This window comes from Chenopodium quinoa, unplaced genomic scaffold (assembly GCF_001683475.1).
Source record: "Chenopodium quinoa cultivar QQ74 unplaced genomic scaffold, ASM168347v1, whole genome shotgun sequence".
Classification (NCBI taxonomy): domain Eukaryota; kingdom Viridiplantae; phylum Streptophyta; class Magnoliopsida; order Caryophyllales; family Amaranthaceae; genus Chenopodium; species Chenopodium quinoa.
In genome coordinates, this window is record NW_018745105.1 from 892682 (window position 1) to 964770 (window position 72089).

Sequence of the window (72089 nt, forward strand, 5' to 3'; positions counted from 1 at the left end):
CCTTATTTATAGGGTCTTTGGTAAATGTGCCCCTGATTAGGTCATTCTGAGCTAATTAATATGGGGTGCACTGCATTGCGGCTTTCTCGGGATTTGGGCCGATGAAGGCCGCCTTTTCTTCCCAAGTTCAAGGAGAGACACGTATCAAAAGGAGATTAGCCCAATTTGGACCAACCAAAGTATGACATGTGTCAAGTAGGGCTGGCAAAAGCTGACCCAACCCGACAACCCAACCTGAACCCAACCCGAAATAAATGGGTTTTGAGTGAGATTTTCAACCCATTTAAGTAATTTGGTCAACCCGAACCCGACCTGAAAATAAACGGGTTAGGTTCAGGTTGAAAATCCCAACCCGAAAATAACCCGCCTTAACTCGTTTAACTAATAAGGTCAGTTTCAGGTCGGGTCAATTTGAACCCAACCCGTTTAACCCAATTAGTTTAAATGATATTTGGCCTTTTATTTGAAAATATGGGCCAAAGCCCAACCTATCCAAAGTCTAAAACAAAGTATGAAAGTAAAACCTAACTACTACATTTTCTTTGTCACGCCGCTTTCACCCATTCTCTCTCCTCTCTTTGTTTTCAATATTTATCATCAAGATTTTCAAATTCAATGAAATTCACATTTTTTTTTTGAAAAAAGGGAATTCACTTGTTAAAAGGTCAATTATCCTCGCATTATATGTCATTTTGTTCAATCTATGCTCGTTAATCTTCCACCGCTCATTCGTCAAGGTAATATACTCATCAATTTTATTCCTTTTATAGTTATGCAATTTAATTTTGTTTTGAAATGTTGAAAATGTTGATTGTTTATTTGAACTCGTGATTTCTCTACATTTTGCTTGCTGAAATTAGCACTTCCTTGCTTTTGAAAATCTGGTTGATTGTCATTCTTCGGGTATATTTTTGAATTCTTATTATGCAGTTTTTTTCTATGCACAGGTGACTAGCTTGAGGAGTCAAATGATGAACGAATGAAGTTTATGAACATATATATGGTTGAGATAATTTAAAGAAGAAAGTCTACTTGGACTTGAGCCATACTTATAATATCATCAGGCCAAGTTATACTACTATTTTGGTTGGAAATTTAATTGTCTAATTATTTGTGTTAATTATTGATTGAATGAAATTATACAAAAGGTTTTTGGAATTACTAGGTTGAACAATCTAAGGTTTAACCAAAAAAAAATAAGGTCAAATCAGGTCGGGTTTAAGTCAACCCGTATAAATTCAGGTCGGGTTCAGGTTCATATTTTTTACCTGTTTATTAAACAGGTCGAGTTCAAGTTGGGGGGTGTTGACCAGTTTATGTAAACAGGTCAACCCGAACCTGACCCGACCTGACCTGTTTGCCAGCCCTAGTGTCAAGGCCTGATTAGGCAACGTGGCATGGGTAAAATTACCCAAAAAATTTGCTCCTCACAGATGTGGCGTGGCGCGCCACGTGGCATCTGTGACACATGTCACTCTTCTATAGGTGGCGATTCAAAAGGTTATTTTTTTTAATTATTTTTTTATACTGTGAAAATTTTAACTTTTCTTATTCCGAGGAAATTACCCTCAAATTTACCCCTCTGTAAATACTAACTTTACCCCTCTAGTTTTTGACGTTCCAAAATGTGCTAGAGAGATAAAGTCAAAGAGTTTCTAGAGAGAGAGATTATGCCTACCATCTGTGTGTGAACACAAACCTTGCATTTCTCCCACCTGTGTCAGCCGATTATCGACCGCCTGTGCCTCAAGCAAGCAAGGTCTTCTTTTGTTGCAACTCAATCGGACCTCGCCACCCACCTTTAAGAGACAAACGTAAGGTACCGCCTCTACCCCTCTCAACTCATTTCCATTATTTAAAATCATTTAATAAATGGACTCGTCACCAACACACACAACACATCCTAGGTCAGTAGTCAGCCTTTTACCCGGGACGGCTAAGTCTAGGACTGGGAGTGCCGACTTTGGGTGCTTGGAGCAATATTATACTCCCCAACCGACCATCTATGTGTCTGTGTAGGACACGATGGCCAGAACCAAACAGACGCCCACCAGACGGCGTCGAGGAGACAGTACTTTGGAAGTATCGCCTAGAGAGGTAACTCCGGTTGAGGGGTCTCAGCGTAACGAAGGTTCTGGGGAGTATTCCCCATCTGGCATCCCAAGAACCCCCAACGATACAAGTTTACATGAGGGTAGAGATGTTGAAGAAACTGTTTCCCAAATGATAATTCATCAAGCTGACCCTGTACACCGAAACAGGGTAAAGTCCACTTCTGGGTCAGCCGATGACCAAGGAGACGATGAAGACTCCGCTTGAGGGTCGAGCTCTGAGGATGATAGTCACACTCCCCTCCCTCTGCTTGAGGATAGTGAGGTTGAGGAGAGAAAAAAGTGGGAGGATAAGGACGATCCTTTCCAGATTCATGTCTCGATTAAGGATAGAGAGATCATGATAAACGACATAGAGGGTTTTGTAAAGAAACGGCCCATGGGTAAAGGGTATACCATCCGGGCATCGCCTTTGCTAAGCACTATTGCCTGGGTAGATGACTAGCCGAACGCCGACGCCTATTTTAGATGTTATGAGGCGGCGTTTTTGGCAGGTCTCTGCTTCCCTCTTCACCATGCGGTGAGAGCTATTCTTAAGGCTTATGGCCTAGGAGTCTAGCAGCTCTCACCAAACTCATGGGCAACCATTCTTGGGTATGTTGCCGCCTGTGAGATGAAGAACTTAAACCCCAACTGGCAGGCATTTATCAGCATTCATTACTTGAGTCGCAACACAAGTGGATGGAGGGCGTGGTACACTCTGACCACCCTTCCAAATACAAGATTACATTGGACAAGGTGTCCATGTACGACGGTACAATAAGAAACCTGACCTTCTGGGTCGCAAGTGCGCTCTCCCCAAAATACCGGGAGATGACTATGATGCAATCATTGTGACAGAGTTTTTTGAGCTCCATCCAGAGACTCTCTTTACCGGGGACAAAATCAAAGTCCCTAATAACTGGATTCTCATGTGCGCATGGTTCAAGGACGAGGCGTTCTTGTCCGCCTGCGGCCTCAGCACCATGTTTCCAAAACATATGTCTGACTAGCATTCGGCTAAATGCCGCTTGTATTTCTGCTACTTAATCACAATTTGTTTAATGTTTTTGTTATCTTTTTGCAAAAGAAGATCTAAACATGGTGGCTGAAGAGAAGACCCCCAAACGGTCCTCCGCTTAGATAAGAAGGGACCTGGCGGAGGCCAAATCTGCCAAGCCGAGGGCAGAGGTAAATTCCCTTTACATCTCTTCATTTTATCAGGTGCTACCGGATGCTAAGCTTTGTCTTTGATGTTATAGGGTGGAGAAACTCCCAAGTCCTTCACTAAGAACCTCTTCAAGCGGGGCCTAAAGGATGCCACCACCACAACAAAACTTGCCAAGTCTGCAAAAGCGACTTCAGGTAAGATGGGCCCAAATGGGTCCTCTAGAAAGAACCGCCTCCGTAACGGGGGAAGAATGTTGTCGTGGGAGGCTTCAGAGTAGGCTTTGATATGGTCCTATCCGGCCTCACTATGCTTGTGGGTGTAGAAATCCCACAAGCTTCTGAAGGTAAATTTAATCCCTTCGAATCCCCCCTTGAGTTGGGCTGGCCGTTGCGAGTGAAATCAAACTCGCAACAAATTTCTTCTTCAAACGCATGCCCGGATGGTCGTTACGAGTGAAATCACCGGTATCAATCTGGTGCCACCTATATGGCTCACTCACCTTTAACTTCTGGTGCAGATCACTCACCTTTAGCCAATTTCTTCTGATGTCCAGGCGCATGCCCGGGCCATGCTAGCGGATGTGCATAAGAGAGAGAAGGATGTTATTCCTGGCATTGAGATGTTTAGTGTCGAACGAATCTTGGCACTACTGTCTAAGGTACACTTAAATCTTTTTTCTGCAATTAAGCATAAAGTATCCCGCATGATTGACACCACTTGCTTTTGCAGACCATACTCAGGGTTGAGGGGCTCAAGCGGCCTTACGCCCGGAAGAGGGAGGAGGTAAAAAGAGCCATTAAATTGGCTAGGGATTCTCAAGATGTTATTGAATATGAGTGTACAATTAGTTAACTTGAAACTAAAGCCATCTTGATGCAACAGGCGGAGGAGGTTAAGGGTCTCAAGCAAGCTCTGGAGGAGGTTAAAGAGAAAACTAGAACGGCTGAGACCAAACTGAAGATGGCGGAGGAAGACCTCCTAACCTTGCAAGGAGTCTCCAAAGAGAATGTTGACCTCAAGGAGAAGATTGAGAAGCTAAAGCAGGACGCGGAGCAGGTCCAGAAAAACCTCAAGGCAACCATTGAGGCGGCTGAGGAGTGGGTGATTGTCGAGAACGAGGAGGATTCTTACACCAGGATGAAAATCACCTGGGCTGCCCTTTATCCCGACAAAGACTACCGCCTGTGGTCTCTAGCCTTTCAGTATGCCGAGACTGTAGTCTATTTAAGGGAGAAGGGTGAGCCGGAGCCTGAATCCTTCTCTGCTTGGATGAACAAAGAGTTCGCCGAGCCACCCAGAGACTAGCCTAGGGAAGGGGAAGCCATCGATGTCCCTTCTGACGAGGAGAACCCCAAGGAGGACCAGGCGGCTACTAACGAAGGGGCTCAGCATCCAAAGAACCATGAGGACCTTCCTCAGCCATGAACCAGGCGGACCTGCGTGCCGAGTATTTGTGTTCGTTGCCGACTATGGAGCCGGTTAACAATATAATTTCTCTTCTCCCGGATGTGATCTGGTAAAAATATTTATACGGCTTTTGCCGGTTTTTAATGAAAGCACCGACTAAGTCGTCTTTATGATATTTATTTTGTCTCGATTTATGCATACATATTCTGCATTTTGAAATTTTTTGCTTATCTTCTTAAAGCATGTAGCAAATTCAGACAGTCTATTAGCCATTCTTACCCTTGACGGCTGTGTGATTGGTTTCGGTACGTGTATGATTGATTGACTTGAGAATGTTAGATACTTTAAAGAGTATGGAATGTACCTAAGTTAATCAAACACAGTACTGAATGCCCCAAACCAAGTGCACAGCCAGTAACTAGCAGCCGTTATACCCAATCGAGTATCCACATAGGATTCTCTACTGGCCAAACGGACGACTACTGTTTGCTAGACATTAACACAACGGGCATTTTCCGTCTATCTGATAGCCTTCATACGGCGTAAAGGCCATCCAGTGTACCTTCAATCACCTGCCCCATTGGGGCAATTGGTATTTCATTGTTACCCAATCAAGATGCTTCCGCCTGGCCGTTTATGGAACAGGAGACACGTTGTTCGCTTGTTTGTCGAGTCTTAGACAGCATAGAGGTCGTCTGGGACATTCTCAATCCATTGCACCTTAATCACCTACCCCATTGCAGCAGCTGGCACAACTTCTATAGTCTAATATAGAACTTCGGTATTTACCGCAAGACATCTCTTCAAATCTGGCTCCTCAACTTGATCAATCTTTTAGACTATTTGGGTCAGAAAACTATGAGTTGACCAATTTTGTCGTTCAATCTTTGTCGTCTGCATATTTTTTTAGAGCACACAATAGAATGCCCTCTGCAACGATAACACCCGGAGGGGCGTCGCCGTTCGCCTTACTCAAATCGGAGCAGACGAATTTATAAAAACAATTTTGCATCCAGCCATTGACCTCAATCTTAATTCTAATTTTAGCCACTATGTCTTTTGATCTTAATTAAGTTGTTTTCCGCCTATGTTTTTCACATATAGTAACTCAAATTGCACATGCATACATACAAAGAAATTAAATTGATATTGAAATAAAGAGAAGCTTTTCATTGATAGGCTTTTTATTTACAAAAATTTACAGGCCTCAAAAGTAGTACGTTTTCAAGTTATCTACATTCTAAGTTCTAGGCACCACGCGGTAGGTACCGTTTCTTACTTTCTCATAAATCCGGTAGGGGCCTTCCCAATTGGGAACAACCTTTCACCGCCATTATTGGTCGGGTTGAGTATTTAATCTTTGGAGTGATTAAATCCATATTCAAATCCATATTTTCATAAACCAACCCAATTCCTAGCCCATTTCACCAAACCATAACTTATTTTCCTCTTTTCGTGCCTTTAAACCCAAAATAATTCAGTTCGTGTCCTTTTAAATCATTCATTTCGTGTCCTTTTTATAAAAACATTTAATCCAGTTTATTTTTGTCCATAATATGGTTCCAATGGTTGAATAGTTTGATGAAGCTTTAAAAGAAATTTCCAACGATATATTATAATCCCAAATCCGAGATATAACGAATAAGTTATGGCCAAAATATTAAACTTGGCCCAAACCGAACCTAAGCCGACCTTACCTACGACCCAATGATCATGCGGAGGGTCCAAATGATTTAATCCCATTCCTAACCAATAAGGACTAATTGGAAACTTCTATAAGTTTCTAAAAGATACTAATTATCCTTTTTGAAAAGATAATATTAAAGAGTTTGAAATTGAATAAAACTCCTTTTTTTAAAAGTCCAAATTTTATTCGAATTGAATGACATTCAAAAATAGAAAAATATTATTTTCGTACCTAAGTTTTTTTTATCCAAATTTTATATGGTTAGCTAGCCCTTGAAATTATATTTCTTATGATATATTATAATATCAATTCTGAGCTATAACGGAAAAGATATGAATAAAATGTCAAACTCTATCCAAAACTGACATCGTCTCACTATTTCCGCCATATATTTTATTCTATAAAATATTTTAATCTGATTCTGATTTGGTTATAAAGTAGACTTCAAGAGTTTTCCAACGATATCTTATTCATCTTATTCTGATTTAAGAAAAATATATGATAAAAACAAAAACCGCAAAACAGCAATCTATCGAGTTTTATTCCGATTTAATTCGGATCTTATCTTAATTCTTCGACCCTTCTTTTTTACTCTATAAGTAGAGATCATATCACCCCTTTTCCAATCATCAACAAGCTTTATCATCAAATAGTTCCCTTATCCCTCTTTAGCCTAAACACTAGCCTCCCCATTCTTTCACTATTCTTCCTTAAGCACTCCAAGGAGTCCATATAATACCCAAAGTTCTATACTTAAACCAAGGTGTGAAAGGTATAATTAACTGAGGGTTTGGACTAAATCAACTCTACTTTTTAATTTTCATTTGATAGATTTATATTTTTATTGAAGTTACTAACAGTTTATTCATGATGTAGCAATTCAAGGAAACGTGGAAAGTGAGTAATTGATTCACTTAATTACTCTTATTTTTTTTCTTATTGCTAGCATCATGATTAGGTTTATTTATATTTGATTTGAATAACGCTATTATTGTGAAACTACTTCCAATATTAATGTTTTGTTTATTATATTTATTGATCACCACATTACATATTAAAGGGATATGTAATTGAAAATCACGCCTAATAAGATAATTTGGACAATCGGTTTAGGTTCCTTTTTAATCTTGCTATTTAATTTAAGTGATCACAATATTTTAGAATTATATGTTGCATTAATATTAAACCAATTTAGCTTAATAATAGTTTGGAGCAAATTAAATATTTTGTTTGTATGCCTTTGGCAGGAATCACTTTTCACTATAAGAATCGAGTAGAGGCTAATACGGGCGAATTTGACTCCATGACTCACTTTGTACCATCATCCCCTATCCTCCTTTCGTGGTTCCCAACCATATGGAGTTAGTAATCTCATGGATTATGAATGGGGTGTAACCTTCCTGGGTCAATCGTTGTTGCCTATCGTTGTCCCTTTATCGTGGTTGCCTTTTATGATCCGTTAACGGTTTACAAGTTCCTTAAAAACTTATTGGCGGCTCCCTACTTTCCTTGTCCCTAATCGTATTATGTCAATTCCCTTTTCCTATGAGTGACAAGAATATTCACCACATGCTTTTAACGTAGGCGCACTTCGAGCGACGCCTACAATTTGGCGACTCCACTGGGGAGGATTCTTGGTTACTTATCGATTTGAGTGATCGGTATTTAATTAAGATGAGTGGATGAGACTTGAAAGATTCTTGAATTTTATTCCTGCAATTTAATTGGCATTGTCACATATGCATTTGCTTTTTAGGTTACCTATTTTGCCACAACAGTACGTGTTCTACATATGTGGCTAGCCCGGGGGATTTAAGCTCTATTAACCCGAAAACGCTCATGGCAATAAAGGTTCATCCGAGTTTTTAAATCCATCCAAACCATTGAGTCGAGTTCGATTTCATCACGAAATCGCGGAGCCGCCCGTTGGCATACACCCTTAAGGGAGGCTGTCTTGCTAACGCGTCCAAACTCTTAACCATGGTACCCTTTGACACCCTTCTAAGCTTGACCATAGTCGAACATAGAACTTCACTTTATGTTGCGAACTTTATTGCATCATTCGTGACAATGTGCTTATGTGTGCATTTTTTGAATTTTTATTTATTTATTCTTTTTTTCTCTTACCAAACCTTTTTTTATTATTAGAGTCGAGCCATAGATTTTTTTTTTATTTTAGAGTCACCCGGATTTTTATTCCCGTATACTGCACAAGAGTCAACTTGTTTTTGTCATATCCGAATTTCTAGAAAGACTTACGTGTTGTGAAACCTATGGATCTATAGCCCCAAGTTTTATCTTTAATTTGGAATTGATTTTGTCCCAATGAGAGTCACAGATCAAAAGTTATAACCGATATACTACAACCTGTCCAGTTTAGGTGTCTTTTTAGCGTCAACTTTCTTTTTTTTTTTAATTTTTTAATTTTTCTTTATATATTTTTCTCGTCAAGCTAGTCTTAACCAAGTCCTTTAATCTGTGTCAACTCGAATAACATAGAATTATATATTTTTATTTATTTTTTTATCCATGAGTCCTAACTCTTCTAGAATTCTAGTCCTCTTCCTAGTTTCTTGTGATTTTTTGTGCTAACCTTAACATGTGTTCTTTGTCTTTGATTGTGGTTGATCTTATTTATGACTAATGATTGCCAATGGACCCTTTTCACCTAGTAAATAGCATAAACATTAAAATTGGATAAAATTAATCAAGTTAGTTTGTCTTTTAGTCTTCCGTGCTATTTGGTCATTGGGTCCTTTGTTTTTCACAGCGTCCTCATGTCTAGCAATGCGATCATACCACGAGTCTTAATAAACTCACCTAATCACACATGTTGAGTCATTGCACACACTTTGTCTTTGAGTAATGGACTATATTGTTTATGATCGTATATTAGGACCATGCATGCGTCATTTTCCGTCGTAATAGGAATGAGTGGAGTATTTCCCATTAGATTTCAAAATTGCTTCATACACTCTTCCTTTCTAATCCGAGTATTGAGTCAATGCATTTAGTGAGATCATTTTGTTCCATAGTACTCGAGTTCAAGAATCACTAGTTAAGAGTTGGAAGAATAAGGGGAACGTCATTCCTTCCTTCTTTTCCTCTAATCAAAGCATCAACAACAACAATTTTCTTGTCCCCCTAGAGGTAACAAGTAATTCATAAGCAACCATGAAGACGAAGCACAAGACAAGTTTCCATACAAGATTTCATGCTTTTTTTCTTCTTTTGTTTCAACCCTCTCCCCTTATAAGTCTAGCATAGGTTCCCGTTATCCATGTGTACTGTCTATGTGTCATATTTCTTACCTTTTCCATCAATGAGCATTCCTTTCCTTTGCAATCGATCATCGAATTCATTCGCAAAAAAAAAAAAAAAAAAAAAAAAAAAAAAAAAAAAAACCAATTACCGAACTAAACACAAGGTACACCAATGACTTGAGGCACCTTTGCAACCCTTTCATTCCCTATTAACATCTCAATAACATATTCATTTCTTCGTGAACCACTTTGAGCCTCGTCTAACGATTTACCTTATTTATTCAACCCACATTCACTTAACCCTGGGATGGGAAGGTGAGCAATTTGTGTAACAGTCAGAAAGCAAATTCAAATAAAAAAAAAGGAAAAGAATAAGTAAATAAATAAATAAATAAAACAATGTCTAAAGGCAAGTGTTCCAATGTCTTTGATATGAACATGTCTCAAATTGCGTCTCTCATCGAGTGCTTGGTACCGTGCCCGAGAAACATTAATGCTAAGTGAGTGATGGACCGCATGATCTGAGATTGCCTATATTGATTCACAGGAATGGAAAAAAGAAAAATATATATATATATGTATGTATGTATATATATATATATGTATATATATATATATATATATATATATATATATATATATATATATATGTATATATATATGTATGTATATATATATATAAACTTGCAGAGTTCAAATTTTCAAATACACAATTGCATATTTGAGGGCTTAGCTCGGGTGTTGAGCCTTTTACCCCATTCTTCCTTAAACTATCAGCTTAACCACATTACAACCCTTGAAAGACCTCTTTGAGGTGTACATGCACTTGTGCAAAGTTCTGTTAGAGCTACGTTTGGCCTGATTCCTAATGGATACGTAGGCAATTTCACATTGAGGTGCGGCCACATTCATATGCATGATCGCGTCAAAGAATATCCAATGCTTAATCCTATGACCCTATCCATCTAGATCTAGACTTGGGGGCTTGATCCCACATCATTTAGCGTACCTAGCCTAAAGGGTCACCATTTTGACTATTCTCACATAAATTTCCATCACTATATCCTTTGCAGCCAGCCTTAGTATCACATTCACACACTTCACTCACACATCCATATCATCCTTCCCTATAATAACCTTTTTCATGAAATCTTATTTCAACACTATGCATGTTGCATCATGTTTCAAGACAACATCCATTAGAAGAAACATTGTATACTTACTTCGCTTCCTGACCTGAGCAATGTTCTTTGTTTTACGCATCGCATAATGTGTTGGGCAACATTTATATATCAATGATTTGTAATCATACAGAGCATATCGTTCTTAGTTCCTTGACCTAAGCAACATTCATTATGAAACAATCATTTCATCTATATACGTGCTTAGCTTCCAGACCTAAGTGACGTTTAAGCTCGTTTCTTTACACCATATATGATGCTTAGCTCCATGACCTAAGTTCATTCATCCATCGTGTCACATGATGTAATTGTCCTTAGCCTCCTAGCCTAAGAACATGTATCATGCATACAATCCATGCGATTCATTTTATCTTCCTCAAGGAGGAAATTCAAAACTTCTTCCCTTTTTCATCTTTTTCTTTTGGGGAAGTTCAAAAACTTTTTCAAAATTTTTTTTCTCATCAAGGGAAGTTCAAAAATAAAAGTTTCGTATTTACGTCTTTCTTTTTCGAGAGAAATTCAATACCCTCCACTCGTCTCATGAGAAAAATTACGGTAAATTTTTGCTTTTGCATTTTTGGTTGCTTGTGTCGGCACACACACACCATACACACACAATAACAAGTCATACTCATGTCATGTCATGTCGTGTCATGTGAAACTTGGTCAAGTCAGTTGATCAATTCAATCATAGTCTATACGAGTCCCCTGACAAATTTTATTATGTAGGTCTCAATTACAGCCCACGTCCGGGGACAAGCGGACCATCTACAGCCCACGTCCGGGGACAAGCGGACCATTTACAGCCCACGTCCGGGGACAAGCGGACCATTTACAAACACCCCACGTCCGGGGACAAGCGGACCATCTACAGCCAACGTCCGGGGACAAGCGGACCATTTACAACCAGCCCACATTCGGAGACAAGCGGACCATCTACAGCCCACGTCCGGGGACAAGCGGACCATTTACAACAAGCCCACGTCCGGGGACAAGCGGACCATCTACAGCCCACGTCCTGGGATAAGCGGACCATTTACAACCAGCCCACGTCCGGGGACAAGCGGACCATCTACAGCCCACGTCCGGGGACAAGCGGACCATCTACAACCCACGTCCGGGGACAAGCGGACCATTTAAAGCCCACGTCCGGGGAAAAGCGGACCATTTACAATAAGCCCACATCCGGAGACAAGCGGGCCATCTACAGCCCACGTCCGGGGATAAGCGGACCATTTACAACCAGCCCACGTCCGGGGACAAGCGGACCATCACAGCCCACTTCCGGGGATAAGCGGACCATTCACAACAAGCCCACGTCCGGGGACAAGCGGACCATCTAGAGCCCACGTCCGGGGATAAGCGGACCATTTACAACTAGCCCACGTCCGGGGACAAGCAGACCATCCACAGCCCATGTCCGGGGAAAAACGGACCATTTACAACAAGCCCACGTCCGGGGACAAGCGGACCATCATAGCCCACGTCCGGGGATAAGTGGACCATCTACAGCCCACGTCCGGGGACAAGCGGACCATTTACAGCCCACGTCCGGGACAAGCGGACCATTTACAACCAGCCCATGTCCGGGGACAAGCGGACCATCTACAACCCACTTTCGAGGACAAACGAGCCATTTACAGCCCACGTCCGGGGACAAGCGGACCATCTAAAGCCCACGTTCGGGGACAAGCGAACCAACTACAACCCACGCTCGGGGACAATAGAACCACCATCATTTCATGGCGCAAAGATTTCGATACACAAAGACTTGCAATCTCATCATCTGTCGACTTTCCTCAAGCATGGAAAGTATCATCCGGTGGATTACTTCAGGCATAGAAAACCGCCAAATTCCTTTGTCGGCTTTCCTTAAGCATGGAAAGCATTATCGGTAGATTTCTTCAAGTATAGAAAAACGCAAAAATCATATGTCAACTTTCCTAAAGCATGGAAAGTGTCGTCCGGTAGGTTTCTTCAGGCTTAGAAAGCTACGAAACTCATCTGTCGGCTTTCCTCAAGCATGGAAAGCATTTCAACAAACATCATCCGGTGGTTTCCTTCAAGCATAGGAAAATACCAAACTCATTTGTCACCGATACAATGTATCAGATAAGCGTTATGTCCCTTTACTCTTTTATCTGTGGAATTAATATTTTTTGCAGGTATTGGTGTATACAAAGTGATTTAGGATCGTAGAACGTCTTAAATCATTCTCCCTCCCTATCGACTACTTTGACTATCGTTTTCAAAACTGACGTTGCTACAAACTCAGTCAAAGTAGGGGCTTCTATAGACACCTAAAAATTTCTCCCCAAAACCAAACCCGATGATGAACAACCTTTCACCGCCATTATTGGTCGGGTTGAGTATTTAATCTTGGAGTGCTTAAATCCATATTTCCATTTCATAAACCAACCCAAATTCTAGCCCATTTCCCCAAACCATAACTTATTTTCCTCTTTTCGTTCCTTTAAACCCAAAATAATTCATTTCGTGTCCTTTAAAATCATTCATTTCGTGTCCTTTTTATAAAAACGTTTAATCCAGTTTATTTTGGTCCATAATCTAGGTCCAATGGTTGAATAGTTGGATGAGGCTTTAAAAGAGCTTTCCAACAATATATTATAAGCCCAAATTCGAGTAATAACAAATAAGTTATGGCCAAAATATTATACTGGGCCCAAATTGAACCTAAGCCCACCTTACCTACGCCCCAATGATCATGTGGAGGGTCCGAATGATTTAATCTCATTCCTAAACCAATTAGGATTAATTGGAAACTTATATAAGTTTATAAAAGATCCTAATTATCCTTTTTGAAAAGATAAGATTAAAGAGTTTGAAATTGAATAAAACTCCTTTTTTTAAAAGTCCTAATTTTATTCGAATTAAAAAGACATTCAAAATAGACATATTTAATTCGGATCTTATCGTAATTCTTCGACCCTTCTTTTTTTCTCTATAAATAGAGATCATATTACCCCTTTTCCAATCATCAACAAGCTTGATCATCAAATAATTCTCTTCTCCCTCTTTAACCTAAACACTAGCCTCCCCCTTCTTTCACTATTCTTCCTTAAGCACTCCAAGGAGTCCATATAATACCCAAAGTTCTATAATTAAACCAAGGTGTGAAAGGTATAATTGTCTGAGGGTTTGGACTAAATCAAATCTACTTTTTAATTTTCATTTGATTTATATTTTTATTGAAGTTACTAACAGTTTATTCATGATGTAGCAATTCAAGGAAACGCGGAAAGTGATTAATTGATTCACTTAATTACTCTTCTTTTTTTTCTTATTGCTAGCATCATGATTTGGTTTATTTATATTTGATTTGACTAACGCTATTATTGTTAAATTACTTCCAATATTAATGTTTTGTTTATTAAATTTATTGATCACCACATTGCATGTTAAAGGGAATATGTATTAAAAAATCACGCCTAATAAGATAATTTGGACAACCGGTTTAGGTTCCTTTATAATCTTGTTATTGAATTCAAGTGATCACAATATTTTAGAATTATATGTTTCATTAATATTAAACCAATTTAGCTTAATAATAGTTTTGAGCAAATTGAATATTTTGTTTGTATGCCTTTGAGATCGCAGGAATCACTTTTCACTATAAGAATCGAGTAGAGGCCAATACGGGCGAATGTGACTCCATGACTCACTTTGTACCATCATCCCCGATCCTCCTTTCGTGGTTTCGAACCATATGGAGTAATAATCTCATGGATTATGAGTGGTGTAACCTTCACGGGTCAATCATTGTTGCCTATCGTTGTCCCTTTATCGTGTATGCCTTTTATGATCCGTGAACGGTTTACAAGTTCCTTAAAACCTTGTTGGCGGATTCCTACTTTTCTTGTCCCTAATCATATTATGTCAATTCCCACTTCCTATTAGTGCCAAGCATATTCACCACATGATTTTAACGTAGGCGCACTTCGAGCGGCGCCTACACTTCCCTTTCTCATTGGCCTTACCGGTTGCCTCCATATTTTGAAGCACAAAGTCCAAAACTTTCAAGGGTCGTTTATGCACTCTCTTATTATAGGTGCGAGTCATCCTCAGACGGTAAATCTTGATGCCCTTTACCGCCTCTGCTTCCATCCACTTGGTGAAATAGTCCACAACCACAAGTATATAGCGTTTCCAGCCTGGTGCAAGCGTATACGGTCCTAAGATGTCCATGCCCCATTTAGCAAACGGGACCGGGATGTGGATTGTCGTCAGATCAGTAGCTGGGCGATGGATAAGCTTGCCAAATCGTTGGCACTTGTCACATTTTCTAACAAATTTCATGTCATCTGTCGGCTAGGGATCTTCCGCCTGAGTGGGAGGCGCAGTATCCCGCTTGCAACTTTTCGAGAACTTGTATCCCCTTTTCTAGGGTAACACATTTCAATAAGGGCTTCAAAAACTCCACGTTGAAGAGCTCTCCGTCTCTAATCTCAAAGTTTGTTGCATTCTTTTTCAGCATGGCTGCTTCCTGGGGTGAATCAGGGAGCGTGTCGTCTGTGAGATACGCCCGGATGCCATCCATCCAAGTTGAACTTCGGTCTAGAACTCCAATGGTTTCATCATCTGATATGCATTGTTTTTCCATTATCTCCCAAAAGACCGATCGAGGCGCATCACAAGAGGCAGAGGATGCTAGTTTTAATAGAGCATCCGCCTGATTGTTTATCGACCAGGGCACTTGACTTAGATGAAATTCTTCAAGTGTCCCTGCTTCAGCTTTGACTGCTTGCAGATACTTGATCATAGCTGGAAGGGTGGCTTCAAACTCACCATGGTATAGGCTAACGACCAACTGAGATTCTTAGAAGACGTCAATTTTTGTTGCCCATTCCGCCTTACATATGTGGATACCGGCTAGCAGGGCTTCGTATTCCGCCTCATTGTTTGAGGCCTGAAACTTGAACCATAGTGCAAATTCGTATTTGTCCCCTTCTGGGGATTCACAGATTATGCCTGCACCACAGCCGTTCTTAGTAGAGCTCCCATCTACATGCACCTTCCAAACCTAATCAAGGTTATCCGGAACAACCGGCCTTGTCATTTTGACAATGAAGTCGGAAAACGCCTAACCCTTCACTGCCTTTCTTGGTTTGTAGGAGATTTCAAGGCTTTGCATTTCAATAGCCCATTTAAGCATTCTTCCGGATGAGTCTAGAGTTGTCATTGGCCGCTTGAGGGGCTGATCGGTATAGATCACCACCGGATGTGCCAAGAAGCATGGTTTTAACTTCTTAATAGCCATGTAAAGTGCGAGGAAAATTTTTTCAACCATGCGGTATCGAAGTTTACCATTTCTGAGCACATGGCTAATGAAATAGACCAGGAGCTGATTTTCGTCTCTCTCAGCAAGGATAACAGTACCGAGGGCATGATCTGAGACTGCTAGGTAACATAAAGAGTGTCTCCTTTGGCAGAGGGCTAACAAGCCTTGGAAAAGAGTGCAAATATTCTTTCAGTTTCTGTAAGGCCGCCTTAGCATCATCCCCCCATTCAAATCTAGTTTCTTCCTGATTTCCTGGAAGAAATAAAGGCACTTGTCACCTGACCGGCTAAGGAATCTCCCAAGCGCAGCCAGACAACCAGTAAGTCTCTGAGCTTATTTAACAGTGCGGGGTGACTTTATGTCAATTACCGCCTGTATCTTCTCAGGGTTAGCCTCTGTCCCCATTTGATTAATAAGGAATCCGAGAAACTTTCAAGACTCAACACCAAAAACACATTTTTTGGGATTTAACATGACCTTATGCCGCCTGAGTGTGGTGAAGGTTTCTCGGAGATCAACAAGGTGATCCGTGTGTAGCTTGGATTTGATTATCATGTCATCAATGTACGCCTCTACATTCCTTCCAATATGATTAATGAAGACTGTATCAATCATCCGTTAGAAAGTAGCTGGCGCATTCTTGAATCCAAACAACATCACAGTATAACAGAATAACCCCTGATCAGTGACGAAGGTTGTCTTCTCTTGATCTTTTTGCCACAAGGGTATCTGATGGAAGCCAGAATAGGCATCCATAAAACTCATCAAGGCATGGCCGGATGTAGAATCGACCAGATTGTCGATCTTAGGAAGCGGAAAAATTTCTTTCGTACATGCCTTGTTGAGGTATGTGTAGTCAACACACATACGTCGGGTACCATTCGGCTTTTTTTTACCAAAAAAAAACATTTGCAACCTAGTCAGGGAATTTACATGGCCGAATGAACCTAGCGTCAAGCAGCTTTTTTACTTCGGCAGCTGTTGCCTGACTTCTCTCTTTGCCTTGGTTTCTTTTCTTTTGCCAGATGGGTTCTTTTTAGAATCCACCATGAGTTTGTGGACAGCAAGATCCGAGCTGATGTCTGGCATCTCTTCCACTTCAAAGGCAAAAATGTCTTTGAATTCTTTTAGTAGAAGGTGCAGATCTACACCAAGCCTTTTAAAGGAAGTTGTCCCCACCTTAACCGTCAGCTCTGGACGGCTTTCGTACAGAAGGATATCAATATGCTCACCAGCCGGTTGGGGACAGAAATCATTTAACCATTCCCCCGTTAGTGATTGCTATTTCTTTTCCTTCTTCACCTCCACCAGCTTTTCAGTTTTTCTTTTATTTGCGGCTGTTGGAGGGGGTGAATAAGGATCCTTGACGTCGTCAAGGTCTATAGGCTCCCTCGGCTAAAGAAGCAGTCGACTTGACATATGAGAGATAACACTCTCTTGCCTTCTTTTGATCCCCGTTGAGGGAGCCAACAGTGCGATCATCCCTTTCATATTTGAGGAACATATATAAGAGCTGGAATGATGATGGCCTTACACTCATTTAGAGTCGGTCGGCCAAGGATGATGTTGTAGGCGGTTAACTCCTTAACCACCAAGAACCAGACGACCATGTGCCGTCCTTGCCCCTTCTCCCCTAGCCGGATTGGTATGTCAATCTTTCCGACTTGGTGCACAACTCCTCCCCCAAAGCCAACTAATGGATGGGAGACGACGCGCAGGCCGTCCCGCTTGTAATTAAGTCGGGATAGACACTTGTAGCTGATGAGATTAGAAGAGCTACCTGTGTATATGAGAATCCGGCCAACCAGCTGGTTGGCGACCTTGCATTCAATGACGACAGGGTCGTCATGCGGTCGGCGAACCTTGCCCCAATCCTTCTCCATGATGAGGACGTCTGGGAATGTCCCGCTTGAGGACGATTGTCCATCATCGACTAAATGGATCATCCTTTTCAGATGATCCTTAGTGCCCCGGATTGTCAAGCCTTCTCTTGCGAATCCGCCTGCTATGGTGTAGACCGAATCCTTATTAGTATCCCAACTAGTAGTAGCTAGGCTGGATAGTTTTTGATGAATGCCTCAGATTCGTTTTAGAAGCCGCTTTGGACTTCAAGACATAGGACTTCAGCAAGCCCTTGTCAGCTAGACGGTCCAACGTCCGGTTGAGACTGTAGCAGTCATTGGTGTCATGGCCCACTTTGATAAGTGACTTTAATGTCACTTTTAGGGTCTTATTTTTCCAATAATTTAACCCTTTTTATCCTTTATTTATTTTATTTGCTTATTCTCGTCTTTTATCTTTTTATTTGAGTATTTTGTAGTTTTTAGTTTAATTTAGTTTAACTTAGTTTTATTAATTCCTAGTTTCTCTCTTTTTATTTATTTTATGTTATTTCATTTGATTTTATTATTTCTTAAGTTTTAGTATTTTATTTTACTTTATTTATCTTATTTTATTTTATTTTATTTATCTTGTTTTATTTTATTTTATTTTATTTTAGTTTTTGTCCCTATTTCTCTCGGTTTTCTTGGTTTGTGTAGGATTGTGCTCGGAGGTCCAAGGTTCGAGGTTCAATATACGTGTCTCAAGTTTTGAGTCATAAATGGAGTCTCGAATTCAAGCCAAACATCAATGCCAAGCTGCTGCCCTCTTGCTAGCAGCTTATCAGACACCACCCTCCCTCCTTATCCTTCACCACACCAGTCACGCACCACTAATTCCCTTGCTCCCTTAATTCCACCACCTCAACCAACACAGCAGCCCCTGCTGCCCTTGATCATCACTCACACATTCCCACACCTCCAACCACCACGCATTCCAGCATCACCACCAACATTCCCCTGCTACCAGCCGCAACTCATACCAGCCCACCTTACCACCACCGCGCAACAGAGCAGCCACCTCCAGCCACCAATCCGTCAATAACAACAACAGCAACTCAATCCACCATCAACCACCCATCAATTCGACTCCAGCAGCCCTAACCACCTGAACCACCAACACCCCGCAACAACCAATCCTCTGATTTCCCTCTCCTCTTCTCACCTCACGCAACCAGCAATTACTAACCCAATCAACTCCAACCACCTGAACCACCAATCACCCCTCGTAACAACCACCAGTCCTTCACCCACAATCGACCACCAAACTCCAACCCAATTACTCACCAATTAATCCAAGCAATTCGCCTAATACCCAAACACACAGAGCAGCCAATTCGCGGCCGCGCAGCCCTATCAGAAAGCGCACAAATTGGAGTCCAAAATCGAGTTGAGGTAGTAGCTTTGCGCGACCTGCGCGCGACTTCTGTGCGGGCGCGAAAATATGGGTCAATCACGAGCTTTTCACGTGATTTTAATGAAAATCGGACGGCCACGATTTGATGCTAGATGATGATGATGATGCTGATTTACGGTGAAGATCATGGTTGGATGGTTGTTGATGATAGAGGGAAAGCAGCCAAGATCGAAAGAGAAGGTGGTGGGATTTCGTGGGTTTGGACGAGTTTTAGAGGTTTTGGGGTTTTCTTTTTCCTTTTCAATTTCTTTTATTTTATTTTATTGTAATTTTGTTTTTTTGTTTTGTTTTTAGTTTAGTTTTTTAATTGTTTTATTTTTATTTCTTTTTAATTTCTTTTATTTTATTTTTATTCAACTTGTATTATAAATACCCCTTTGGGTTTATTTTCTCATAACTTTCAATCAACATTTTATTTTAGATAGATTAGATTAGTTTAGCCTTATTTTCTCCCTCTTAGGGTTAGTTTAGGAGTAGTGTAGAGAGAGAAAGCTTGGATTTCCATGGAGTTTTTGAGAGGTTGAAGAAGCAACTTTGTGGAACTTCTTCTCATCTATTCAATGAGCATTTTCTAACTTTCTCTCATCTTTATTTCTTTGCTTAATTCTTAGTTTTTGCTTTTTGTTTGTTGATTTGAGTAGATTAATTAGTTTGTTTGTTTAATCTTATTGTTATTCTTATTTTACCTTGTTTTCCATGTCTTTCTTCATTATGTTAGCTTAGGTCTCGTTCTAGGGAATTAGATGAAGGTTATATTAATGAATTGAATGATTGATTGTGATTAGTATGAAATTGTTTCTTTATTATTGTGTATGGGTGATGTTTTTATAGATTAGAGTCTTTCTAGATAATTGATTCTATGCTCTTAATTCTGCTCTCAATTAATTGTGCGAGAGTGAGTTGGTTGGGAGCCCTAAATTCTTCCATACCTTTTCTAGGCTAGTTGCACGAGAGTGAATTAGTTTAGTAGGATAATTAACATGCTTAATTGTGCGAGAGTGAGTTAAATGTGTTGATGATCCTAATCGAGGGCATTTTCATCTAATTGTATGATGTTGTTGAATGCATTGATGTAATTGGATTACACTTTCCCTAGTTTTAGGTACTTGCTCTTAGTAGTATTTGGTTTAATCTCTCTATATCTCACAACCTTTCCTAGTAGTCTAGTTGGCACAAATTAATGCACGTAGTCCTTTTGGGTTCGACCCTTTACTTGCCACTAACTAGTTTAGTGTAAGTTTAGGTATTATAAATTTCTAATTTGGTTAGGGTGGTAGCTTAACGACCTATCTATCCGCGACCAAATTTTGGCGTCGTTACCGGGGACTAAGGCGTTTATTAGTTTGTGTTGATTAGATTAGCTAGGTTCTTGTATATTATTTGATTTTTATTTGCTTTTCTTTGTTCTTTGTATAAAAAATGGCATGCTAATCTTTTCCTCAATTTGATGGTGAGCCCTTTTATGCTTACTTTGAAAGACTAGATGGTTTTCTTAGTTACCATGGGTGTTCTCTTAGTGATGCTTGTGGTATAGCTTATTGGGGCATGAATGAGTATACTAGGGGAATGGTTGAGGACATGAATAATGGTAGATTTGTCATTTGTCTATGCATGATGCTTGGGATTTCTTCACTTGGCTTGCTAGGGATTCTTTAGAGAGAGAATCTCATGTTTCTTGTTTTGATTCTCAATGCCAAGACTCTTTAAATTTTTGAATGAATTCTCTTGATACTTTTTATGTGCCTAGTGATGACCCAAGTATGCAAATTGACACCTTTCCCCCTTATGCTCATTTTGATGAGGTTTGTGCTAATTTTGATGATGTGAAATTTGACTTTGATCATGAACCTCAACCTAATAACATTGATGCCCAAATTCTCTCTCAAATGCAATAACTCACCCAACAACTCCAAGAGCATCAAGAGGAACAAAAATTGAGAGAAGTGAGGCTTGCCCAAGTGATGAGTGCTATGTTTGATTTAGATGGACGTGAGGCACCTCACTTGGAGTGTGAGAGTGTTGTTGAGGATGATGTAGGGCAAGGGTGTGAAGATGAGGGGAGATTTTCTTGTGATGAGAGGATTTTTGAGGATTTTGATCCTTTTCATTCCCCATTTGAGCTTGATTGCCATCCTTCCCCTTATTCACCCCCTTTGAGAGCTTCCTTTGGTGAGGATGTGAGTGAGCCATCTTCATGTTTGAATGAAGGATTTCATGAGGATGATGATGGTGAGTTTGAGAAATCAACAGAGATTGAGAGTCCCTTGAGTGGTGGTGGAGGAGTTGTGAATGAAGAAAATGTAGATTTTGAGGTTTCCAACCCCCTTCCCCATATTGATGAGTCTACCTTGCATGTTTGTGACCCTTCTATCCATGAGTCTTTGGACTCATTTGAGGTTATGGCTAGTATGTTCATTGAAGGTGTAACAAATCATTATAGCCTTTTGAGAGAGTTCATTGGCAATGCTTCATGGGAAAGGGATGAGTTTGAGAGAAACCTTTATCCTTTCATGCATGGTTTAGAGACTCTAGGCTTTGAGGATCTTAAGGGAGTTGTTGTTCATCGTTGTGATAGAGAGGAGGATGAGGTCGTTTCTATTGGAGAGTTTTTGTTTGAGGGAGATTTGTGTCATGAGTGTTCTTTTGAGGATTCTATGATTGATTTTCATGCCCTCATTGGTGATGTGAGGCTTTGTGAGACTATTATTTCTCCTTCCCTTCCTCATGTCCCTTTATCAAGGAAATTTGACAACATCTCCTACTATCCCATATTCCTCCCTTATTTTGTCAAAGAGCCTATTGAGGACCTTCTCTTGTTTGATGAGACTCTTCCTTTTCATCCTCCTATTATTGAGGAAATGGGTGATTGTGCCACCTAAAAATATTTTGAGGAGGTTTTTCCTTTTTATTCTTTTCCTTATTTTTATTCTTCTTTCTCTTCTTATTTTCTTGATTTTTCTTTTGATTTTTCTTCTTTCTTTTGGCATCTTCCTCCTCACTTACGTGCAATAATCTTGTTGCACGTCCTCCTTCCTTCACTTGCCTACTTGTTATCATATGAAATGTGTAGTAGTACATTTGATAAGCTCTTGCGTTCGTTGCAATATTATTTACTAGAGTGGTCTCGCTTGGACTTTAAACAAGCCTTTCTCGGGAAGTAACCCGAGGTTTTTATTGCTTTCATTTTCTTTTCTTTTTAGATTAGATTTTCTCTCATGGAAATTTTTGTGTGCCTTTTGCTAGGTACACGACTTGATATACATTTATGCATTGGTTTGGATCAAGAATTAAGGAAGTTTAATGCCTATTTTTCTAGCATATGGAAATCGAGATTCAATTCAAGAGGAAATCGGCTTTGAAAGGTTAAATTGGTTCATTTGCGGGTATTTACACCCACCAGTATCCGGTAATATCTTTCCTAGCTCTTTCTCTAATGGTTGGTGACTCGTTTGACATGTGTTGGTTTGTTGGATTAATTTCTATCTTTTCCCCTCCCATGGATTATTTGGTTTATATTTGAGTATATTGTCTCACTCAATCTTGAGGGGAGGGTATTCTATCATGTTTGGTGGGATGTTGATTCATTTATTCCATGAACTTGAGTATATGCATTCCATGTCTTTTCTTTTATTTTGAAAAATCCAAAAAGATTTTTGTTTGCTTTCAAGGTAATTTTGGCAAAATGTGTTTTGTTTTTTCTTATTTTGGACATTTTGTTTTGGGACTTGAATCCTTGAATGTTTTTCTTCCTAAGTGGTAAATGTATGCACGGTTTGAGAGTTTCATTGGTTGACTCTAGGATACCATATGCTAAGGTAGTCGGGTTAAGAACTTTTAGGGGTCCATGAAGCTTTAGTTCACGGTAATGTGGTAAGATGGAGTTGCGCTCTATAGTGGATTTGAAACCCTTTTTTGGTATTTGTTATAATCCCTTGTGAGCTTCATTTGTTCTAGCCTTCATCACCTTGTTGAGCGGCTATTTAGGATCCTTGACTATGCATGTCTTAATCCTTGTTTTAACCTCTAGCTCCCAAGATCGTGACCGAGCCACTCTAGGGGAGGAAAAGGGCACCTTTTTCTCATTTTTCTTTATCTTCTTTTTGTTTTGTTACAAATTTGGTTTTCTATTTTGCATTAACCTACTTGCTAACCAATTTGAGCCTAATGTTTCCCGCTCTTGTTTAAAACACGTTACAAACCCAATGGCCTATGTTTACCAACCCTTTTAGTTAGTGAAGCATTGGCATGTGACGTTTGAGTTTTGAGAGTGTTGAAATTGAACAAGATATTTTGTGAATTGGTTTAAGTACGGTATTGAAAGTTGAGCTCGAAAAGAAAATGCAAACAAGTTTGAGAAGAAAGATGCAATTCAAGAAAATCAAATGAAGTTTCAAGAAAAAGTCGTCCATAGTTAAAAGAAAAGGCAAGGACATCAAATAAGAGCTAAAAAAATAAAAAATAAAATTGAAAAAGAAACAAAAAACACAAAAATATTTTAGTTTGGTTTCATTTCCTTCCCTAGTTTAAGCATTGAGGACAATGCTTCGTTCAAGCTTGGGGGGGAGCGTTACTTCGTTTTTGGTATATATTGTGTTTGTGTTGAATAATCTTGGGGGAGATGGCATTGTTGGTATTTTTGTTTGATATTTTGTGACTTCTTGAGTTTATTTTTGAGAGTAGGCCACTCTTTTGCTTCACTTAGGAAATATCACCAAAATTTTTAAATTTTTACCCCGCCTTAACCCTTATCCTTACGTTACAACCCAATAAAAGACCCTTAGACTTTAGTGGGGTTAGGTCAAAGAACGGTGGAGGGAGATAGACTTCAAACCTATGGAGAGAGTATGCATAGTTGAGATGTCGAGATTACCTTCTCAAAGTTTTTCATTTCTTTATCTTTTTCCGGTTCCTTCGTGGAATCATGAGAAACTAGCTTAAGGGTTGATTTGAAGCTAGTGGAGAGAACGTGGCCCGATTGGTTAGGGATAGGGTGGATTGTGTCCCCATTAGTTCTCTATGCTTAGCATATGTTATGTTTCAATCAACCATTGACATCTTTGAACGTGCACACATTTGTCTATTTAGAAAGGTTTGCATTCATTGGTGCTTGTTCCTATCTCTCGTCCAAATATGAACTTTGGGTTTTCTTTCTCTTTTTATGTTTATTATTATTTTCTTTTTATTGCCTTGCCTTGGTTTTTATTTAGAGTTGTGGGTTATACTCTTAGGACACCCTCATGAGAGCACACTCATCCTCTAGGGCGATCTAGGGGTTTAAAGGGCTTATCTTTAGTTGCTAAAATTGACTGTGATTCCTACGAAAGTGAGTTAGTGTACATTCTTGTCTCCTTTAGTGTTCTAGCTTTGCCTGAATAAATCATTCTCCTTCTCCCGTGTCTCATGTTAATTAGCTAGAGGACGAGCAAAAGGTTAGCTTGGGGGAGTTTGATCAGTGACTTTTATGTCAATTTTAGGGTGTTTATTGAGTCGTTTTCCGGCTTATTTTTCCAATAATTTAACCCTTTTTATCCTTTATTTCTTTTATTTGCTTATTCTCGTCTTTTATTTATTTATTTGAGAATTTTGTAGTTTTTAGTTTAATTTAGTTTAACTTAGTTTTATTAATTCCCGGTTTCTCTCTTTTTATTAATTTTCTTTTAGTTTCTAGTTTGTTCTCTTTATTTTATGTTATTTCATTTGATTTTATTATTTCTTTAGTTTTAGTATTTTATTTTACTTTATTTATCTTATTTTATCTTATTTTATTTATCTTGTTTTATTTTATTTTATTTTATTTTAGTTTTTGTCCCTATTTCTCTCGGTTTTCTTGGTTTGTGTAGGATTGTGCTCGGAGGTCCAAGGTTCGAGGTTCAATATACGTGTCTCAAGTTTTGAGTCATATATGGAGTCTCGAATTCAAGCCAAACATCAATGCCAAGCTGCTGCCCTCTTGCTAGCAGCTTATCAGACACCACCCTCCCTCCTTATCCTTCACCACACCAGTCACGCACCACTAATTCCCCTGCACCCTTAATTCCACCACCTCAACCAACACATCAGCCCCTGCTTCCCTTGATCATCACTCACACATTCCCACACCTCCAACCACCACGCATTCCAGCATCACCACCAACACTCCCCTGCTGCCACCGTAACTCATACCAGCCCACCTTACCACCACCGCGCAACAGAGCAGCCACCTCCAGCCACCAATCCATCAATAACAACATCAACTCAATCCACCCTCAACCACCCATCAATTCGACTCCAGCAGCCACCCAAACCACCTGAACCACCAACACCCCGCAACAACCAATCCTCTGATTTCCCTCTCCTCTTCTCACCTCACACAACCACCAATTACTAACCCAATCAACTCCAACCACTTGAACCACCAATCACCCCCCGTAACAACCACCAGCCCTTCACCCACAATCGACCACCAAACTCCAACCCAATTACTCACCAATTAAGCCACGCAATTCGCCTAACACCCAAACTCACAGAGCAGCCAATTCGCGGCCGCGCAGCCAGAAAGCGCACAAATTGGAGTCCAAAATCGAAATGAGGCAGTAGCTTTGCCCGACCTGCGCGCGACTTCTGTGCGGGCGCGAAAATGTGGGTCAATCACGAGCTTTTCACGTGATTTTAATGAAAATCGGACGGCCACGATTTGATGCTAGATGATGATGATGCTGATTTACGGTGAAGATCATGGTTGGATGGTTGTTGATGATAGAGGGAAAGCAGCCAAGATCGAAAGAGAAGGTGGTGGGATTTCGTGGGTTTGGACGAGTTTTAGAGGTTTTGGGGTTTTCTTTTTCCTTTTCAATTTCTTTTATTTTATTTTATTGTAATTTTGTTTTTTTGTTTTGTTTTTAGTTTAGTTTTTTTAATTGTTTTATTTTTATTTCTTTTTAATTTCTTTTATTTTATTTTTATTCAACTTGTATTATAAATACCCCTTTGGGTTTATTTTCTCATAACTTTCAATCAACATTTTATTTTAGATAGATTAGATTAGTTTAGCCTTTATTTTCTCCCTCTTAGGGTTAGTTTAGGAGTAGTGTAGAGAGAGAAAGCTTGGATTTCCATGGAGTTTTTGAGAGGTTGAAGAAGCAACTTTGTGGAACTTCTTCTCATCTATTCAATGAGCATTTTCTAACTTTCTCTCATCTTTATTTCTTTGCTTGGTTCTTAGTTTTTGCTTTTTGTTTGTTGATTTGAGTAGATTAATTGGTTTGTTTGTTTAATCTTATTGTTATTCTTATTTTACCTTGTTTCCCATGTCTTTCTTCATTATGTTAGCTTAGGTCTTGTTCTAGGGAATTAGATGAAGGTTATATTAATGAATTGAATGATTGATTGTGATTAGTATGAAATTGTTTCTTGATTATTGTGTATGGGTGATGTTTTTATGGATTATAATCTTTCTAGCTAATCGATTCTATGCTCTTCATTCTGCTCTCAATCAACTGTGCGAGAGTGAGTTGGTTGAGAGCCCTAAATTCTTCCATACCTTTGCTAGGCAAGTTGCACGAGAGTGAATTAGTTTAGTAGGATAATTAACATGCTTAATTGTGCAAGAGTGAGTGAAATGTGTTGATGTTCCTAATCGAGGGCATTTTCATCTAATTGTATGATGTTGTTGAATGCATTGATGTAATTGGATTCCACTTTCCCTAGTTTTAGGTATTTTCTCTTAGTAGTATTTGGTTTATTCTCTCTATATCTCACAACCTTTCCTAGTAGTCTAGTTGGCACAAATTAATGCACTTAGTCCTTTTGGGTTCGACCCTTTACTTGCCACTAACTAGTTTAGTGTAAGTTTAGGTATTATTAATTTCTAATTTGGATAGGGTGGTAGCTTAACGACCTATCTATCCGCGATCACACTTCCTGATGGTAATGGCAGAATTTATTCTTGTTCCGCGACTGAACGGAACTTTTCATAGGATTCGACTTCTCAATACTCAGCTGGTCCCTCATCTCTGTAAATAAAGATAGTGTGGAAGTCTTTATTAAATTCATACTGCAAAAACTACGGTTTGAATTCTTTCTTATCCTTTTTAGACGGCTGATCAGGTTCCTTTCAACGCCCAAACTTCTTTTCTCTTTTTTCTCTCTTCTGCTTTCTAAGCCGGCTGAGCATACCTACTCTCTTTTTGCTTATCGGACTTCTTTGAGTCCAACTGATAGCTAGACGAGCAGAGGTCGGTAGCTTGAACAAAGCTTTTTGCCTCTATCAACGCTTCTTGAAGGGTGAAAACACTCTTTTAAACGAGGTCAAACTTAAAGGTGGACACGTCTTTCAGACCTTTGAAGAATTCTGTATAGGCTACCTCGTTAGACAGCGTCTGGATTTTAATTCTCACCAGGTAGAACCTCCTGACATAGGAGCGGAGCCCTTCTCTATCTCCCAGCCGGATGGTGCTCAAGTCGAGACTTGTTTTCTTGGCAAGGATGTTCATCGAGAAGTTGTAGGCAAACAGGAAATCAAGCTTCCTGAAATTGTCGATATAACCGGCTGGCAGGTTACCAAACCATTGTTGGGCGATGCTCTTCAATGTAGCCGGGAAACACCGGAACCACATAACGTCTTCCAGCCCCTGCATATGCATGAGGTTGGAGTAGGCCATGAGGTGGTCCTCCGGGTTGGTGGTACCAGCATAAGCACCTACCAACACATTCTTAACCTTTGCTGTTTGTGTGCCTTCGGTTATCTCCTTGGAGAACGCAGAAGTTTGTTCACCAAGTTTGAGCAGTCTAAGCTGCCACTCCAAAGGCGTGACGTTATATGCCGCCTTACCCCAAAAGTGGGTCGGCTGCATGAAGTGAGGGGAGTACGGACCGTAGACCATAGCAGGGACATACGGTGCATTCCCGATCATATGAGGGCCAGAGTGGACGGTATTACCGCATGTATGGCTCTCATGCAAGGATTAAGTTTTCCCCGCTGATGTGTTCTTGAAGCTGTCAGGAAAGCTCGATGTAGAGGCTAACTCAGACAGCTGTTAACCTCTTCTACGGGTAAAAATTTCTCGAGCGTTAGGAGTTGATTTTTTGTTTCCCTCCGATTGTTCAAACCGGCGGGGGTTTCTTGTGTTCGTCAGGAGCAGAAGAATCTTGGACCAGTCGAGGGTCCCAGCTGCCTTGTCCTTTAGATGCAGAGTCGGCTACCTGTCCCGGACTAGATTTTTCCTCCCTTGAGGAATCTTCTTTGCGGACTGACCCTTGCTTGGGCCAGCCTTACTCTTGGTAATCAGATCCTTAATTTCACCCATGAAACTAGTGATGAATTTCATGAGTTCATCCCGGGTGACTGGGGCGGATCCACTTACCGTACGGGTTTCCCCTTTCGGTTGACCAGGGGGTCGGCTTGTATCCGCCTGGCTCTCGCCCCGCTCCAGAGTGTTCCTTGGACGGATGCGTTTAGTGATCAGGGAGCCATATTTGGAAATGTAAGTTTCAACTTGAGGATTATCATCCTCTTAGTCAGTAACGGCCTCCGGGTGATCAACCAGACGATCAGGAGGTGGTAGAGACTCTTGAACCATCCTTGAGGTACTCTACCCACAGACGACGCCAAATGTTTTGGGTGTTTTTGTTTCCCGGGAGAGTTACTGCTCAGAGGCTAGCTGCGCGCTGTCCGTACCTGCAAAACAATGGAGACTCCGGGTGGTTGGAGCTCCGCCTTCGACGGTCAAGTTAGTACTTGAAGAATAATGGGAGAAAATGCGGAAAAATAGGTAAGATCTTCTCGGATTCCGAGATTAGGGGATTTTCTGATGTAAGAGAATGTAGGGTATGTTGTAATAAAATGTAGATGTCCCAATTTTAGGGGAATTCTCCCTATTTATAGGGTCTTTGGTAAATGTGCCCCTGATTAGGTCATTCTGACCTAATTATTGTGGGTTGCGCCGCATTGCGGCTTTCTCAGGATTTGAGCCGATAAAGGCCGCCTTTTCTTCCAAAGTTTAAGGAGAGACACGTGTCGAAAAAAGATTGGCCCAATTTGGACCAACCAAAGCATTACATGTGTCAAGGCCTGATTGGGCCACGTGGCATGGGTAAAATTACCTAAAAAAAAGAGCCCATTGAAGTACTTGATAGAAGCTCTACCTAGATGGATAGCATCCGGGCATATCTTACAGACAGCACACTCCCTGACTCACCTCAGGATGCGGCCGTGCTGAAGAAACGGGCTGCAAGCTTTGAGATGAGACAAGGAGAGTGTAGACACCCATTTGTGTCTCCCCAAAACCAAACCCAGTGATGAGTACTTTTCGCGTCGAATCACGAATGAAGTGAAAGTGTGGAAAGTCTAGTGTTGCAGAAAGTTTTAATTTCTTTTCTATTCTCTATGTTTTTGAAAAATTATTTTAAGAAAACAGTCAATCCATTTTGGTTGGTCCATGATGTGGATCCAATAGTAGTGTTGTTGGATAGGGCTTGACAAGTGCTTTCAAACGATATATTATAAGCCCAATTCCGATGAATATTGAGGAAGTTATGGCCTAATTACTAAACTGGGCCCGGTTTGAGCCTTATATGCGGCCCAATGATCTAGAGGAGGGCCTAATATGGATTTATCATTCCTAATGCAATTAGGAATGGTTTTAGTCTTCTAGATTCTTCTAGAAGCTCTTTTCATTCCTAATTCAATTAGCATTGATAAATTGACTTTTGTTGACTTTTAGAGTTTTAATCAGAATAAAAGAACGTTTTTGAGGAAAATACGATTTTATCCTCCTGTACGACAATTTCTATCTGATTTTAAGAAAACGCGTCAATTTATTAGTCAGCGCCAAACGCCAGCTGTAGCGCCTGACACTAGTCTTGGCGCCTGGCGCTAGCCTTGGCGTCTGGCGCCAAGGTCAGCGTTTGGGGCTAACTTGGTTGTTTGCATCATAACTCTGTTTTTGATATTTTATCTTTTTGGCTGATTTTCCTATAAATAACATCCTAAAAAACTCCATTTCGAAAAAAACCGACAATCCACAATAATCTACAATCTACCAAGTCTCTCTTTCTCTTTTCTAAACTATCCTTCTCTCAAATATAAAAATTCCGCATTCATTAGACTTAGAAACACCTAGCCATATTCGATGTTGCCTTCGCCCTAGACGTGAAAGGTTTAATTTCTGAGGGTTTGGTCCCAAATCTCTCTTTCAATTATTTAATTTAATTGTTTTGTTTATTATTTTCCTTGAAGTTACCAACGTGTGTATTTTGTTATTAGAAAGAGGTACGAGGCATCAAAGTAAGTACTTTAATGGTTTTATTAATATTATGATGTAGAAATCATGTTTAAGTTGTTATTATGATATTCCTAGTATCATGTCTAGGGTAACTTTAATATTAAATATGATTGTTATGATGCTTCTTATGTTCTTCCTAATATTTATTCATGTTAGGGCTAAAGCTTTGATTTTTATTTCTTAGTGACATGCTAGGGTTTGTTATTAATCTTGTTAGTATCATGCCAAGGATCTTGATATTATTATGCTTTAACATGATTATTGATAATAATTATCTTCATGATTATTGATTATAATTATTATTATGATTTTATAATTGTTATGATTTTTATATTTCTTATTATTATTTATTACGTTGCTTGATATTTACTTGTATTGCTTGATCACGCCTTTTATGCATGTTTAAAGGGAATTTGTACTTGTAATCACGCTTAATAAGATAATTAATAATCTTGTTTAGGGTTAATATGATTATAACTCAAGTGATCGCCAATAATAGATTTATTTGTGCATAATATTCAACCAACATAGATAAACAGGTTTAGGGTTAAATCCTATTGATTGCATGTTAGTCAGAAAGCACACATGAATACGATCTGAATAAAGTAGAGGCCTATTATTAGGGCTGGTTCAATCTCTTTTTAGGTTGGATTTGTACCTTCATCCCCGAACCCTATTTGGTTCAAGACCTTATGGAGTTGACGATCTCTTGGATCGTTAAGGGGTGTAACCTTCACCTCGTGAACGGTTTACAAGTTCCTAAAACTTGTTGGCGACTCTTTTGCTTTATCTTCTTTCCCTTTGGACGCCACCGTACTTTAGTGTATGATCAAAGTGGGGTTCAAGCTAGGGGATTAACGCTTGAAATATTCTCTACAGTTTTTGGCGACTCCACTGGGGAGGATTTCTATTTTAATTCCTGAATTTTTTTCGGCAATGATTTAGAATGAGTGGATGAGACTCAAAACGTTCTAAGTATTGCATGCGCGTAATTTTGATTAACATTATTGTCATATGCATAAAAAAGATCTCATTGGAAAGACCATCCGTAATGAGTTAAAACATAGGATTTTACACGTAGGAAATTTGAGGAATATCTTTCACAACTAGGACCGAAATAACACTGCGCGAAACTGGAAAATTTTATCGAGCAAAGAAAGCTGCTGAGGCATGTAGGAATTAGCGTTAGGGACCAGAGCATTAGCGCCAGAATTTTAACTGTAGCGCCAGATGACAGTTCTGTCGCTAGGCGCTACCGCTAAAACTTGGCGCCAATCTCTGTTTGTTGGCGCCAAATTCTTCCAATACCGAGCCAGAAATATGCGTTCTAATTTCGACCAGTTTTTCGCATTGTTTGCTCGATCCTACTTCCTGATTAAGTATTTCTCACTTTTCTGAAAGCCATATGTGTTCTACATATGCACATAATCCTCTGGGAATTCATGCTCCATCTACCTGATTGAACGCTCTGAGTAACAAAGGGTACATCCGAGAATGTTGAATTCACCAAACCATGGAAGCGAGTTTTTTTAAAACTCGCGGTGTCCCATCCACTCGCGCCAACCCTTCATGGTTAAGCTTCCGCGCGATGCATTTGGACAAGTAACCATGGACCTTCTACTGACTAAACTATATCCCAAACTTTAGAGAACTAGAGCCATGGTTAGGTTGCAAACTCATTGCATCATATTGTGCCTACTTGACTAATTGTGCATTATTTGTTGTGTATATACTGACCGTTTGTTTGACTTGTGTTGAGATTAAATAAATTAATGACTTAAAGAACTTTGCCTAATTAATTAATCAATTAATTAATTTGAATAAATAAAGTCTAATATTTTAATCAGAATTGACCTAGTTGACTTTAGGCATGCCCTGTTGATTAATAACACCGAAAACAGTCTCAGATTGAAGCTCTAGCATTGGCGCCAAAGTCTGAACTGTAGCGCCACTCTGTAGAGTGTGGCGCCTGGCGACAGCTCGGTCGTCTGGCGCTACACTGCAAAGAGAGGCGCCAGTCCTGTCGTTTTGACGACAGTTCGGATTATTGATCGAGTCATCACTTTGTGTCTAATTAACCAGTTCGCTAATTAATTCGGTTAATTTTCGCTGTCAATAGTACTTGGTTGAGTCATTAAATGATTTTAGGCACTAAGTCCCATGGTCTTACACAAGAGTCCAAATATGTCACTCACACTCAACGCACACACCAACACACATACTTTGACCATGTCTAAGAGAGTCTTGTATGCGCGTTTTTTCCGTCGTTTTTTTTAGGGGGGTAAGTCGGATATTAATCCTCCAATTTAAAAACTATACTTAGTTCCCTAAAAATATACACATTATCTTTGCCTAAAAAATATGCACCCATTTTTTTAATTTTTTCCTCTTTTAAAAACCGTAAAGTCAAGTCGATTTGAGTCAAGTAATTAAAACGCAAATTGGTTTAAATTAGAGCGCGTGGTCAGGAAAGGAAGGACGGTTAATCAAAGACAACCTTTTCGTACAAGTCCAACTTTTCGACAAACCCATAGCTTGTAAGAGGAAAGCTAGGACAATAATGGCAACACAAGAAGAAGTCAATGAGCTTAGGAACCAACTGGTTACCGTGACTGAGGCACTGAAGCTCCTCACACTTAATATTGATGACCCCGTGAAATAACAACAGATGGACCTCATGCAAGAGAGTCTAAGCAAGCTATCTATCGACTACAAGTTTCAAGGGCTTACTTCACAAGGGGTCTCGGTGGACAAATATCTTCTTCCGCAGAAGTTCAATGCCAACGACATCCCGAAATTTAAAGCAACTGATAACCCTTATTTTAATTTAAGAGCCTTCGAAACAATAATGAGTATTAAGGGTATCGATAAGAAGGTATTCCCCTCTCTGTTCTCACTATCTCTCGAGACCGTTTGCCAATAATGGTTCTTTTCTCTCGAAAAAGAAAAGACCTCCACCTGGGTATCCATAGAAAATGCTTTCGTTGATAGATACAAATGCAACATTCAAGTTGAGACTGACCATAGAGAGCTTGAAATCCTCAAGAAGAATGAGAACGAAGGCTTCACCTCTTTCTTTAAGATATGGAGAGAAACCTCCGCTAAGATGATCGAGGTGCCGAGTGAAAAAGATTATATAAGGTTGTTCATAAAAAACCTTCAAGAAAAATATTCCAAGCATCTCAAATATCAAAACAATCTCCATACCTTTAAGGCTGTCTACGACATTGGGATCAATATTGAAGACGACTTGGTTAAATTAAAAGCTGCCAACAATAACTCCAACAGTGGCTGGAAAGGAAAGAAGAACGACAACCCTTCTTCTTCCAAAACCATCCACTCAAACAACGTTAGCACTTTTAAACTAGGTGAAGTCCTTGCTATGGACAATCAAGGACAAAAGAAACCATTTAGAAGGAACTTTACTCCTATTGGCATGAGTTATGACACCGCATTTGATCGATTAAATGCAAAAGGTCTTATAACTCCTATTGGACCATTTGGGGACCCACCAGTCGAAAAGACGTCGGCTAATTGGAACCCCAATGCACATTGCAAGTACCATCAAGGTAGGGTCCATCTCACCGAAATCTGTTGGAAGCTTAAGGAAGCTATCCAAGACTTAATCGATAACAACAAGCTACCATTGCCCCCTGCCAGTAAGAAGCCAAGTATTGATAATGCACCTCTCGCTCATGCCTTGTCTATCTCTGATGAGGAAAACGAGGTTGACCCCTCGTCTCTAATTAAACTTGTCAAAGAAATTCATGCCATCGAAGAAGAGGAGGAAATCTTTCTCGACGCCATGGATAACCTTCCAGAACCAGCAAGTAAAGAGGACATACAATCGCTCACACTGTCTATGATGGAAGGATCGCATTTACAACGTGAAACTCTCAAAGCTATAAAGGAACTTCAAAAGAAATATGACGTGGTTCCACTCCCGAAAGATGAACCTAAGAGAGAATTCACACCCATGAGAACGACTTATGAGGCAAAGTGTTTTCCTTTACAAGTCACTGAAAAACCCAAGAAGAGTAATAGAATTTACACTCCAATTGGGATCCCATATGCACAAATGTTTGAAATGCTCTCTGAGAGTGGCGAGATCAAACCTCTCGAACCGACACCATTTGAATCACTGAAAAGGACAGATAGATATTATTCTCAGTATCATCAATCAGGGGGCACACTATCGAAAACTGTTTTAAATTCAAGGATTTAGTTCAGAAAATGATTGATGAAAAGAAACTAGTCCAAGTTCCACAAGAAGACGATGCAACCATGAATGGAGTTTGGAACAGTGATGAAGAAGACGTCTATTTAAAAGACATAGTAGGATCTCCACCTTCTGTGTCATACGCCATGGATGACTTTTGGGCTGAAGAAGACTCATCAATAGACGTCCTCACAAGATCTGGGAGAATGCAACCTCCCATTTCAACACAAGCCATGCCAACCATGCCACAAGTTCCCATATCTATCATTGAAGACAACGATATTGTCAAGCAGTTTAAGAAAACAAAATTTGAGATGAACGTATAGAAACTTTTGGCGACATCTCGAGAACATAGGTTGGCTGTAATGAATGCCTTGGACAAAATAGGGATAGATTCTGACACCACTCCCGAGGGGTTGGCCAACTTCCTCACGAGTGATCTTCCTAGTCCAATCAATTTGATCATCTTTTCTGACAAGGATTTACCTCCGGAAGGTGACAAACATTACAAGGCCTTAAACCTCACGGTAGTCTGCAAGAGAATGAACGTCCCTATGACTCTTGTAGACAATGGATCGGCCATCAACGTCTGTCCACTTGGAAATGTAAGGATGTTAAGCATAAGGGATGAAGATTTAACTCCGTCTACACAAGGAATAAGGGCCTACGACAACACTCGTCATCAAGCTCTTGGTAAAATTACCATGAATGTAACGGCGGGAGAAATAGAACATGCTACTACTTTCCAAGTGGTAGACATTAAAGCTTCGTTCAATTTGCTGTTAGGACGCCCTTGGCTTCATGACCTAAAGGTCGTCCCCTCATCTCTCTACCAAGTATAAGTTATAGTTGGGGGAATTCCTATCACCATCGATGCTTCACCCATGAGAATCAAGTCTATAGAAAATCCCATAATTAAAGTGGAGCACGATGAAGATGATGAAGACTTATGGGGCTTTAACGAAGAGGTCTCCTTAATCCAGGAGGATGAAAGGACCCCTCTTTGCCATGACCCCCATTCCAACATGATTGTAAACGCTATTCTAAAGAAACAAGGACATTTTCCTAGGATGACCCTAGGAAAGAAGAAGGGAATAGCAAAATCGATGGAATCACCTTGCTTGCCTAAGTTAGACACTTTCGGACTTGGTTTCCAACCGACTCGAAAAGATCTCAAGCGAGCCCAGGAAAAATCAAAGGCACGTAGAGACGCTCGCACTCAAAAGAAAGCAATCCCAATGGATCAGTACCCTCTCACGCTTAATGGTCAATTATTCGTAAAAGAAGGAGAAGACTATCCATGCCATGAATTTCCCGAGCCATTTGTCGTAAACGGCATAAGGCAACCAGGATTTAAAATTTTCTTGGATTTTTATTTCATAAGGAGAAAGCATCCCCATGATTTGACTTTAACGTCATGGGATTATTGTTTGGGCAAGAAAAGAATGATCCAACTTACAAAGAGGATAACTCCTAGCTCATTCAAACAGTCCTACAAAGCGAAAGCTTCGATCCCTCGAAGCTAATTACTCCAGCTGAAGGATCACTACAAGGGTGGCGCAAGACCGTCAAGGTGAATACTCCAAGTGGAAGGAAAATATCCATCACGACAGGGCAAGGACCAATGTTTGATGAGTCGTCTAAGTCAGAGTCTGAATCGGAGTCTCTCCCTATAGAGTCATCTAGGTCTTTAGTAGTAGCACATTTCCCCTCTATTTCTTTTCCTAGGATAGTTAGTGATAAAGTCCCTGAGGACATATCACTCTTTGATGTAAAGATCTCAAAGTATAATAATATTTCTTCTTCTCCTTATTTCTTGTGTTCTTCTCTAACCCAAGATGACGAGCATTGCTTAACTAACAATGAAAAAGACAAAGAATTTATTAAAGCAATGGAAACACTCGAAAAGAAAACACCGATAATTTAAGAAACTGAGACGGTTGATATCTCAAATGATTCAACCAATAAAAGAGAAGTTAAAATCGGACTAACACTTAACGAACAAGAAAGAACCGATTTAATTAACTTACTTAAAGAATTTATCGATGTATTTGCTTAGTCAAACGAAGATATGCCAGGCATTAATAGAGAAATAGCTGAACACACTATACCACTAATTCCAGGAATGAAACCTGTAAAACAAAAGTTACGTCAAATGAAACCCGACGTGGCTCTTAAAAAAAAAGAAGAAGTCCAAAAACAAATAACTGCAGGCTTCATCAAGGTATCCAAATACCCCGAATGGGTCGCCAACGTCGTCCCAGTTCCGAAAAAAGATGGAAGGGTAAGAATGTGTGTCGACTATCGAGATCTAAATAAGGCAAGTCCAAAGGACGACTTCCCTTTACCACACATCGATATTATGGTAGATAACACGGCGAATCACGCGCTTCTCTCGTTCATGGACGGATACGCAGGTTACAATCAGATTCTTATGGCAAAAGAAGACATGGAGTAAACAACCTTCATAACACCATGGGGCACTTACTGCTACACGGTAATGCCATTCGGGTTGAAAAACGCGGGTGCTACTTTCCAATGTGCAGCAACTGCCTTACTCCATGACATGATGCATAAAGAAGTTGAAGTATATGCCGACGACATGATTGTGAAATCAAAAGACCGTCAAGGCCATCAAGTTGCCTTAAGGAAATTTTTCGAAAGGCTAAGAAAATATAATATGAGGTTGAACCCATCTAAGTGTGCTTTTGGAGTCACCACAGGCAAGCTTTTGGGTTATGTCTTAAGCTCTAGAGGAATAGAGATAGACCCAACTAAGATTAAAGCAATCATGTCAATGCCACCGCCCAAAACTGAGAAACAGATTCGAGGATTTATTGGCCGGTTGCAATACATAAGTAGGTTCATATCGAAATTGACGACGATATTTGAACCAATCTTCAAAAAGCTTAAGAAGAATGTACCAGTGATATGGGATGACGAGTGTCCAAAAAGCCTTTGAAAATTTCAAAGCCTATCTCGCAAATCCTCTCGTATTAGCACCAGCACTTCCCGGAATACCTCTTAAATTGTATTTGACGGTTACCAAAGAAATAATGGGAGCTATGCTAGCATAAGAAATAGAAGGCAAAGAAAACGCAATCTACTATCTAAGCAAGAAAATGCTCGAATATGAAGCACGTTATACACCACTTGTGAAGTTGTGCCTCGCCTTGGTGTGGGCCACAACCAAGTTAAGACATTACATGCTAGTGCATACCGTCTTCGTAGTCTCCCGATTAGATCCACTCAAGTATCTATTCGAGAAATCTACACTCAATGGACGCATATCAAGATGGATAGTCAATTTAGCCTAGTTTGATATAAGGTTTATGCCACAATAAGCTATCAAAGGATATGTGGTGTCAGACTTTCTAGCAGATTTTCCAATAGAAGACTCGACGCCAATACAAGACAATGAATTTCTAGATGAAGACTTAGTGGTCACCGAAGATGATACTTGGACCTTGTATTTCGACGGAGCCTCAAACCAAAAGGGAAGTGGCGTTGGAGTATTACTAGTATCACCTACAGAAGAGCATGTCCCAATCTCCATAAAGCTTGATTTCGACGTTACCAACAACGCTACTGAATATGAAGCATGCGTGGTAGGCCTTGATACATCTTTGGCATTGGGAGTAAAAAAGTTAAGGATATTCGGAGACTCTTCTTTGATTATCAATCAAATATCTAAAAGGTAGAAAGTAAGGAGCGAAAGTCTAGCCCCTTATTAAACCTATCTGGAAACTCTTACCGATCAGTTAGAGAAGGTAGAATACACATATCTACCTAGGGAAGAAAATCAATTTACTGATGCCTTGGCAAGACTAGCCTCAATGGTTAGGATTCCCACGGAAATTGAGTAAATTCCTCTAACTATAGAGAAAAGTCACAAACCAGCATATAACCAGACTATAATAGATGACGAAATAATCCTAGACAGAGAAGAAGAAGAAGAAGAAGAAGAAGAAGAAGAAGAAGAAGAAGAAGAAGAAGAAGAAGAAGAAGAAGAAGAAGAAGAAGAAGAAGAAAAAGAAGAAGAAGAAGAAGAAGAAGAAGAAGAAGAAGAAGACGAACCGTGGTACACGGATATACTCAATTATGTCACCAAAGTAGAATACCCTCCCCATGCTGACAAAAGAGAAAAACAAGCATTAAGACTCTTGGCTTCCCAATATGTACTCATAGACAACGAGCTGCATAAAAGGGTACCTAAGGGTCAAGCTCTCTTATGTGTAGGAAAAAAGGATGCACAAAGAGCAATGAGGATAGTCCACGAAAGAATCTGTGGCACTCATATAAATGGTAAAATGTTAGTCCAAAAGATAATGCGAGAAGGATATTATTGGACTACAATGAATAGAGATTGCCATCAATATGTAAAAAGATGCCTAAATGCCAAATCTATGCCAATTTACAATATGTTCCTCCATCCTTGCTCTACACCTACACGTCACCATGGCCATTCTCTAAATGGGGAATTGACATCATCGGCAACATCACTCCCCTAGGAACAGGAGGCCATGAATATATCTTAGTAGCAATTGATTACTTCACAAAGTGGGTCGAAGCGCAATCATACGCTAAACTCACTGCAAAACATGTAGCACTCTTTACCGAGAGAAATATTATTTGTCGATATGGAGTCCCACATGAAATAATAAGTGATAATGGAACTCACTTTCAAGCCGAATGTGAAGAATTGTTACAAAAATATAGCATTCAACATCATTATTCCTTCCCGTATAGGCCTTAAGCAAATGGAGCAGTCGAGGCAGCCAATAAAAATCTAAATACTATCATCGAAAAAATGACGCAAAATTATAAAGATTGGCCTGACAAACTTCACTTTGCATTGTGGGGTTACCGCACGTCAATTCGCACATCAACAGGAAATACGCCATTTTCCTTGGTATATGGAATGGATGCCGTACAACCTGTCGAACTAGCAATTCCATCTCTACGCATCGCATTAGAGAGTAAACTCGATGAAGTTGAATGGACTAGGGCAAGATATGAAGAATTAATTCTACTCGATGAAAAACGACTAGAAGCTCTACATCACACTCAGTGTTATCAAACTCGTATGGCTAGGAATTTTAATAAGAAGTTCAAGACAAGAAACATCAAAGTAGGAGACTTGGTGTTAAAAGCATTAAGGAAAAATGTTCTAGATCCAAGGGGAAAATTTAGACCTAATTGGTCTGGACCCTACATTGTCAAAACAATCCTATCAGGAGGTGCAGCAAAATTAACTGACATGGATGGCAATGAGTTCTCGAATATGACAAATCTTGACCAACTTAAGAAATACTACCCATAATTACTTGAGTAGAAACTCAAGAGAGCTACGTTTGGCCTGATTCCTTAAGAAAGGATACATAGGCAACCCTTTACGGGTGCGGCCACTTTATTTTTCAAAAATCTCGCATCCCAGAATTAATTAAAAATTCGACAGAAGATCGGCGAAATATCGGCGTCGCAGAAAAAATTATGGCGCCAACCGAGGACCATTAGCGCCAGCCGACGGCACCGTCGCCTGACAACAGACTGGCGTGGCCGGCGCCAGTCGCAGATAGGTGGCGCCAATTCACGGTTTAAATTCTGGGAATATTTCGGTGTTTTTCGGAAAATTTTCGACTTCCGTACTCGAAAAATTTCTGGAAAATTAATTTCTTTCGGTTTTCATTACTTTAATAAAATAAATTTAAAGTAAATAATTTAATTAAAAGCTGGAATTTCATTAATAAAATAAAATTACATTATTGATGGAATTTAAATAAAGCTTAAATAAATTAACTTTAAATAATAAACTAAGTCTAATAATTGAAAATTAAGCAATGCTCTTAATCTTCTTTTTCTTTCCTAGCCCTATTCCAATTTTTGTCTGTTTCTTCCTCCTCATCTATAACCTTAGCTAGTAGGCATCCTTTAGAGGACCTACATTCAATCTTGGAGTAGATAGTTTCCCCTTCAGCTAGGACTCCATGCTTCTTTTCTACCCAAGCTTTTTTCTCTGTGGTGTCAACTTTCCTTTTTCCCTTGTCTTTCGTAGTACTTTTATTCCTAGGCATTGCAGGTATTTTGAATTCAACTCTTTCACCTAAGCGTTCCTTAGCAGGAATCACCTTGTCACCTAGACGACTCTTTACATCAGTTTTACCCTGATTTTTCTTCAAGTCCTTTGAAGGTTTCTTCAGCAGCCACTTTTTCACATCATTGGGCAAGGAAGGAGGAACTTTTTGGGTAATCACTTCCCATAGAGGTCTAGCACTCCAATATGCATCAAATTTGTCTACTTCCTGGGAGACAGGGAACTCGTAGGGAGGACGAAGATCTCCGGAAGGAATAGTCTGAAGTAGGTCGTATTGTCTTTTTACCCTGCAGGGATAATAATAATTCATACGGGACAAGCTTGGAAGACGACAGAATGGTTGCTTGTTGACACCAACCATCCTTTCCATTTTCCACCAAGCGATGACCCACTTGATGGCAAAATTGCAGGAGTCGAAGACTTTCTTCCATTCGTGGCGCCCCATCTTAGAGAAGCGTTTCTTCCTCCTCACGAAACAATTCGGAATGTACTTCTTAGTGTTGTCTGGAGGGCTAATTAATTCCAGCCTTTCCATTAGCCACTTCTGTAAAAAATTACAATGCAAATAAATTATTATTACTATAAAAAAAATATATTTTTGATTTCTGTAATTAAAAATATTATTTTTCTAACTGTAATAAAATTGGAGAGCCCCGAAAAGGTGCTTTCGGATTCCTCTTCAATTCATCAAGACCAATCATAGTCTCTCCAACTATTAATGGCATTGGATTTCTCCCTAATTCAATTTGTTCTAATATGGTGGTTATAATTGATTGACCCTCATTATTTTTACTACTACTAAGAAAAAATTTATTAAGCATACAAAATAAGAAAGCCCTTCTTCTATAAATATGAAAAGATTCGGAGTAAGGTTTATCAAAATAATGGCGAGCAAATTCTTTCAAATTAACTATGTTGCCATCTACTACTTTTGATAGATCCCTTTCTTTTAAATTGAAGAAGCGTTCAAATCCTTGTAATAATATGCATCTATTCTAGGGATTACTATGAGATCTATTGCAGGGAAACCTAAAATAGCACCAAATTCTTCCGACAAAGGGCTAATTTCATCATACCCTATTCTAAAGCAATGGGTATCTACATCCCAATATTCTAAAGCGATATGAATAAAATCTAAGTCAAGATCTGCCCCTTTGATGCCATAAATACCCCCAAAGGGAAATACATCTAATTATTTTCTTTCTTTGGCATTTAGAGACCGACACCATTCATGGGTGTAGGTGGTGAAAGTCTTGGTGTCTAGAGACATGATATTATTTTTTCTACAGCTAAGAATTATTTTAGTTGCTGAAATTATGAAAAGAATCTGCTAGGCAGGGGGCTATTTATGCACGAAATTGGAGCAGTTTTAATTTAAGAAGGATACGGGGTCAGTGCTATTTGGCGCCAGACGCTATTATTGGCGTCTAACGCCAGAGCTTGGCGCCAAACGCTAAGTGTAGCGCCTGGCGCTACACCAACACGCGTGGCGCCAGCTGGCGCCAATTTGCCTTGTCGTATGCGCTTTCTAAAAACCGCGTTTCTCACTTAATTCGAGTCTGCTAACGAGTTTACGGCTTCCTTATCTTTTTCTAAATATTCATTTATTCTTTTTTTTTTATTAATATAGCTATTATATTAATTATATTATTTAGACATATTCTCAAGTTGTTATAAATTCAATATTTTATTTGACTTTTCCTTTTTTCATTTTTTTTTTGGGGATAAAGTCAGATACCCTCCATCAATAATAAAAATGACGGCATTTTTGCGCAAATTTATTTGTCACACTTTCTTGCACACACAAACATGCACACAATAATGATAATAATAAAAAATGAAAAAAACATGATAAGTAAATTAAACTCATGATAGTATGTATATACAAAATATGTCTAAAAAATGAGTCTAACTAATAGGCAAAGTTCTATACAAAGTCAAATAAATAATAAAAAGCACAGGTACAAACTACGGCGCCGGGGGAGGTAAACCCATCATCGCATAGAACTTCGTCGTACAAGGAGTAACCTCTCCACCTGCTCCAGCTCCAGCTCCAGCATCAGCTCCAGTCTCTGCAGGAGGAGGAAAACTCAACGTAGCCTCTCCCTGGCCTACCCGAGATCAACCTGAGGCTGAGGCTGCGGAGGCTGCTGCGATGATGAACCAACCTCGTACATCCCACCACCTCTAAGAGCCAAGGTAGCCTCTCCCTGGCCTACCGGCGCAGCATGAGCACCCTCAGAGGAAGAACCTAAGCCCTCTACCACATCAGTACGGGCAGCCTTAGAGCGACCGCCTCTGCCTCCTGAAGTAGTGCGACGACGTCTCGAGCTAGACCTCGCCGGATCCCTCCGCACCTCAGGTCTCGTGCAGGTACGATAAGGAATGGGCTGACCCTGCAAAAGGAATTAAAATCGGAAACAAGGCAAAACCGAAGCGGTAGTGCAAAAACATATGAAAGAAAGACTACCTCCTGAACGGCGTCGTCCCGACGGCAAGTAACCACGTTCCTCATCCGGGCAAGCTGGCTCCGGAAGGCATCTATACATCGTGCCATCGTCGAAACTACCTCGCGCGAGAACTATCAAAGAAATAAGTCATTAAACATGCATAATATATATGGACAAAAGTTGCAAATAAACAAGCTTACCCGAGTCTGGTGGCGAGGAATCGACTGCTCTACGAAGCGCTCGTCCTCAGGAGCCGAAGGAATCATCTCCTCAATCGGCCCATATGTCCCTTGGTAATGGATAGACATACGGGGTGGCACAAACTCAGCAGCATTGTCCTGATAAAGCAAAACAAAGTCAATGAAGCGTCACTTGGGAGCTACTTAACGAAAGGTAAAAGCTGGAAAATTGTACCGCCACATCCTCAGGCGGTACAGGAACTGGAGCTAACAACGGCAGTAGCTCCTCCGCATAGCATCGCCCTGGGATCGTGTAAAATCGCCAAGGGGTACCAGGTCAACAACCTCACGGCGTTAAACATGTGACGTGGTGGAGAAACAGGAACGACAAAGGTATCGGAGGAATGCTGTCTAGCAACCCTCTCTCCAAGGTATGTAGTCGCTCCATAAGTCCCCAAGAAATAGCGACGCTCAGCAGAGTACTGTGCGGCTAACCCAGGGACTACCAGGCCTACCCACGGCCGGTACAACACCTCAGACTCCTGCAAAGAGCGCCAATCAGGCGAGAATCTAAGGCATCACAAAATGGCAAATAAGAAAAGAATCATACCGTGATGATCCAATCTCAGACATATGCAGTGGACATCCCCACACGGCGGCTGCCCCAGGAAGCACTAACTGGAAACCCGCGCGGCGACGGTCACACTGGCGCAGCAGAAGGGAAGTACTCGTAGAACCAGATCTACAAGAAGCTAAAATTATCAATAAATGTCGGCTAAAATGTAGATCTATACTTTATGGGGAATAGGGTTTACCTCTACGACCCTCCAAAACTGGACAAAGCAACATTCGTCCCAAAGGACCGATGTCAACACGAGTCCCTCAGCGCTCGAACGAAATTAGCATAGGCCAAGCTGGCCCAGTCATAAGTCTCGATCCGATGTAGATCGCGGATGGTAGGAAGGTAGTAAAGCAGCGCCCTACTACCCTTGTCAGGGGAGAATGTCCCTGACAGCAAGATGAGTGCAATGATGCGCACCCGCTGCTCTCGAGTGGTCGCACCATCGTCAAGAGCCGCTGCTAGAGTCGAGCGGCGAATCCCCCTAGCACTGAACTGAGACGACTCTACCTCAGCTCGAGCCCGAACAGCAATCGGACCCAACAACTCCTCGACCTCAGGGGAAAAGACCTCGATCCCACTGTCAAACGGCATTGGCACAGAACTAAACTCCAGTCCTGTTATGAGACTGAATTCGGTAGGAGTGACCATCATCTCACCCCAAGGAAAGTGGAAAGTATTGGTGGTGTCCCAATAGAACTTCACCAGAGCACGAACTACATGGTGACCCCCGCTGGAGGCAACCATCGCCTCGGAGGTCTTGTACAACGCAGTAAGACCGCAAGACTCCCACAGAAGTCTCGTCTCGACATCTCTAGCGATGTACATCTTGTACAGATCGCCCAAGCCGTCACAGCCGGAGCCATGACAGCGCGTCCTCCCAACAGTGATGCCCCGTCTCACCCTCTAAGAAATGTGCTGGACGGGGGAAAAGAACAAGGTCCACTCATCCCACTCGGGGAGTCGACCAAGCAAAGTGGACGGCTCGGCATCATCCTCCACGGGCTCATGCTCCCGTTGAATGTCTCAGGACCGTGAACCAGAACCTCGTTGTCTAGCCATGCTACATTGTGCAGAAATTAAGGTTCTATAGTATCTAAGGTTCGCCTAGCCACATGATACTATGTTAGTAAAAAAAAATCAGAGTACGTAGTACTAAAACAGAGCACAAGTTCAAATTGAGCATAACGGCATTTTCCAAGCAATCAAAAAATTTCTTGCAATACTATAGTAATTATTGTGACAAATTGGACGAAAATTGCTAGCAAAAACATCGAGAACGAGCCACATTGTACCCCCGACCTTAAGAGGTCCAACAATGGCAATTCGTTCATTTCTTCACCAAATTGAGTCAAACAAGTCTCAAATTACTCCCAAGCATATTATAAACATAATCAAGCAATTTCATGGCATAAAATTTAACAAACAAAGAGAATTGAGCATTCTAAGTTTCGAATTTTCATGAAATTCGAGAATAAACACATGCAAAATTCATTAAAATCGATGTGAATTCGAAGAAAACTTACATAGATCGGGAAAATTGATGAAATGAGCTTTTATTTGCAACAAATTTGAGCAAATTTGGTTGAGAAACAAGCAAGAACGAAGCAAATGAATTTCTGGAAATTTTCTAGCAAAAACGCGACGAGCATCAGCGAAAATGAAGAAGAAAAGGGTATTTAAGGAATACCCTATTCTGGCGTCAAGCGTTAGACCTTGGCGTCAACAAATAGGCTTGGCACGTGGTGCTAATCCCAGCGTCTGGCGCTACGGCCAGTTATGTGGCGCTGACGTTATTTCAGTGGCGTCAGAATGTTCAGCCACTCAGTGCGGTTGTTCTAATTTTTTGCGATATGTTTTGGGTTCCTTGGTATGCCAGTTAGCCCCTCTAAGCAATTTGACACGATTTTTAGTAATCGACTTGATTGCACAAAGTGATCGACCTGATGAAAGATCGTCTCACTTAGCTTAAAGCGCCTAAGCATTGGCTCATTAACAAAAGGAACCGACATAGTGGTTCATTCGCAAAAGGCACTGACGTACAGGTTCAAAAACAACAAGAGGGCCGACGTACGGGCATAGCGGAAGCAAAGTTCAAGCGAGCTTTTAAAGATCAACAAGCGGAGATCTTCGGTAATTTCCTTGGAAAATTATCGCAACAAATGAGGATAGCTTCACGCGAGGATATCTTCAACGACATTCCCTAGATTAAGGAGAGTTGTCACAAACAACTGAAGGTGATTTCAAGCGAAGTTGTCTTCGATCATGTTCCCTTAGACGTGGAAGATGGTCACATAGCGGGAGAGGATTGTTTGAAGAGAAGTAATCTTCGATAGTATTCCCTTGGACGTGGAATATTATCAAAGCGGAAGAGGATCGTTTCAAGCGAAGAAATCTTCAATATTGGAAGCAGTTACAAGCGTAGCGGTTTTCAAGCGGGATGGCATTCTCTTAGTAGGAGGTCGTCAAAACAAGGAAGCAGTAGCAAATCGGTTACTTTCAGAGACGTGTGCTTGACAGTGCAAGAACCAGAATGCCTTTTGGACTTTGCAATGCACCGGACACCTTTCAACGGTGTATGATGAGCATTTTTGGGGACATGTTGGAGGCCGAGATGGAGGTTTTCATGGACGATTTTTCTGTTGGGGGAGCCTCCTTTGATGATTGCCTAGTGAACTTGGGGAAGTGCCTACAACGGTGTGAGAGAGTGAATTTAGTCCTGAACTGGGAGAAGTGTCACTTCATGGTTGAAGAAGGTATTGTCCTCGGTCACAAGATCTCAAATGCAGGCATAGAGGTGGACAAAGCAAAGGTTGAAGTTATAGCAAAGCTACCACCACCGTTCAATGCAAAAGGGGTAAGACAATTCCTAGGGCATGCGGGGTTCTACCGGCGATTCATAAAAGATTTCTCTCTTATAGCCAAGCCTTTTACTGCCTTATTGCAAAAGGAAGTCGACTTCACGTTCGACAAAGAGTGCCTACAAGCTTTTAACACACTTAAGAAAGCTTTGATTTCGGCACTGATTGTGCAAGGACCACGGTGGGATCTACCTTTTGAGTTGATGTGCGATGCTAGTGATACGGCGATTGGAGGTGTTCTTGGGCAACGAGTTGAGAAGAGGGTTCACGTGATCTATTACATGTCCAAGACCTTAAATGAAGCACAAAGGAACTACACCACTACAGAGAAAGAGTTCCTAGCCATTGTTCATGCATTTGAGAAATTTCGGGACTACCTCATTGGTTCCAAAACGATTGTTTATACCGACCATGCTGCCATCAAGTACCTAATTTCGAAGGACTCCAAACCACGCCTCCTCCGATGGGTCCTCTCTTTACAACAATTTCATGTGGAGATCCGGGACAAGAAGGGAGCCGAGAATGTGGTTGCGGATCACCTTTCGCGCATGGAGAGGGAGCAACAAGAAGATGATGGGCTGCCCATTTGTGATGAGTTGAAGGATGATGTTTTATACCTCCTCAAGGAGAAGATTCTACCATGGTTTGCGGATTTGGTAAAATACTTGTCTTGTGAGGAGTTCTCCCCCGATTACTCCAAGAACCAACGGAAGAAGATTAGGAGAGATGCAAGGCATTACATATGGGATGATCCAATTTTGTTCAAGAGAAGTGTAGATGGTCTCCTAAGAAGGTGCGTTCCGGAGGAAGAAGTTCATAGTGTGCTGAAAATGTGCCACTCCGACCCTTGCGTAGGTCACATGGGGGCTAATAAGACAACCCAAAAGGTTTTGCAATGTGGGCTATGGTGGCCCCATATCTTTAGGGACGCGTGGGCATTTGTGAAGACTTGCGATGCTTGCCAACGGAGTGGAAACATTTCCAAGAAGAATGAAATGCCTCAAAAACCCATACTTGAACTTGAGATCTTTGATGTGTGGGGCATTGACTTCATGGGACCCTTCCCTTCCTCCCGTGGGAACCAATACATACTTGTGGCTGTGGATTACGTGTCTAAGTGGGTGGAGACAATTGCCTCCCCTACAAATGATCACAAGGTGGTGGTGAAACTCTTCAAGAAGATTATATTTCCAAGGTTCGGGGTTCCTAGGGCGGTTATAAGTGACAACGGGTCACACTTTGTGCATGGGGCCTTTCAAAGGATGCTTCGAAAGAATGGAGTACATCAAAGGTTCGGGACAACCTATCACCCTCAATCTAGTGGGCAAGCGGAAGTCTCCAATCGACAGATAAAGTCCATCCTTGAGAAGACAGTGGCGAAGAATAGGAAAGATTGGTCTGATAAGCTTGATGATGCACTTTGGGCATACCAGACTGTTTTCAAGACCCCAATAGGCACCACCCCATACCGCTTGATCTACGGGAAATCATGTCACCTCCCGGTCGAACTAGAGCACCGCGCTCAATGGGCTATCAAGAAGATAAATTTTGATCTAGCAAGCACGGGAGAGCAACGAATGTTGGACCTTCATGAATTGGAGGAGCTTCGGATGGACGCATATGACAGTGCGAACCTATACAAGTCCCGATCTAAGGAGTTCCATGACCGGAAGATAGAGCGAAAGGTGTTCAATGTTGGTGACAAAGTACTCTTATATAACTCTAGGATGAAGCTCTTCCCCGGTAAGTTGATGTCAAGATGGAGGGGTCGATTCACTGTCAAAGATGTTTTCCCTTCCGGTGCGGTTGAGCTTTATGATTCTAGTGGGTTGCAATCCTTCGTGGTTAATGGGCAAAGGTTGAAGACATACTATGAGGGAGCCCATGTTGGTGTGATAGATGTGTTCGAATGCGGTCACAAGAGTTGAATGTGACCACGTCAAGCTATCGACGTTAAACTTAGCGCTTCCGGGAGGCAACCCGATTTTCTTGCTTTTACTAGAGTAGTTTCTTTTGTTTTGTAGTTGGTTTGGCTCCTAATTTGTGTGAGTTTTGTGTGCTCTTGTGTGTTTTTGTGCAGGTAGAAGATTGGTTAGAAGTCGGAATTAAGAGAGTGATGCGTGCCTTGAAGGAAAAGAAAACCTGCAGACTGCAGCAGACAGCACGGCCGTGCCATCAGACAGCACGACCGTGCCAGAATCCAGCACGGCCGTGCCACAATCTGCACGGCCGTGCCAAACCTCAAAAGCCCACTGACATTCTAGCACGGCCGTGCCATTTTCAGCACGGCCGTGTCAAGTAATAGCACGGTCGTGCCAATTTTAGCACGGTCGTGCCATCTGAAATTCAATTTCGCAAAAAAGCCTGCCAAGCCAACACGGCCGTGCCAAATTCGGCACGGCCGTGCCAAACCTCAGCACGGCCGTGCCAATTATAGCACGGCCGTGCAGCGCGGGTTCCGGATAGTTTTTCGTGTTTTTTAAACACGATTTCACTCAAACCCTCTCATTATTCCCCAACTCTCTAACTCTCTTTCCTACCCTTTTTCTCTCTAAACTAACCCAAACCCCCAACCTCCTCCCTCAATTCCTCAAATCAAACCCTAATTCCCCATATTCTTCTTTCAAGATCTCGGCACCCTCCTTGCATTGGAGCATTTTTCAAGTGATTGGACGCAAAATTCGGCCCTCTTTGAGCTCGCCACAACTCCACTTCGTGGAGTCCTCGGTGAATTCGTTCTTAAACTCATTGATTTTCGCAATTTTTGTCCAATTTCATTCGTTTTATTGAATATTTGTTGTTGAATTGTGCTTTATTGTTGCAAGTTTGGGTGAAATAGTAGTGTTAGGGTAGTACATTGCATGCTAGGATAGTTTCTTGCTTGTTAATTGGTATATTGTGCTTAATTTCTTGAATCAAACATGCCTAGAACAAAAACATCGACTAGGAGGCCGGGTCGGGACGATGCATCCTCATCCATGGTTCCACCCACGGTGGACACCATGGGTATTGTTTTTAATAACCCGTCCTTTTTGGACAAATTTGTAGGATTATCCCACCGACCGATCCGACCTACCAAGTTCTACGACCCTTTAGCCGCTAGGGCTCTAGGGATCGAAAGCGACATGGTTCAACTATTTTCATTTACCAACTTTGATTCTTTCCTTACCATGCATGCTCTCACTTAGAAGAGGCTTACCCTCGAATTTTTGTCTTCTTTGTAGGTGCATCGGGATGAGAATAACTCACCCCGGTACTTGTCCTTTCAACTAATGAACTCGGGCACCATTCAAATGTCGGTGGCCCAAGTTAATGCCGCCTTTGGGTGGACATCCGACCTGAAATATGGTCCTAAGGATGGCCACTCAAAACACTACCACTCCGGGTTGTTTTGGCGGCAAATCACGGGGAAGATGGATAGAGATCCCTTTAGGGATAAGGCGACTTCCATCGTCAATCCCGCCTTTCGGTTGTCCCACAGGACCTTCTCCTCTACTATCTTTGCTAGAGGAGATAGTTCGGGTGTAGTCTCCATTAGGGAGTTACAGTTTATTTGGCACCTCACCCGTGGGGACGGGCGTCTAGACATGGGAGCGTGGTTACTAGACCACCTCGACGGTGTAGCCCGGGGTAGGGGTGATATTACTATCGGTGGCATGATCACCATTCTTGCGCAATATAATGGGATTGATTTTTCTGAATTGCAGGCTATCCCAGGCACTACGAGGCTTGATATGCGCACCTTGAGAACCATGCAGTGGCTTGAAGGGACATCCCAGCCGGATTGCTATTTGTGGCTCGTAGAAGGCAAGCCATACGCCTACTTGCCCGATCCGGAGAGGACGGTGGTTTACAACAAAGACAACTGGATCTTTGACCCCGACTTCGCCTGGCACGAGGACGAAGGCACGGAGTATGTAGACCGCAGTTCCCAGCCTCACCAGGGGGATGAGCAGGCCCACGGGGGCCAAGGAGGTGACGATGCTGCTGATGATGATGATGACGAGGAGGGTGGCCCGGATGCGGCCCAGCAGATCCCGGCGCAAGACTTCGCCTGGCTCCGCCAAGGAATGGAAGATTTGAAGCTCGAGGTAGCGGATTTGCGCCGGTCGAACGAGGATATGACCTCCGCCTTCAGAGACCTGAAGAGGAGTGTTGATGATATGGCCTCCTGTTTCCCTTATGGCCCGGGCGGGCCTAGCTCGTGATCCCTTTCCCTTTCCCTTTAGTTACCTCCCTCTCCTTACTATTGTAAGTCCTTGATGTATAAACATTGAGGACAATGTTTGATTCTAGCTTGGGGGGGGGGGGGGGTCTTACTTGTATTCATTCTAAAACAAAAAAAAAAAAAAAAAAAAAAAAGATTTACTGCTTTCCTAGACTAACCTTAACTTGTTTGCTAGTATGTCTTTCCTTTTTGCATATTGGAAACATTCGAGACGCGGCATGAGTTTGAAGAACGATGCTATGGCCGTTAATTGGAGCTCTCGGGAAGCAAATTTGGTGAGATCTTTTTTTTTTTTTTTGTGCTTAGGATAGTTTAGTTTAGGAAGAAGTTGAATGGTTCGAGGATGTTTGATCGGTTTTAAGGAACCTGGGATCGTTGATGTTGATATCATTCGATCACTTGTTTGTCGATTGGGATTTTATGTGATTTTTATGCCTCGTTATGTGCCTTTCAACTTATTCAGTTGGCTTAGTTGTACATATGTTTGTGTTAGATAGGAAAAGCTTCTGCTATGAGGATGTGTGGTTTAGCTTATATGATATGCCTCGTAGTCTTTTCCTATGTTGTTGGATCATAATAAACTTGTCTAATTGCAAAATTTTGGAATATTGTTCATGTTGGATTCGAAATGTGAATGAATGTGTATGGAATGTCTATTTCCACTTAAGCCAGTGATGAATACACAGTTCGAGTCTATTGTTGATCAATGTGGACGAGTCTAGGCAAAGGGTAGAAATAGAACACTTTTGTCATGTGAAACTCTATGCCTTTGGGCTGTGGTAAGATGGAGTCGCTTCCCGGTTGTGGATTTGACCCCCTTGATTGGTAGTTGCTTTATTTGTTAGATCCCGTGAGGTTTATTTGTTCTAGCCTTCATCATTCTTGTTGAGTGGCATATTTGGATCCTTGATTACTCATTTTTCGATCTTTGTGTTGACTAGTAGCTCCCGAGACCGACTTGACACTTTTAAGGGAGGAAGAGGGCACCTTTTTCATTTTTCTTATTTTGTTCCTTTTGTTTTGTTGCAAATTGATTTTCTTTTTACATCATCTTACTTCCTAACCATGTTGAGCTTTAATTCCATTCTTGGTTAACCGTGTTACAAACCCGATGGCCAATGTTTTACCAACCCTTAGTTGTGAAGCGTTTACCTAGATAGGTTTGTTGAGCTTATTGTTTACTAATCAAGAAATAAAGTTTGATAGTTGGTTTGAGCAGGTGTGAAAGTGAGCCTAATTGTAAATATGTAATGTGAAAGTCATTTTTTCCTTCAATAAAAAAAAAGAAAAAAAAAGAAGAAGAGAAAAGTCGTCCGAATTGTGAAAAAGGCAAGGACACATAAATAAAGTTTTGAAGTTTTAAAGAGGTCATTTGAGTGTGTATTATATGGATAATTTGGGATGTGTAAGAATGTGAATCAATGAGATTGTGGAAAGTGAATTACATCTTTTGAACTATTGTTTTTGAGAATTGTGATTCTTGCGCTTCATTTAGGAATTAACCCCACTTTTTTAAATTGTTTTCACCTACCTTACCCATTGCCAATACATTACAACCCTTTTAAGACCCTTAGACTTTAGAGGTGTTCGGTTCTCAAACGGTGGAGGGAGATACCTTTCAACCCTATGGAAAGATTATGCGTAATCGAGATGTCGGGATACCTTTGTTATTTCCTCAAAACATCACTTCTTCCGGTTCCTTCGAGGAATCACGAGGGGCCAATTAGGGTGGTGATTTGAAGCAAAAGGGGAGGACGTGGCCGGTTTGGTCGGGTTTAGAGGGAAGCATGATTTCTTTGTTCTCTATGCTTGGTTTAGGTCTTGTTCGCATTTGATCAACGATATCTTGGATTGTGTGTCTCGTTGCTTGTTTGAGTGAGTTTTCCTTCCGTGCATGGTTGTTCTAAGTAGGATCCATTGATTTCATTCCGTGCTTAATTTGATTTGTTCGCAATGGCATAGTTTATTTGATCTTGTGTGTGTATCCCTTGGTTTTTGCTCAAGGACTAGCAAAAGTGCAGCTTGGGGGGTTTAGACAAGCGCACTTTAGGGCGCGCTTTAGAGCATATTTTAGGATGATTTTGGATGTATTTGGGGCCGCTTTGGCCGATTATTACCTTGTTATGCTTACGTTCCCCATATTACATGCTTCACGGGTTTTCGGTTTGTTTTTGATGTGTTTTCAAGTAATATCAACCGAGTTTAATCGGATCCCGAGCCCTTGATGCGTAACCGAGCTAGCCTTGACCGGAGTCCGAGGAGTTAAGGAAGTTCAAGTGCCGTGCATTGATTACATAGCACAGGCAGCACGGCCGTGTTACCATAGGCACACCCGTGCTGGCCTATAAGCAAGCAACCCCAGGCAAGGCAGCACGGCCGTGCAAGCCAATAGCACGGCCGTGTCAGTATCCACGCACCCGCACGGCCGTGCAGGCCATTAGCACGGCCGTGCCAGATGTTGCCCGTGCCCGTGTCAGCTTCTGTATGAGCCCCGTGCTAGAGCATATTAAGCACGGCCGTGTCATTTTTAGCACGACCGTGCCAGGTTGCTGCACGGCCGTGCCATATATAGCACGGTCGTGCCAATTTGAAGAAGAAATCCGGTTTACTTACTGCCAAGCTAGCACGGCCGTGCCAAATACAGCACGGCCGTGCTGATCCAGGGTTAACTGCGCGCTTGACTTCTCCGCATTAGAAGACGTATATAAGGCCTAACTTTAAGAGGATTCCCAAGATAGTTTTAGAGATAGTTTTGAGAGCCTTTGTAGAGAGTTATTGGAGAACGTTCTTAGTATTAGAGATTCATTAGTTTTCTTAGAGATATTTGCTAGAGATTTTAGTTTTCTTGGATTGATTTGAAGCAAGATTTGCGAAGATTCTTTGTATTATTCATTGACGACGGATATCAAAGTTCTGAACTTTTCCATCGATTCGCATCAATACAATTGGTATTATTCATTCTTGTTTATTAATCAAGCTTTATTATTCCTTAATCAGAATTCATGTTTATATCTATTATGCTTTTGGAATTCATTATTGCTTTGATCATGAATATGTGTGAGTAGTCTCCTAGCTAGGGTTTCGGGATGAAACCTGGCCTAGGTAATCTATGTAATTGAGGATTGATTTTGATAAACGGATTGTGATTAAATTGATTATATGCGATTGCATGTTAATTCATTATAATAGGAGTAGCTAACCTAGAATCTTGATTTTGATTGCATGATATCCTTGATTTGAACAAGAGATTGTGAATTGAGTATTTCATTATTGAATGTGGTTTGATTATGTATCGAGTAATGTTAAGTGCATGAGAAATCCAAGCTTAGTATTGCCCGTTGTCTTCCTATCACATGATATTGATCAGACATATAGTCTTTGCATATCCCGTTTGTCTTTGTGATTCCTTGTTGTGTAGTTACCGATGGTTTGGTGAATTCTCGTTCTCCCTAGTGTCTTAGTTTATTGATTTATTCCATCTTATTAGTAGTATTTTAGAACACCATTTTTCCATTGATTTCGAACTAGCTTAGGTTTAAGATTGATTTGCAATTACTCTCGTTCCTCGTGGACCGAACCTTTATTTGCCATTGTACTTGGTTATAGGGTGTTCGTATAAGTATTGTTTGATTGAGAATTAGATTGTAGCGACCGATTTAACCCTTGTCACCCTGACCTTAAAAGGTCCAACAATGGCAATTCGTTCATTTCTTCACCAAATTAAGTCAAACAAGTCTCAAATTACTCCCAAGCAAATTATAAACATAATCAAGCAATTTCATGGCATAAAATTTAACAAACAAAGAGAATTGAGCATTCTAAGTTTCGAATTTTCATGAAATTCGAGAATAAACACATGCAAAATTCATTAAAATCGATGTGAATTCGAAGAAAACTTACATAGATCGGGAAAATTGATGAAATGAGCTTTTATTTGCAACAAATTTGAGCAAATTTGGTTGAGAAACAAGCAAGAACGAAGCAAATGAATTTCTGGAAATTTTCTAGCAAAAACACGACGAGCATCAGCGAAAATGAAGAAGAAAAGGGTATTTAAGGAATACCCTATTCTGGCGTCAAGCGTTAGACCTTGGCGTCAACAAATAGGCTTGGCACGTGGTGCTAATCCCAGCGTCTGGCGCTACGGCCAGTTATGTGGCGCTGACGTTATTTCAGTGGCGTCAGAATGTTCAGCCACTCAGTGCGGTTGTTCTAATTTTTTGCAATATGTTTTGGGTTCCTTGGTATGCCAGTTATCCCCTCTAAGCAATTTGACACGATTTTTAGTAATCGGCTTGATTGCACAAAGTGATCGACCTGATGAAAGATCGTCTCACTTAGCTTAATGCGCCTAAGCATTGGCTCATTAACAAAAGGAACCGACATAGTGGTTCATTCGCAAAAGGCACTGACGTACAAGTTCAAAAACAACAAGAGGGCCGACGTACGGGCATAGCGGAAGCAAAGTTCAAGCGAGCTTTTAAAGATCAACAAGCGGAGATCTTCGGTAATTTCCTTGGAAAATTATCGCAACAAATGAGGATAGCTTCAGGCGAGGATATCTTCGACGACATTCCCTAGATTAAGGAGAGTTGTCACAAACAACTGAAGGTGATTTCAAGCGAAGTTGTCTTCGATCATGTTCCCTTAGACGTGGAAGATGGTCACATAGCGGGAGAGGATTGTTTGAAGCGAAGTAATCTTCGATAGTATTCCCTTGGACGTGGAATATTATCAAAGCGGAAGAGGATCGTTTCAAGCGAAGAAATATTCAATATTGGAAGCAGTTACAAGCGTAGCGGTTTTAAAGCGGGATGGCATTCTCTTAGTAGGAGGTCGTCAAAACAAGGAAGCAGCAGCAAATCGGTTACTTTCAGAGACGTGTGCTTGACGGTGCAAGATACGCGTTTCTTAAATCTATTATCTGTTTAACTAATGCTAGTTTTGCAGGAATCGGCGTTACAAGAGTGATTTAGGATCGTAGAACGTTCTGAATCATTCTCCGTCCCTATCGCTACTTTGACTTTTGTTTTTGAAACTCGCGTTTCTCCAAACTCAGTCAAACTGGGGGCTTCTGTAGACACCCATATGTTTCTCCCCAAAACCAAACCTTGTGATGAGTACCTTTCGCGTCGAATCATAATCGAATAAAGTGAAAGTGTGGAAAGTCTAGTGTTGCGGATAGTTTTAATTTCTTTTCTCTTCTCTCTCTTTTTGAAAAATTATTTTAAGAAAACAGTCAATCCAGTTTGGTTGGTCCATGATGTGGGTCTAATAGTAGTGTAGTTGGATAGGGCTTGATAAGAGCTTTCCAACGATATATTATAAGTCCAATTCCAATGAATATTGAGGAAGTTATGGTCTAATTACTAAACTAGGCCCGGTTTGAACCTTATATGCGGCCCAATGATCTAGAGGAGGGCCTAATATGGATTTATCATTCCTAATGCAATTAGGAATGGTTTTAGTCTTCTAGATTCTTCTAGAAGGTTCTTTTTATTCCTAATTCAATTAGCATTGATAAATTGACTTTTGTTGACTTTTTAGAGTTTTAATTAAAATCAAAGAGCATTTTTAAGGAAAAAATACAATTTTATCCTCCTGTACGACAATTTCTATTTAAGAAAACGCGTGAATTTCTAAGTCAGCGTCAAACGCCAGCTGTAGCGCCTGACGCTACGCTTGGCGCCAAGGTCAGCGTTTGGCGCTAACTTAGTTTTTTGCATCAGAACTCTGTTTTTGATATTTTATCTTTTTGGCTGATTTTTCTATAAATAATGTCGTAAAAAACTCCGTTTTGAAAAAAAACCGACAATCCACAATAATCTACAATCTACCAAGTCTCTCTCTCTCTCTCTTTTCTAAACTATCCTTCTCTCCAATATAAAAATTCCGCATTCATTAGAAACACCTAGCCATATTCGAAGTTGCCTTCGCCCTAGACGTGAAAGGTTTAATTTCTGAGGGTTTGGTCCCAAATCTCTCTTTCAATTATTTAATTTAATTGTTTTGTTTATTATTTTCCTTGAAGTTACTAACGTGTGTATTTTGTTATTAGAAAGAGGTACGAGGTATCAAAGTAAGTACTTTAATGGTTTTATTAATATTATGTTATAGAAATCATGTTTAGGTTGTTATTATGATATTCCTAGTATCATGTCTAAGGTAACTTTAATATTAAATATGATTGTTATGATGCTTCTTATGTTCTTCCTAATATTTATTCATGTTAGTATCATGTTAGGGCTAAAGCTTTGATTTTTATTGCTTAGTGACATGCTAGGGTTTGTTATTAATCTTGTTAGTATCATGCCTAGGATCTTGCTATTATTATGCTTTAACATGATTATTGATAATAATTATCTTCATGATTTTTTATTATAATTATTATTATGATTTTTATAATTGTTATTATTATTTATTATGTTGCTTGATATTTATTTTTATTGCTTGATCACGCCTTTTATGCATGTTTAAAGGGAATTTGTACTTGTAATCTAGGTTAATAAGATAATTAATAATCTTGTTTAGGGTTAATATGATTATAACTCAAGTGATCGCCAATAATAGATATATTTGTGCATTAATATTCAACCAATATAGATAAACAGGTTTAGGGTTAATCCTATTGATTGCATGTTAGTCAGAAAGCGCACATGAATACGATCTGAATAAAGTAGAGGCCTATTATTAGGGCAGGTTCAATCTCTTTTAGGTTGGATTTGTACCTTCATCCCCGAACCCTATTTGGTTCAAGACCTTATGGAGTTGACTATCTCTTAGATCGTTAAGGGGTGTATCCTTCACCTCGTGAATGGTTTACAAGTTCATAAAACTTGTTGGCGACTCTTTTGCTTTATCTTCTATCCCTTTGGACGCCACCGTACTTTAGTGTATGATCACAGTGGGGTTCAAGCTAGGGGATTAACTCTTGAAATATTCCCTATAGAGAGCTCTTCAAAACAGGTTTCCTAAAGCCTCTTTTAAAGTGTGAGACCCCAGAGAAGGGGCAAGAAGTTCTCGAAGAATTGCATGCCGGATATTGTGCCTCTCACAAAGGCGGCAGATCATTAGATGTTAGGGCCAGGCGGCATTACTTTTGGCCTACCCTGGAGGAGGATGCTATGGAAATGGTTAAAAAATGCGACAAGTGTCAAAATTTTGGCAAGCTAATCCATCGTCTGGCCACCGAACTAACGGCAATCCACACTCTAGTGTCATTTGCTAAATGGGGCATGGATATCCTGGGCCCATATACGGCTGCTTCAGGCGGAAAGCGCTACATTCTAGTGGCTAAGGACAACTTTACCAAATGGGTACAGGCGAAGGCGGTCAAAAACATCAAGATATAGGATGTCAATTCCTTCATCTGGAAGAATATCATCACCCGTTTTGGGGTGCCTATGTCCATGGTTTTTGACATGGCCCTCAGTTTAAGACCCCTCAATTAAACACTTGGTTGGGAGATCAGGGGATCTTTAATTATTTCCCATCAGTCGGTCGACCCCAAGTAAACGGCCAGGTCGAAGCCTTCAATAAGTTAATCTTAGACGGCATAAAAAAGAAAATTGAAAGAGTTGGCGGCCTGTGGGAGGATGAATTACCACACGTCTTATGGGCCATCAGAACAACAACGAAAGGGGAAACTGGAGAAACCCTATTTCTCATGGTGAATGGGGCAGAGGCCGTCTTGCCCATTAAACATTATGAGCCGACTCTTCGGATTCTGCTATATGATGAAGAGGCAAACTAGGAGGCCATGCGCCTGACATTGGACTCACTCCCATAGCGCATGGGAAATGCCACCTTGTGCCATGAGATCTATTGCCTGAGAATGACTCCGGCCTACAACAAAAGAGTACACAAGCGCCCTTTAAAAGTTGGGGACTTTGTGTTAAGGAAAATGGAGGCAGTTTGTATGGCGAATGAGCATGGGAAGCTAACCCCAAATTGGGAAGGCCCTTACCGAATCTATGAAGAAGTAAAAGGCGACATCTACCTCCTGGAAACACAAGACGACAAGAAGCTACCTAGAACTTGGAATGTAGATAACTTAAAGAAGTACTACTTCTGAAATTTTGTTAATCTTTTTGACTTGTTAATGAAAATCTGCCTTCATTTCCAGACTTGTCTTTATTTGCTTTATTTTGAGTATCGATTGCACAAAGTGCAGAAGGATCATGCTCACAATTTTAAAGGATGTCGCCTGCACAATGTGCCGACAGATTCTACTTACCTCTTTATTGATCCAACTGCACAATATGTAGGCGGGCCAATCTTTATTTTGTTGACGATGCTTGAATACCGCCTACACAATGTGCAGACGCACAACGTCAAGATTTTATGAGCCACCGCCTGAACAATGTGCAGACGGCCTTGAATGTTTTCTAACTTTTTAAATTTGTAAAAGGGATCGTCTGTCCCAACAACAAACACCCATGATTTTTACTAAGGGATTCGACTGCACCAAAGCAGTCGTCCCAACCTTTATTCAATTTTTAAGCTAAGTAAATAACTTAGTGGCTATTTACTCCTTAAAAGAGGCCAATGGCAGGATGAACATTGTTTAAACAACCGTCTGCTCCAACATGAGTACGACTGTCTGCTCCAACATGAGTCAGACAACCGACGACGTCCATTTGGGAAAATTCGTCAAAGTAAAACATCTCCCATTCGGGTGGAACATTGCTCTATGAATAAAAATAGCGGCCCTACCGAATGTGTTAAGACAACGCTCACAGTCGTTTGATAATCTAACTTGAAATCTAAAAAGCATTGAATTTTTTGAGTTGTTCTAGTACAGGCGAAAAAGGCTACTATTTCATGTTAGAGGCTATACAGTCTCCTGTCCCTGCCTTGAGGCAGTGCAGGTGAACAATTATCTTCTTAAAAAATAAGCTAAGTAAAAAAAAACTTAGCGGCTTAACTATCTTGTACGAGGCCTTCTGCCGGATGCATTGAGTTACTAAAAATCGCCTATTCAATATGGCCGTCTGTCGCTTGGTTTGGGGCAATCACCATAGTGATTGATTGACTTAGAAACCATGCATACTCTTTAAAGTATCAATAATTTCTAAGTCAATCAATTCCATTTTTGAAACCAACCGACATCCGTCCAGGGGCAAGGACATTCGCATAGTATACATGTTAAATATACTTAGCCAAATATTCTATGCATTAAATATCGAAAGCTTTAAAATTTTAAAGCGCAAGCATCAAAATGAATAAAACCGGTTAAACAACCGGATGCTTCATAAAAACAAACATCCATCAAAATTGACGACTGCAAGAGTTAGCTAGAAAAGCCAGAAATTGTTAAATTACCCGACACCTGGTCGATAAAGATGCACATATACTCGGCACGCACGCCAGAAAAGCAAATATTTGGCCATTCGGATGCAGAAAAATATAACTGAAAGCTTAAAGATCTGGGGAGTTTCTCAGCATTGGCATTCGCCTCGTCCTCCGGCGTTTGCTTCTTTCTCTCTTCATCCTCCCCCTAATCCTCCTCGTCCTCAGAAGGACGAGTCATCTGACAAGTCGGACCCGTCCTTGGCCTCTTTGGCAGTCGCCTCCTCAACTTCCCTCAAGCATTGAACTCATCATTTTCCTTATCAAACTGAACCTTCCAAGTTTGATAGTCAGCTGACGGCTGCACTACTTCCCAGGCCCCACGTATGATGGTTTTGTTGTCATTCATCATTTTTTTACCAGGGCATGCTTTTCCTCCTCCAAAGAGACCTATACTTGGTTCTGAGTTGGGTTTCTTTGTTCTGCAGCCACCCTCTGAGTCTTTTGACCGTTCCCTTGAGGTCCTCAGGCTTCTTCTTCGCTTCCTGGAGAGGCTCCAGCTTCTCCGTAAGGCTCTTGACCTCATCTTGGAGCTCCCTGACTCGCTTCTTCGCTGCGTCCAGATTCTGCTGGACTTGTAGATTTGCCTACGCCTGGGAGTACAACATATCAAGTGTCAAAATCTCATATTGGGCAATCTCAAACAAATCTTTGTCCAATGAAGAGGCAGCCCAAGTATTCACTGCCTTTACCTCTCATGTTTTCTAGTTAAGTGGCTTTTTAAGACCACTCACGCGCAGCACAGCCTGCAGTCGGCCAAAATAAAAGAACACATCACAAACCATTCGGTCAAATCATCAATCAAGTTTAAAGACACAAGTCTTACCTCGCAGAGAAGTGCTAGTTTGGCGTCAAGGTCAAGAGTGTCGACTCCTTTGATAGACGCGTTGTCATCAAGATCAAGCGTCCTGAGCATTTTCTTGGCCATCAGAAGGACAGTCGGCCTCGCTAGAGCATCTGTCAATACGAGCAAAATAATCTTAGTAAGAACTTTAAAGAGACAGTTGCATTTATAATCATTGAAGAGTATGGTCGAATGTATTACCTTCCTCTCCCCCTGCGGCATCGCTGTCCCCTGTTGAGCCGAGAGTAGTGGTGAGTGGCTTGCCACTCTTCGATGCTCTTTGATGAGCATCCGGCTTCGATGGAGTTTGAGGGGGGAAGAGGCGCTTGTTCCCTTTTTCGGCTTGTGGGCGATGTGTTTCTAGCGGCTCTGAGAGACATCGCCAGCCGACTACTTCCGCAGCTTGGGATCCGGTTGTGGGGTGGGGGCAGGCTTTGTTGAGCCACCCTAGAAAAAGAGTTTGCATGTAGTACCTTATGGAAAATTCCAAAAAGTGGAAATCTATTGGAAAATTCTAAGTTAAACAAATCGTACCTGCGGAGTGCCGCCTGGCGGCTGTTCATCCATTCCTTAAACGTTTGAACGGTAGAAGGCAACAGAGACAGCCGACCTTATATGACCAGGAAGCTTCGACATTAATATGTTTGCATAAAACAATAGTAAGAGTTGGAAACTTAGACAAGTAAAAATATATATGGGTAGCAAAGCTAGTAAATTCAAGCGGCCAGCTACCTCTCGTCTTCTCAGTACTTAGGCCAAAAACGGCCAAATATGTCCTTTCCGAGAGCCACTCGAATCGGGGAATGTAACTTTGGGGGGTTACCTCCTTGACCCCCGTTTCCTTGTTTGTTCGAACAGTCGCAAAAAAACAAGCCCCGATTAAAAATTTCCTCCTGCGCTCGCCTGGGTACAGGCGGTAGGGCTTTCTTCCCAGCCATGATGAGGGGTGGTTACTGGGTCCAGCGGTTGTACCACATGTTCCATTGGAAACCTGGAGAAGAAATTATGTAAAACTTGGACCTCTAGTCTAGTCATTTCATTTGTTCTCCTTTCATAGAGCAATCATATAACGTGTGTGGCTAGTCAGAGTGAACCAATCAACCCCACTTGCATGTGGAGTCCTGCTCAGGTAGTGTATATGAGCAAACGCCTCGAAGATGGGGTCCACCTCCAACATCTCACAGGAAAAAACGTAGCCCAAAATGTTAACCTAATAATTGGGGGCTAGTTGCCAGACACCCAGTTGGTATCCATCCAAAATCCTCTCCACATCCTGATGGAGAGGGAAGCACAGTCCTGCCTGGATGGACGCTTCATAGCATCAGAAGCGCTAGTCACCATAGCTAGCCATTTTTGGTCAGGTGACCGTGTCCTCAGCATCCGGCACGGACAGCAAGAACCCATGTCATTTTTTCTCGCCTGCTTTCGGCGACGTGTAAGTAATAGGGCGCACGTTCCTGTCGCCGTGAAGCAGACGACTCTTCCCAGCCCTCTCCCTTTTCAACGAAGATGGACTCTTGGGCAGCTTTAAGATTTGACTGCGCCTCCTCCGAGTCAACGGAGGCGCTGTCAGAGGATGATGACACGGAGTCATCATCAGAATTTTCCTCAATGCTGGGGCCTGCCAGCTGGTGCCAGCAGTGTCCTCCCCCATCTCAACATCCGGTACCGATCCACTAGGCATATGGGTTTGATAATCATCATCACACTCCTCTAAAAATGAGTCACTTGGGGTGTTGATGTTGCTAGGAGGGTCTATGCTAATCTCGGAGACAGGAGCCCTAATGGAGCCATCCGAGTAGACCATCTCGATTTTCGAATGGTTCCAAGAACCATCCGTCCTACATCTCCGAGTCGTTTGCTTTGTTTTGGCCATCGTGTCCTGTATGGGCACTGTAGACACCTAAAAATTTCTCCCCAAAACCAAACCCTCAGTCAATTATACCTTTCACGCCTTGGTTTAAGTATAGAACTTTGGGTATTGTATGGACTCCTTGGAGTGCTTAAAGGAAGGAGTAGTGAAAGAATGAGGAGACTAGTGTTTAGGCTAAAGAGGGAGAAGAGAATTATTTGATGATCAAGCTTGTTGATGATTGAAAAAGGGGTAATTTGACCTCTATTTATAGAGAAAAAAGAAGGGTCAAAAAAACAAGATAAGATCTGAATTAAATCGGAATAAAACTCGATAGACTGCAGTTTTTGCGGTTTTTGTTTTTATCATATATTTTGATTCAGAAATCGGAATAAGATAAATAAGATATAGTTGGAAAGATCATGAAGACTACTTTCTAACCCAATTAGAATCAGATTTAAATAATTTTAGAATAAAAGATATGGTCAAAATAGTGAGATGGTGTCAGTTTTAGATAGAGTTTGATATTTTATTCATATCTTTTCCGTTATAGCTTGGAATTGATATTATAATATTTCATTGGAAATATGATTTCAAGGGATGTCCAACCATATAATATTTGGATTAAAAATATGAGGCACAAAAATAATATCTGTCTATCTTTGAACGTCTTTCAATTCGAATAGAAATAGGACTTTTAAAAAGAAAAGTTTTATTCAATTTCAAACTCTTTAATCTTATCTTTTCAAAAAAAAAATAATTAAGATCTTTTAGAAACTTATAGAAACTTAAAATTAATCCTAATTGGTTTAGGAATGAGATTAAAGGTTTTGGACCCTTCACAAGATCATTGGGTCGTAGGTAAGGTGGGCTTAAGTTCTGTTTGGGCTAGTTTAATATTTTGGTCATAATTAACTTATTCGTTATAACTCGGATTTGGGCTTATAATATATCATTGGAAAGATCTTTGCATGCCCCATCCAACTAATAAATATTTAGGCCCATAGTATGGACCAAAATAAACTAGACTAAACGTTTTTATAAAAAGGACATGAAGTGAATGATTTTAAAGGACACGAAATGAATTATTTTGGGTTTAAAGGCACGAAAAGAGGAAAATAAGTTATGGTTTGGGGAAATGGGCTAGGAATTGGGTTGTTTAAGAAATGGAAATATGGATTTAAGCACTCCAAGATTAAACACTCAACCCGACCAACAACGGCGGTGAAATGTTGTTCATCATCGGTTTTGGTTTTGGGGAGACATTTTTAGGTGTCTATAAAAGCCCCCACTTTGACTGAGTTTGTAGAGACGTCAGTTTTAAATACGATAGTCAAAGTAGTCGATAAGGACGGAGAATGATTTAAGACGTTCTGCGATCCTAAATCCCTCTGTATTCGCCGATACCTACAGAAAAATATTAATTATACAGATAAAAGAATAAAGGGATAGAATGCTTATGTAACACCAGTGTATCGGTGACAAATGAGTTTGGTAACTTCCTAGTCTTGAAGGAATCCACCGGATGATGTTTTGTTGAAATACTTTCCATGCCTGAGGAAAGTCAACTAATGAGTTTGGTAGCTTTCTAAGCGTGAAGAACTCTACCGGATAATACATTCCATGCTTGAGGAAAATCGGCATATGAATTTGGTGGTTTTCTACGCTTGAAGAAATGAACCGAATAATACTTTCCATGCTTGTGGAAAGTCGATATATGATTTTGGCAGTTTTATATGCTTGAATAAACCCACCGGTTGAGATACTTTCCATGCTTGAGGAAAGTCGACATATGATGTAAACGCTGACTTGTTCACCTTGAGAGATGACAACGACCGACAATTTTCCATACTTGAGGAAAAACTTGTCTAATAAGATTGCAAGTCTCTGTGAATCGTGAACCTTGTGCCATGAAATGATGGTGGTTCAATTATCCCCGAACATGGGCTGTAAATGGTTCGCTTGTCCCCGAACGTGGGTTGTAGATGGTCCGCTTGTCCCTGAACGTGGGCTGTAGATGGTTCGCTTATCCCCGAACGTAGGCTGTAAATGGTTCGCTTATCCCCGAACGTGGGCTATAATTAGTTCGCTTGTCCCCGAATGTGGGCTGTAGATGGTCCGCTTGTCCCCGGACGTAGGCTATAGTTGGTTCACATGTCTCCAAATGTGGGATGTAAAAGGTTCACTTGTCCTTAAACGTGGAATGTAATTGGTTTTCTTGTCCCCGAAAGTGGGTTGTAGATGGTCCACTTGTCCCCAGACGTGGGCTGTAATTGAAACCTGCAAAATAAAATTTGCCTTGGGACTCGTATAGACTATGATTGACTTGACAAACTAACTTGACCAAATTTGACTTGACACGACATGACATGTATATAACTTGTGGTTGTGTGTGTATATGTGTGTGTGTGCAGACACAAGCAACTGAAAATGCAAAAGAAAAAAATTTCCGTCATATTTGTAATGACATGAGTGGAGGGTACTAACTTTCTCCCGAAAATGAAAAACGTGAAAACTGAACTTTTATTATCGAAATTCCCTCGATGAGAAAATTTTGAAAAAGTTTTAGAACTTCTCCAAAAGAAAAGGAAAGAAGTTTTGATTTGAACTTCTTCGTTGAGCAAGACAGAATCACATGGATTGAATTGCTTATCTTGAAAATAATGTATGCATGATGCATGTCCTTAGGCCAGGAGGCTAAGGACAATTACATCATGTGACATGATAGATGAATGGACTTAGTTCATGGAGCTAAGCATCATATATGGTGTAATGAAACGATCTTGAAAGTCGCTTAGGTTTGGAAGCTAAGCACGTATATAGATGAAGTGATTATTGCATAATGAATGTTGCTTAGGTCAAGGAGCTAGGCACGATATGCTTTTATGATTACAAATCAAGATGATATGCTTTGTATGATTAGAAATCATGATATATAAATGCTACTCAGCACATTATGCGATGCATGAAATAATGAATATTGCTCAGGTCATGAAGCTAAGCAAGTATGTAATGTTGTCATTTAATGAATGTTGTCTTGAAAGATGGTGAAACATGCACAGTGTTGAAACAAGATTTCATGAAAAAGGGTTCTTAAAGGAAGGATGATATGGATATGGATGTATGAGTGAAGTGTGTTAATGTGATACTAAGGCTGGCTGCAAGATTTAAAGGTTTTTCATCATCGGGTTTGGGTTTGAGGAGACATTTTTAGGTGTCTACAGGCATAGACACTGTCGGATTTGGAGATGCACTCAAAGGGTAGTTCGAGAACGAGCATTCGACACTCCTAGTTCTAGATCCAGCCGTCTCCGGTGGCCGGATGATCTCTAATCTAGGTCGTGCCGGGTGCGTTTAGGAAACCATTTTTGAAAAAGAAAAATGCAAAGAAATAAGTAAAGAAAAGGTCAGGCGGTTACCTTAGAAGAAGGTACCAGAGGCGTTTGGTCTGAAACGTCTACTAGATCAGGCGAACGAGTTGGCCGAGTGTTGGATGCTGAAGAATTCAAAGTCTTTGAAAGTAAGAAATTCAAGATTCTCCCAAAGATTCACACAAGAGTGAATCCAAGGAAGGTCAACTCTTCTATTTATAGAGGGGGTAAATGGTCAAGGATAAAAACCCTAGATTCAGGTGAACAGTAAAAGTAACTTTTCAGCCAATCAAAGGCCGACACCTGTCACACGTGCCACGTGAAACCTGTTCATTTGATATAATCGTCGTTAGACGATCTTCAATCAAGTTGTAATCGGACTGATTACCAATTAAATAAAAAACAAATACTCATCAAGAGGCTCAAATGAGTTAGTTGTAATCTTATAGTGCAAGGGTTAGTTTATTCTAGGCTTTCTCAATTGTTGATTCAATGATAAAGTATTTAGGTAACTTAGGCGCGGAGGCTAAGTACTTCTTACTTTGTGATGCAATGATGATTACAGCAAAGAGTGATTTTGATATTAAAAAGCGTACTTCAACGTTGTGTCAAGATTTCATGACAAAGGGTTCCTAAATGAAGTATCATTTAGTCATGTATGTGTGATGTGTGTGAAAGTGACACTAAAGTTAGGTTGCAAAGGCTAAGTGTATGGAAAAGTATTTTGAAAAGAGTCAAGTAGTGGTGACTCATAGGCAAGGTTAGCTAATAATGTAGGGATCAAGCCCCTAACTCTATCTCTGAATGGATAGGGATGAGCATAGGAGATCCCTTGATATGATCATGCATGAATGTGTATATGAATGCATTTTATTACGGTCATACCTCAATGGGAGGTTGCCTACGTATCCTTTAGGAATCAGGCCGAACGTAGCTCTAGCCGAACCTCGCACAAGTGTGTGTGTGTACCTCAAAGATTTCTTTTATGGGTTGTAACGTGGTTAGGCTAAAGGGTGAAAAAGAAAGGGGATAAAGGCTCAAGACCCTAGATAAGGCCCCCATGGTGTGCAACCTTGCATTTTAAATCTTTATATTTTTATGCTTGAGGTATCCTCACTTTCAAACTCTCTTTTGTTTTATATTTCGCTCCCTCTTTCTCTTTTGCTTTTGCATTTTTTTTATATAAGTGTGGGACATCCCGGTCGTACGGTTTATCACTCACTTGGAATTCATGTTTCTCAAGCACATTATCGAGCACTCGATAAGAGACGCAATTTGAGACGTGTTCATATCAAAGACATTGGAACACTTGCTCTTTTGTACACTTTTATTGCTATTTTTTCCTTTTTGAATTTTTAAGATCTAGGTAAAATCACTCAAGCTTTTGTATTTGCATAAGTTGTACACCATCCCTTCCAAGGTTAGGTAGATAAAGGTTGAAAAATAAAATCGTTAGACGAGGCTCAAAGTGTTTTATCAAGGAAGAATTATGTACTTGAAAGGTGATGGTTATAAGATAGGCTCCAAGAGCTGCCTTAAATCATTGGTATACCTTGTGCTTAGCTCAGCATTTTTTTTAATGCGATGTAATGATCATATGCAAGAAAATAAATGTTAATTTTATTGAAAAGAAAAAGAAAAATCCTACAAAATAAAATCTAAGGAAAGTAAATGGTGTTTATGCTAGACTTGTTGGAGAATGGTTTGAAAAAAAGAAGAAAAAGGAGGTCACAAAATCTGTTCCTTGGAGCTCGCCTCGTGTCTTGTGCTTTATCATCACTCGGTCTTCTTGCCAGATGGATGTATGGGAAGCTTGTTATTATCGATCAAATATTGGGTGGCTTCTTTTAGATTCCAACACCTCTTAGTAGTAGGACGTCTACCCTGATGGTACATACAGTGTGCATTGTTGACAAACGGTTTCAAGAGATAGTGAGAACAAAGAGTGAAAAACTTTCCTATGAATCCCCTTAATGTTCATTATGGTTTCAAAAGCTCTTAAGTGGAATAAGTATTATCAGTAGGTTTGAACCTAGGGATGTCACTGGCATTAAACTTCTGCGGAAGAAGCTCCTTGTCCACTGAGACCCCTTGTGAACTAATGCCCTAGAACTTATAGTTACTGGAGAGCTTGTTCAAGTTTTCCTCCATTCGTTGCATATGTTGTTGTCTCGTAGGGTCATTGACTTGAAGAGCCATAGCCTTAATCGTTTTAGTTACATTAGACAAGTATTGCCTAAGTTGATAGACTTCTTCTTCAGTTGCCATTATCCTCTTAGCCTTTCTCTTTTAACGGATTAGTTTATCAAAAAGGGAGACTTTGACGAAAGTGTTGTCTTTGATTAAACGCCCTTGTCTCCTTGACTAAGTGCTGCGGAAAGGGAAATCATGGATGTTTATTATTAATTATTTAATTTAAACTCAATCCAACATGCATATATGGAGAAATATCATGGAATAATGAGGGGAATGATACGGAAGTATGTGGAGAGTGGAAAGACGATGTAGATGGAGAGATGTGGAAGAATTTAGGAATAAAGTTGACCCCCAACTCAAATGACGGAAAGCACAACTCATGCATGAACCTAAGACATGGTCATGGTGTACAAAGTGTGTGAATACTTGTGAGTGTAAGTGATATTTTCAATACTCGTGTCATGACCATGGGACTAGACTATGTGCGTAGACTCAAACAAAGACTAAGTTAAGATTTCACGTATGTGCACTAAACTGGGGAGGGTATAGTATTGTAGTCATAACTTTTTATCTATGACTCTGAATTGGATGAAACTAATGCCAAATGAAATATAAAACTTGGGGCTATAAATCCATAGGTTTTAAGACTCGTAACTTTTCCTAGAACTCCGGCTATGACTAAAATAAGTTGACGCTTGTGTAGTATACGGGAATAAAAATCCAAGTTGACACAAAGGAACTATGACTCGATTTTAGACATATTTATTAACTCAAATTAATTAATCAATTAATTACAAAGTCCTTTAGTCCTTGGTTAGTTTATTTAAGCATATTTATAATACAAGTCAAACTAAATAATTAGTTTAATCACATATAGGTTATGCACAAGTAAAGAATGCACAAGTAGTCAAGTAAGCATAATATGATGGAATGAGTTTTCAACCTAACCATGGCTTTAGTTCTCTAAAATTCAAGGATAAGGGTTAGTCAAAGAGGGTCCTTGGTTATGAGTCCTGATGCACCACGCAGAATCCTTACCTTTGAAAGGGTTGACGCGTGTGGATGGGACCCCGCGAGTTAAACTCGCTTCCACGGTTTGGTGAATTCACAAACTCGGATGTGCCCTTCGTTGCCATGAGCGTTCGATTGGGTAGATGGAGCGTGAATTCGCAGAGGGTTATGTCCATATGTAGAACACATATGGGTTAAGAATAGTGAGAAATTTCAATCAGAAAGTAGAACCGGGCGAACAGTACTACAATCGGTCGGAAAAAAGAAGGTAGATTTCTTGCTCGATATTGGAAGAACATGGCGCGAGACAATAGGGCCTGACGCCAAAAGATAGCTCTATCACCAAACGACATTGTTGTCACGCAGCGACAAAGCCATTGCATGGCGCTGGCTCTGTTTTTTCGACGCTAGTTCCTACATGCCTTTTGGACCAAACCCTCATAATTTATCAACCTTTCACGTCTAGGGCACAGGCCACTTCGAACTTGGTTAGGTGACTAGAACTTGTGATGCGGAATTTAGTAAAAGGGAAAGGTTTAGAAAGAAGGAAAAAGAATAAGCTTTAGCTTAAGAGAGAAGAGAATAGAATTATATGAATGTTTATGATTGAAAAAGGGGTGATATTACCTATATATTTAAGAAAAAAGAGGGCGAAGGAATAGAAAAGAATCCGACTTTGAATCGAAATAAATCTCGCCGGTCAGCATTTTTTGCGAATTTTGTTTTTATCATTACTTTTTATTCAAAAGTCCAAATAACGCATACAATATGTTGTTAGAAAGATCTTGATGTCTACTTTCTAAAATAATCAGAAACATATTAAAATCTTTTGTAGAAAAAAAGATATGGCTGATACAGTGGAAGGGTGTCAGTTTTGGAGAGAGTTTCTTATTTCTTTCATATCATTTTCGTTATAGCACAGAATTAATATTATAATATATCATTGAAAAGATAATTTTAAGGTATATCCAACCATATAAGATTTGGATAAAAATTATAAGGCAAGAAAATAATATCTTACTGCAGGGAATATTTCAAAAATTACCCCAAACTTGACCCCCACTGTGATCATACACTTAAGCATGGTGGCGTCGAAAGGGAAGGAAACAAGAGCAAAAGATTCGCCAACAAGTTATAGGAACTTGTAAATCGTTCACAGGGTGAAGGTTACACCCCTTAACGATCCAGGAGATCGTTAACTCCAATAGGTCTGGAACCATGACTGGTGTTCGGGGATGAAGGAAGGAATCCAATCTAAAAAAGAAAGATAATAATGCACAAATAGATTTACCCTAAAAATAGGCTTCTATTTTATTCTTCTCGTATTCATGTGCGCTTTTCGACTAACATGCAATCAATAGATTTACCCTAAACCTGTTTTATCTATGTTAATTGAATATTAATGCACAAATAAACTATTATTGGCGATCACTTGAATTATAATCAAATTAACCTTACACAAGATTATTGATTATCTTATTAAGCATGATTACAAGTGATTAGGGGATTTTTCCCCACCAATCACCATCTGACAAGTGGACCAATCAGGTTCCGCCATGTGTCCGTCACATGGGCCAATAGGAGCCTTCCACGTGTCAAGCAATGATCCGTCCACCATGGACCAATTACGACACGACACGTGTCCTTCCCATGACACCTGGGATAACCGGTCACCTAGGCCAAACTCCCGAGGGAAGCCCAATCAGCCCAAGGTTAACCTAAACCTAGATTGACACGTTTCCCGAGGTTTTAAATACCTCCCTTAATCCTCATTAAGGGAGATAACATGCTAAAAACGCAGATTACACACATTAAACACTCTCACCTAGAGAGACCCAATCACTTTAATTTCCGCATTAATTACTCCTTAATCAAGTACTAACTTGACCGTCGGAGGCGGATCTCCAACCATCCGGAGCATCCGTTTGTTTTGCAGGTACAGGCGTCCGGTTCCAGTCTCGGAATTGTAACTCTCCCGCAGGACATCAGAAAACCCCGAAACATTTGGCGGTCAGTGGGGAGAGTACTTCTGAGATGGCATCCACGTCTGTACCGACTCCTGAAGAGAGGCGTCCCCTAGACGACCCTCAAGTTCAGTCGGACCACGATACTGAGAATGAATTTGAAGTCGAAGCTCACACAGCTTCAGACGGGACCC